The following is a 71914-nucleotide window of genomic DNA, read 5'->3' as shown; positions in this document are numbered from 1 at the left end:
GTATTTACACACGGTCAGCATGGCGGCAAGTACGGTCGCCATCTTGGACAAATTGGTCACAAGTGTGGCAGCCATCTTGGACAAAACGGCGGCATGTCTGGTGGCCATCTTGGAAAAATGGCGGCAAGCATGGTGACTAACTTGGACAAAATGGCCGCACGTACGACGGCATTCTTGAACAAAATGTGGGCAAGTAAGCAGCAGAGTGTCCCAAGTGATCCCACAGTGACACCAGAATGTCCCAGTGACACCCTCAGTACACCAGAATGCACCCAGTCACCTCAGAGTCATCGCTATTTTCACACAGGGATACCAGGGTGCACCCAATCACCCCATAGTGATCCCAGATTGCACGCAGGGAGCCCAGAGTGCAACCAGTCACTCCTGAGTGATCCCAGAACGCACGCAGGCAGCCCAACGTGCACCCAGTCACCCCAGATTGATCCCAGAGTGATCCCAGAGTTCTCCCAGGCATCTAAGAGTGCACCCAGTCACCCCAGATTTATTCCAGAGTGGACCCAGTGATCCCAGAATGCACCCTATCACCATGGATTCATCCCAAAGTTCGCCCAGGGGTTCCAGAGTGCATCCAGTCAACCCAGATTGATCCCATAATGCACCCAGTCACCGCAAAGTAATCCGAGAATGCTCCCAGGGCTCCCAGCTTACACCCAGTCAACTCAGACTCCTCCCAGTCACCCCAGAGTGATCCCAGAATGAACCCAGTAACCCCAGAGTCATTCGAAAGTGCACCCAGGGATCTCGAATTAAACCAAGTCACCCCAGAGTGATCCCATTTTGGATGAAATGGCGGCAGGTTCGGTGGACACCCTTGGACAAAATGGCGGCAAGTATGGCGGCCATCTTGAAGAAAATTGCTGCAGATTGTCCGCGGTGATACCACATTGACCCCAGAATGTCCCAGTGACTCTTGACTGAACCCAGAGTGCACCCAGTCATCCCAGAGTGCACCCAGGGATCGCAGAGTGCACCCAGATCCCCAGAGTGCTCCCAGGGTGGCAGTCTTTGTATTTAGACCACCATCACAACAACTAATACAACAACAACAATTTGTATTCAAGCACGGCGGCAATCTTGGATAAAATGGCGGCGATTACCGCAGCCATCTTGGACGAAATAGCGGCAAGCACCTCAAGGCTGTTGGATAGGAACAGGAGAAGTCCATTCAGCCCCTCGAGCTTGTTGCACAGTTACAGGAGGAGGTCATTCATCCCCTGAAGGCTGTTACACAGGAAGAGGAGGAGGCCATTCAGCCCCTCAAGCCCGTTCCACTGTTACTAGAGGCCGATCAGTCCCTCAAACCTGTTACATTGGAAAAGGAGGAGGCTATTCAGCCGTTCAAGACTGTTCTGCAGGAACTGAAGGCCAATCAACTCCTCAAACTTGTCAGATAGCAACAGGAGGAGGCAATTCATGCCCTTGAGCATGTTATATGGGAACTGAAGGCCATTCAGCACCTCGAGCGTATTACCCTGGAAAAGGACAAGGCCATTAAACCCCTCGAGCCTGTTGCACTGGCAGAGGAGGAGGCTATTCAGCCCTTCGAGCCTGTTATACAGGAACGGGACACCATTCATCCGCTCGAGCATGTTAAGTAGGAACAGGAGGATGCTATGCAGCCCCTGGAGCCCTTTGCACCGGAACTGGAGGCCAATCAGCCCCTTAAGCCTGTTGTATAGGAACAGGAGGAGGGCATTCAGCCCTTCGAGCATGTTATACGGGAACTGAAGGCAATTCAGCACCTCGAGCCTATTAACTGGAATAGGACTAGGCCATTAAGCCCTTCCAGCCTGTTTGACTGGAAAAGGAGGAGTCCATTCAGCCCCTCGAGCATGTTACATAGGAACAAGAGGAGGCAATTCAGCCCCACGAGCCTGTCACATAGGGACAGGAGTAGACAATTCAGCCCCACGATCCTGTTATATTGGAACAGGAGTAGACAATTCAGCTCCTTGAGCCTGTTCCGCCATTCAATTAGATCATGGCTTATCTGTATCTTAACTCCATTTACCCGCCTTGGTTCCTTAATCCTTAATACCCTTGCCCAACAAAAATCTATCAATCTCTGTTTTGAAATTTCGTATTGACCCCCCGCCTCAACAGACTTTTGGAGGAGAGAGTTCCAGATTTCCACCACCCTTTGTATGAAGAAGTGTTTCCTGACATCACCCTGAACGACCCCGCTCTGATTTTAATGTTCTGCTCCCTTGTTCTGGATTCTCAATTAGATCACCCCTTAATCTTCTATATTCAGGGGAATACAAGCCTTGTCTATTCAACCTGTCCTCATAATTTAACCCATTTAGCCCCGATATCATTCTGGTGAATATGCGCTGCACGCCCTCCAAGGCCAATATATCCTTCCTGAGGTGCAGTGCCCAGAACTGAATGCAGTCCTCCAGATGGGCTCTAACCAGAGCTCTGTACAGCTGGAACATAACTTCCACACCGATATATTCCAGCCCTCGAGAAATAAAGGCCGACATTCTATTAGTCTTTTTAATTATTTTTGTAACTGTCCACTTGCTTTTAATGATTTCTGCACTTGGACCAGTAAAACTCTCTGCTCCTCCACAGTTCCGAGCTCCTCACCATTTAGAAAACTCTCTGATCTATCTTAGATCCGAAGTGGATGACCTCACATTTCCCCACATTGAACTCCATTTGCCACAATTTTGCCCAATCACATAATCTCTGAATATCCTGGGGATTGTTGGTGGTTTTGTTTGGTTGGAGAATGCTTTATATCAGATCGTTATTTTTTTTTAAAAAATAGTATTGAATTGTAATTTGTATGTTTTGAACAAGATCATTATTCCCCAATCAGTAAAATGTCTGTGTTTTTCAGATAGTGGCGACAGTTCAGAGATCGTTGCCTTTTTGCCTCCGTTAATGAAATTACATTTTGCTGATTTATAATCAGTTGTGTTTCTAAGCTTGAAAAAGCAGCTCCTCTGTTAGGTGAGGCTTCACTCCCAATGTCTCATTGTTTCCACTTGTCCTGTTATCAATGTAACATTTGAAGGGCTTCAGGTAATGAACAGTGAAACCCCTTCAGATTATCTCAGCCCACTCGTTCTATCCAGTGCCTAATAGTGCCTGCTCTTCAGAGGGTGACAGATTCACACTACACTCGACCTTGTTTTAGACTTTAACTGCCAAACAAATTGATGAAACAGTAAGAGAATGAATAGAATAGTAGCAGTAAGACACAGTTTTACAATAAAGCTCAACCAGATCCTTATTGGAAAAGAAAATAATAAATAATTCACAAATACTATACGAAACTATGACCGAACTTTCGAACATCCTGGTTCTTTGTTGTCTTTTTCCCACAAACTATGGAAACTGTCGACTTGATTAACATTCTCAGAGATTCCAAACAGACTCACCAGTCTGAAAAAGACAGGCTGATGAATGCCTTCAAAACAGTAACTGGGAGCCAGTCATTTTAAGCAGTCCTCTGTTGAATTCAAAAGAAGCTGTCAATCAAAACTATACGAGAAGGATTGACCCCGGAGGTTTGTATCTGAATCAAATGTTTGACTTTGTGAGGTGAAGCCCGCCTTTAAGAGTTGCAGCCTGCCTTTAAGAGGTGTTAACTACTCACACAATATCGGGGCCCCCCTGCTGGTGAGACTGTTCCCAGGAATCAGGTAAATCACCAGGCAGCACCAATCTCACGGGCTTTCTGAATCTCAATGACCGGGTGCAGGTTAATCACGTGGGGGTTAATCGACCCCCGCGCCCGGATTCGGGGGTTATCGAATTTAACCCCGTACATATCTTTATATATGTTTTACATAGAATACAGCACGGCACAGAAACAGGCCATTCAGCCCATCTGGGTAAAGAAGTTCCCCTGAATTTCTTATTTGACAACAACTTCTGGAGTAGAAAATATGATACAATATATATTTAAATAATACATTTATATATTTGTAACATCGAATGTACAGTACAGCACAGTAGAGAGGCCATTCGGCCCGACTGCTATTACTATTTTACAACAACTACTTCTTGTAAGTATAATGCAACATAATATATCTTCACATAAATATTACATAGAATGCAACCCGTTACAGAAGCAGGCCATTCGGCCCATCCGGGTAAAGATTTTCCGCTGAATTCCTTATTTGACAACAATAATACATTCTTGAATATGTAGTATAATATAATATATAATAGAATTATATAGTTATGTATATTTTACATTGAATGTACAGTACAGCTCAGTATAGTACAGAGGCCATTCGGCCCAACTGCTATTACTATTTTACAACAAATTCTTCTTGTGTATATAATATATTTATCTATATATATACATATATATATATATATATATATATATATATATATATATATATATATATATATATATATATGTATATGTATATATACATATATATATATATATATATATATATATATGTATATATACATATACATATATATATATATATATATATGTATTCCATGCAATATATATATATATATATATATATATATTGCATGGAATACAGCATTGCTCAGAAAGAGGCCATTCGGCCCATCTTGGTAAAGAAGTCTCTCCGGGAATCCCTGTTTTAAAGAACAGCATTATACCTATTTTCATACTGCGTAGAATTACATCGAATGTACAACAGAGATACAGGGGCCTTTCGGCCCAACTGGGTAAATAAATATCCCACAGTGTTCCGATCGTGACCAAGTGATCCCACAATGCAACCAGTGAAAGTGCACCATTGATCCACAGTGTCCCAGTGATCCACAGTGCACCCAGTGATCCCACATTGATCGCAGAGTGACCGAGTGATCCCACAGTGAGCGCACAGTGTCCCAGTGATAGCACAGTATCCAGTGATCCCACAGTAATCCAGTGACCCCACAGTGCATCCAGTGATCCCACATTGTCCCAGGGCTCGGTATGAGGTCCATTGCCTTTTGTGGTATGCATTAAAGATTTGGACTTAGATGTAGGGGGCATGATTATGAAATTTGCGGATAGCATAAAGATCGGCCGTGTGGTTGATAGTGAGGAGGGAAGCTGTAGACTGCAATGGACTGGTCAGATGGGCAGAAAGGTAGCAAATAGAGTTCAATCTGGAGAAGTGTGAGGTTCTGTATTTGGGGAGAGCAAACAAGGGAAGGGTGTACACAATAAATGGGAGGATACAGAAAGTAGTAGAAGAAGTTAGGGACCTGGGAGTGGATGTCCACAGATCTCTGAAGGTAGCAGGACAGGTAGATAAGGTGGTTAAGAAGGCATGTGGGATGCTTTCCTTTATTAGCCGAGGCATAGAATATAATAGCAGGGATGTTATGCTGGAACTCTATAAAACACTATTTAGGCCACAGCTTGAGTACTGCGCACAGTTCTGGTCATCACATAACAGGAAGGATTTAATTGCACTTGAGAGGGTGCAGATGAGATTTACGAGGATGTTGCCATAACGTGAGAATTTTAGCTATGATGACAGATTGGATAGGCTGGCGTTGTTTTTCTTGGAACAGAGGAGGCTGAAGAGCGATTTGACTGAGGTGTACAAAATTATGAGGGCCTAGATAGAGTGAATAGGAAGGACCTATTTCCCTTAACGGAGGGGTCAATAACCAGGGAGCATAGATTTAAAGTGATTGGTAGAAGGATTAGAGCGGAAATTAGGATTTTTTTTTCTACCAGAGGGTGGTGGGGGTCTGAAACTCACTGCCTGAGAGGGTGGTGGAGGCAGATGCCCTCATCTCATTTAAAAAAAACACCTGGTTATGCACCTGAAGAGCTGTGATCTGCAGGGCAACGGACCAAATGCAGGAAAATGGGTTATGCTCGGTGGCTCGTTTCGCAGCCGGCGCGGACACGATGGGCCGAATGGCCTCCTTCTGTGCCGTACATTTTCAATGATTCTATGAATCTCTGTTGGCCTTTATTGCAAGGGTGTTGGAGTACAAGAGTAAGGAACTGTTTCAACAATTGTCCTGGGCTTTGGTGAGACCACACTTGCAGTGCTGTGTGCAGTATTCGTCTCCTTACCCAAGGACGGATATACTTGCCTTAGAGGTGGTGCAACACAGGTTCTCTAGATTGATTCCTGGGATGAGAGAGTTGTCCTGTGAGGAGAGATTGAGTAAAATGGACGTATATTCTCTGGAGTTTTGAAAATGAAAGGTGATCACATTGAAAAATATAAGGTTCTCAGAAGTCTTGAAAGAGTAGATGCTGAGAAAATGGTTCCCATGGCTGGAGAGTCTATAATTAGGGGGCATAGTCTCAGGATAAGGAGTCGGCCATTTAAGACTGAGAGGAGGAAGAATTTATTCACGCAGAGGATTGTGAATCTTTGGAATTCTCTACCCCAGAAAGCTGTGGATGCTGAGTTATTGAATATATTCAAAACTGAGATCGATTGTTTTTTCAACTCCAGGGGAATCAAGGGCTATGGGGATCGGGCAGGAAAGTGGAGTTGAGGTCAAAGATCAACCATATCTTATTGAAAGGCGGAGCAGGCCAACTCCTGCTCCTATTTCTTAAGTTCTTTTGTTCTTTTGTTTGATGGGAGTATTAGTGGGTAGTTCCGGTTTTCGTTGAACGCGTGATGCCCACATGTACCGGGCCACCCGATGACATCACTCTCATCTCATGTTAAAAACCTATGGCGACGTTAGTGCACCCGTTTCCAATGACGTCACTTTCACCCGTTCTCGTTGAACGGAATGCGCTCTCACTAAACCAACCTCACAGCTCAAATTATGTAAAATAGTCAATGCTGTAGATTTATCAAATTCAGCCTCAGACAAATGGTTACAGCTCCCCGCATGATCTTGTAGTGCCCGTTCATGAGGCCACATATTTCAAGGAGCCCACATGACAATTGCTGGGCTGGCCTGGCTTGGAGTGTTTTCAGAGTCAAAGCGAGGTGGGAGGCTGCTCAATGTGGAGGCCTCACTCCCCCAGCAGACGGAAGTTTGGTGGGAGATTTTACAGATCAAGCTGATAACATTCGACAAGGTTTCACATAAGGGACTGTTAAATGAGAGCACATAGAACGGGAGGCAACCTATTGGCTTGAATGGGGAATTGATTAGTAGGTATGAGACAGAGAATAGGAATAATGGATATATACTCAAATTGACAGGATGTGACTAGTGGTGTCCCCCAGTGATCTTTACTGGGACCACGGCTTTTGACGATATTTTTAAATGACTTGGATGAAGGAATAGCTGTATATCTAAGTTTGCAGATGAAACTAAGTTTGGTGGTACAGTAAATAGTATAGATGGGAGCAGAAAGTTGCAAAGGTCGTAGGTAGATTAAGTGAGTGGGCAAAACTGTGGCAGATAGAGTTCAATTTGGGAAAACTTGAGGTTATTTACTATGGTTGAAAAAAATAGAAAAACAGAATATGTTCTAAATGTTGAGAAGCTCGGAACTGTGGATGAGCAGGGAGATTTAGGGTCCAAGTACAGAAATCACTAAAAGCGAGTGGACAGGTCCAAAAATAATTTAAAAGGCTGAAAGAATGTTGGCCTTTATCTCGAGAGGGCTGGAATATCAAGGGATAGAAGTTATGTTACAGCTGTACAGAGCTCTGGTTAAACACCATCTGGAGTATTGTGTTCAGTTCTGGGCACCGCACCTCAGGAAGGATATATTGGTCTTGGAGGGGGTGCAGCACAGATTCACCAGAATGATACCGGGACTAAAAGGTTTAAATTATAAGAACAGGTTGCACAGACTAGTCTTGTATTCCCATGAGTATAGAAGATTAAGGGGTGATCGAATTGAGGTGTTTAAGATGATTAAAGGATTTGATTGGGGTAGATGGAGGGACAAAAACAAGGGGCCATGACCTTAAAATTAGAGCAAATGCGGTCAGGGGTGATGTCAAGAAACAGTTCTTCACAGAAAGGGTAGTGGGAATCTGGAACTCACTCCCCTCTAAAAAGCTGTTGAAGCTGGAGGTCAATTGACTATTTCGATACTGAGACAGATAGATTTTTGTTAGGCAAGGGTATTAAAGGTTCTAGAACCAAGGCAGGTAGATAGAGTTAAGATACAGATCAACCATGATCAACAACAACAACAACTTGCATTTATATCGCGCCTTTAACGTACTAAAACGCCCCAAGGTGCTTCATAGGAGCGATTATCAAACAATATTTGACACCGAGCCACATAAGGAGATATTAGCACAGGTGAGCAAAAGCTTGTTCAAAGAGGTAGAGTCTATGGAGCGTCTTAAAGGAGGAGAGAGAGGGAGAGAGGCGGAGAAGTTTAGGGAGAGAATTCCAGAGCTTGGGGCCTAGGCAGCTAAATGCACGTCAGCCAATGCTGGATTGATTAAAATCGGGGATGCAAAAGAGGCCAGAATTGGAGGAGCACAGAGATCTCGGGGGGTTGTCGGGCTGGAGGAGGTTACAGAGATAGGAAGGGGCGAGGCCATGGAGGGATTTGAAAACAAAGATGAGAATTTTAAAATCAAGGCGTTCTCCGACCGGGAGCCAATGTCGGTCAGCGAGCACAGGGGTGCTGGGTAAAAGCGATTAGTTGCGAGTTAGGATATGGGCAGCAGGGTATTGGATGAGGTCAAGTATATGGGAGGTGGAATATGGGAGACCGGCCAGGAGAGCATTGGAATAGTCAAATCTAGAGGTAACAAGGTCATGGATGGGGCTTTAAGCAGCTGATGAGCTGAGGCAGGAGCAGAGACGAGCGATGTTACGGAGATGGAAACAGGCGGCCTTGTTGATGGAGCAGAAATGTGGTCATTAACTCATCTCAGGGTACAATAGGATGCCAAGTTTGTGAACAGCCTGGTTCATCCTCAGACAGTGGCCAGGGAGAGGAATGGACTCGGTGGCTAGGGAATGGAGTTTGCAGCGGGGACCAAAGACAATGGCTTCGGTCTTCCCAATATTTAGTTGGAGAAAATTTTTGCTCATCCATTACTGGATGTCGGACAAGCAATGTGACAAATGAGAGACAGTGGAGGGGTCGAGCGGTTTTGTTGTGAGGTAGAGCTGAGTGTCGTCAGTGTACATGTGGAATTTGACGTTGAGTTTTCGGATGATGTCGCCGAGGGGCAGCATGTAGATGAGGAATAAAAGGGAGCCAAAGATAGATCCTTGGGGGACACCAGATGTAACGATGCGGTAGAAGGAAGAGAAGCCATTGCAGGTTATTCAATGGTTACCATTGCATAGATCAGAATAGACCCAGGCGAGTGCAGTCCCACCCTGCTGGACAACGGAGGTCAGGCCTTGGAGGAGGATGGTGTGGTCAACCGTGTCAAAGGCTGCAGATAGGTCGAGAAGGATGAGGAGGGATAGTTTTCCATGGTCACAGTCACATGGAATGTCATTTGTGACTTTTATAAGGGCCATTTCAATACTGTGGCAGGAGCGGAAACCTGATTGGAGGGATTCAAAAATGGAGTTGTGGGAAAGATGGGTACGGATTTGGGAGGCCACAACACTTTCAAGGAATTTGGAGAAGAAAGGGAGGTTGGAGATGGAAGCGATAGTTTGCAAGGACAGAGGGGTCAAGGGTGAGAAGGGTGCAATGATGGAAGATTTGATGGGGAGGGGGACAGTACCTGAGGAGAGGGAACCGTTAACAATATCATCAAACATAGGGCCCGGAAGGGACGTTGGGTGGTCAGCAGTTTAGCGGGACTAGGGTCGAGGGAACAGGAGGTGGGTCTCATGGTCAAGATGAACTCGGAGAGGGCCTGAAGGGAGACAGGAGAGAAACAAGAGAAATATGTGAGTACAGGGCTAGAGCAGGGGGGAGCCGTAGGGGAAGTTTGGCTTGGTGGGCTAGGGGAAGGGAGGCAGCTGAACGGATGGTCTCAATCTTAGTGACAAAGTATTCCATGAGCTCCTTGCACTTTCGGTTAGAGGTGGGGGTGGAGGGGGCAGGTGAGAGGGCTTTAGGAAGATGGTTTTAGTGGGGAAGAGAAGCCGGGGGTTATCTTTGCATTCCAGAATGGTCCTGGAATAGTGACCAGTTTTGGCAGAGGAGAGCAGGACCCGATAGTGCCCGAAAGAAGGCCCAAAAGAAGGTGGTATTAGGAAAGATGACAACAGCTTGAAGCAAGAGATGGGTTTCATGGAAGGTCTGAAAGAAGGAAAGAACTTGCCTTTTTATGGCGCCTTTCAAGGCCTCAGGACATCCCAAAACAGTCAATGAAGAACATTGTTTAGTGCAGTCACTATAGTAATGCAGGAAACGTGTCAGCCAATTTGCACACAGCAAGATCCCACACATTTCATTGAGATAAGTGACCAGATAATCGGTCTCAGTATTGTTGGTTGAGGGATAATTATTGGCCACGACACCGGGGAGAGCTCCCCTACACTTTTTTTAATATTGTCGGGGAATCTTTCACATCTACCTGAGAGAGCCGATGAGCTCTCGCTTTAATGTGTTCTACAAAAGTTGGCACATCCGACATTGTTGCGCTCCCTCATTACTGCCGCTCCGAAAGAGCAGCACTCCCTCAGTATTGCCACTCCTACACCACTGTGCTACCTCAATACTGACCCTCCGACAGTACTGCACTGCCACAGCACTGACCAAAGTACCAAGTTTGCTGATGATACAAAGCTAGGTGTGAAAGTAAGCTTTGAGGAGAACACAAAGAGTCTGCAAAGGGATATCGACAGATTAAGTGAGTGGGCATGAAGGTGGCAGATGGAGTATAATGTGGGGAAATGTGAGATTATTCACTTTGGTAGAAAGATTAGAAAAACGGAATATGTTTTAAATGGTGAGAAACTATTAAATATTAGTGCTCAAAAGCATTTGGGTTGTCCTTGTGGATGAAATACAGAAAGCTAACATGCAGGTACAGCAAGCAATTAGGAAGGCAAATGGTATGTTTGCCTTTATTGCAAGGCTGTAGGAGTTCAAGTGTAAGAAACTCTTGCTGTAATTATACAGGGCTTGTGAGACCACATTTGGAGTACTGTGTGCAGTATTGGTCTCCTTACGTATGGTAAGCTATACTTGCCTTAGAGGCGGTGCAACAAAGGTTCTCCAGATTGATTCCTGGGATGAGAGGGTTGTCTTATGAGGAGAGATTGAGTAGAATGGGCCTATACTCTCTGGACTTTTGAAAATGATAGGTGATCTCATTGAAACATATAAGATTCTGAGAAGGCTTAAAAGAATAGATGCTGAGAAGATGTTTCCCATGGGTGGATAGTCTGAATCTAGGGGCATCGTCTCCGGATAAAACGTCGGCAATTTCGGAGTTTGATGAGGAGGAATTTCTTCAACAGAGGGTTGTGAATCTTTGGAATTCTCTACCTCAGAGGGCTGTGAATGCTGATTCATTGAATATATTCAAGGCTGAGATCGATAGATTTTTGTCTCTAGGGGAATCAATGGATATGGGGATTGGGCAGGAAAGTGGAGTTGAGATCGAAGATCAGCCATGATCTGATAGAATGGCGGAGCAGGAGCGAGGGGCCGTATGGCCTAAACCTGCTCTTTAGTATGATGGGAGTGATTAGCGACAGTGTGGGTGCTTCTGGTTTTCTTTCGACGCGTGACGTCCACATGCACCGGGCCACCCGATGTTAAACAGCTCCGTTAGTGACACTGCTTCCCATGACGTCACTCTCACCCGTTCTCGTTGAACGAAATGCGCTCTCACTAAACCAACCTCACAGCTCACATTATGTAACATTGTCAATGCTGTAGATTTAACAAATTCAGCCTCAGAGAAATGGTTATTGTACCCCGCATGATCTTGCAGTGCCCGTTCATGGGGCCACATATTTGAAGGGGCCCACAAGTCAATTGCTGGGTGGATCTCGCTTGGCGTGTTTTCAGAGTCAAAGCGAGGTGGGAGGCTGCTCAATGTGAAGGCCTCACTCCCCCAGCAGACGGGAGTTTGGTGGGAGTTTTTACAGATCATGCTGATAACATTCGACAAGGTTCCACATAAGTGACTGTTAGATGAGAGCACATGGAATTGGAGGCAACCTTTTGGGTTGAATGGGGAATTAATTAGTAGGTAGGAGAGAGACTAGGAATAATGGATATATACTCAAATTGGCAGGATATGACTAGTGGTGTCCCCCAGTGATCTTTACTGGGGCCATGGCTTTTCACTATATTTATAAATGACTTGGGTGAAGGAATAGCTGAACATCAAAGTTTGCTGATGACACTAAGTTAGGTGACACAGTAAATAGTGTAGCTGGGAGCAGAAAGTTGCAAAACTGTGGAGACAGAGTTCAATGTGGGAAAGTGTGAGGTCATCGACTTTAGGCCGAAGAAAGTTCTAAGAATGTTCTGAATGATGAGAAGCTCGGAACTGTTCATGAGCAGGGAGATTTAGGGTCCAAGTACAGAAATCACTAAAAGCTAGTGGACAGGTACAAAATTTAATTTAAAAGGCAAATGGAATATCGGCCTTTATCTCGGGAACTGTAATGCAAAGGGGTAGAAGTTATGTTACAGCTGTACAGAGCTCTGGTTAAACACCATCTGGAAACATTGTGTTCAGTTCTGGGCACCGCACCTCAGGAAGGATATATTCGTCTTGGAGGGGGTGCAGCACAGATTCACCAGAATGATACCGGGACTAGAAGAGTTAAATTATAAGGACCGGTTGCATAGTCCAGTCTTGTGTTCCCTTGAGTATAGAAGATCTACTTAAGGTGTTTAAGATGATTAAAGGATTTGATTGGGGCAGATCGAGAGCCCAGAACAAGGGGTCATGACCTTAAAATTAGAGCTCAGGTGTTCAGGGATGATTTCAGGAAGCACTTCTTCACAGAAAGGGTAGTGGGAATCTGGGACTCACTCCGCCCTAAAAAGCTGTTGAGGCTGGGGGTCAATTGATAATTTCAACACTGAGACTGATAGATTTTTGTTAGGCAAGAGTATTAAAGGGTCTTGGAACCAAAGCAGGTAGATAGAATTAAGATACAGATCAACCATGATCAATAACAACAACAACTTGCATTTATATCGCGCCTTTAACATAGTAAAACGTCCCAAGGTGCTTCACAGGAGCGATTATCAAACAATATTTGACAGCGAGCCACATAAAGAGATATTAGGCCAGGTGACCAAAAGCTTGTTCAAAGAGGTAGATTCTAAGGAGTGTCTTAAAGGAGGAGAGAGAGGGAGAGAGGCGGAGAAGTTTAGAGAGGGAATTCCAGAGCTTGGGGCCTAGGCAGCTGAAGGCACGCCCTCCAATGGTGGAGTGATTAAAATTGGGGATGCAAAAGAGGCCAGAAATGGAGGAGCAAAGAGATCTCAGGGCGTTGTCGGGCTGGAGGAAGATACAGAGATGGTGGGGGCGGCGAGGCCATGAAGGGATTTGAAAACAAGGACGAGAATTTTAACATCGAGGCGTTACCGGACCAGGAGCCAATATAGGTCAGCGAGCACAGGGGGTGAGGGGAGAACAGGACGTGGTGCGATTTAGGATACGGGCAGCAGAGTTTGGATGAGGACAAGTTTATGTAGAGCGGAAGATAGGAGGCCAGCCAGGAGAGCATGTAATAGTCAAGTCTAGAGTTAACAAAGGCATGGATGAGTGTTTTAGCAGCAGATGATCTGAGGCAGGGGCGGCGACACGCGATGAAATGGAGGTGGAAACGGGCGGTGTTGGTGATGGAGCAGAATGTGGTCAGAAATTCATCTCAGGTCGCCAAGGATGTGAACAGTCTGGTTCATCCTCAGACAATGGCCAGGGAAAGGGATGGAGTCGGTGGTTCGGGAATGGGGTTTGCACCAAAGACAATGGCTTTGGTATTCCCAATATTTAGTTGGAGGAATTTTTTTGCTCATCCATTACTGGATGTCGGTCAAGCAATGTGTCAAATGAGCGACAGTGGAGGGGTCGAGGAGGTGGTTGTGAGGTGGGGCTGAGTGTCGTCAGTGTACATGTGGAATCTGAAATTGTATTTTCGGATGATGTCGCCAAGCGGCAGCATGTAGATGAGAAATTGGAGGGGTCAAGGATAGATCATTGGGGGACTTCAGAGGTAACGGTGCAGGAGCGGGAAGAGAAGCCATTGCAGGTGATTCTCTGGCGATGACTGGATAGATAAGAATGGAACCAGGTGAACGCAGTCCCACCCAGCTGGACGACGGAGGAGAGGTGTTGGAGGAGGATGGTGAGGTCAACCGTGTCAAAGGCTGCAGACAGGTCGAGAAGGATGAGGAGGGAGAGTTTACCATCGTCACAGGCACATAGGATGTTATTTGCGACTTTTATTAGGGCCGGTTCAGTACTGTGGAAGGGGCGGAAACCTGATTGGAGATTTTCAAACATGGAGTTGTGGGAAAGATATCCACGGATTTGGGAGGCTACAACACGTTCAAGGAATTTGGAGGGGAAAGAGAGGTTGGAGATGGGGCGGTAGCTTGTGAGGACAGAGGCTTCAAAGGCGGGTTTTTTGAGGAGGGTGTTGATGACCGCAGATTTGAAGGGGAGGAGGACAGTACCTGAGGAGAGCGAACCGTTAAAAATATCAGCTAGCACGGGGGCCAGGAAGGGAAGTTGGGTGGTCAGCAGTTTATTGGGAATAGATCGAGTGAGCAGGAAGTGGGTCTCATGGTCAAGATGAGCTCCGAGAGGGTATGAGGGGAGACAGGAGATAGACAAGAGAAAGATGTGAGGACAGGACAAGGGCAGGGGGGAGCCGTAGGGGAAGTTTGGCTTGGTGGGCTAGGGGAAGGGAGGCAGCTGAACGGATGGTCTCAATCTTTGTGACAAAGAATTCCATGAGCGACTCGCATTTTTCGTTGGAGGTGAGGGTGGAGGGGGCAGGGATGAGGGGTTTAAGAAGATGGTTTGTAGTGGAGAAGAGAAGCCGGGGGTTATCTTTGCATTCCAGGATGATCCTGGAAAAGTGAGCAGTTTTGGCAGAAGAGAGCAGGACGCGATAGTGCCCGAAAGAAGGCCCAAAAGAAGGAGATATTAGGAGGAATGATAAAAGCTTGGAGCAAGAGATGGGTTTCATGGTCCGGACGTCTGAAAGAAGGAAAGAACTTGCCATTATATAGCGCCTTTCAAGGCCTCAGGACGTCCCTAAATAGTCAATGAAGAACATTGTGAAGTGTAGTCACTGTGGGAATGTAGGAAACGCGGCAGTCAATTTGCACACAGCAAGATCTCACACACTTCACTGAGATAAATGACCAGAACATCGGTTTCAGTAATGTTGGTTGAGGGAAAGTTATTTGCTAGGACAACGGGGAGAACTCCCCTGCACTATTTTGAATATTTCCGGGGGAACTTTTACACCCACCTGAGAGGGCAGATGGGCCCTCGGTTTAATGTGTCTGAAAAAAGTTGGCACCTCCGACATTGATGCGCTCCCTCTGTATTGACCCTCCGACAGCACTGCGTTCCTTCAGTAGTGACCCCCCGACAGCACTGCGCTGCCTCAGTATTGAGCCTCCGACAGTACTGTGCGACCTCAGTATTGACCATTCGACAGCACGGCGCTCCTTCAGTAGTGACCCTCCGACAGCACTGTGCTCCCTCAGTACTGACCATCCGACAGCACAGTGCTCCCTCAGTACTGACCATCCGACAGCACAGTGCTCCCTCAGTACTGACCATCCGACAGCACAGTGCTCCCTCAGTACTGACCATCCGACAGCACTGTGCTCCCTCAGTACTGACCATCCGACAGCACTGTGCTCCCTCAGCACTGTGCATCCGACAGCACTGTGCTCCCTCAGTACTGACCATTCGGCAGCACAGTGCGCCCACGGTACTGACCATCCGACAGCACAGTGCTCCTTTATTACTGACCATCCGACAGCACTGTGCTCCCTCAGTACTGACCAGCCGACAGCACTGTGCTCCCTCAGTACTGACCATCCGACAGCACTGTGCTCCCTCATCACTGTGCATCCGACAGCACTGTGCTCCCTCCATACTGACAATCCGACAGCACTGTGCTCCCTCATCACTGTGCATCCGACAGCACTGTGCTCCCTCAGTACTGACCATCCGACAGCACTGTGCTCCCTCAGTACTGACCATCCGACAGTACTGTGCTCCCTCAGTACTGACCATCCGACAGAACTGTGCTACCCCAGTACTGACCATCCGACAGCACAGTGCTCCCTCAGTACTGACCATCCGACAGAACTGTGCTCCCCCAGTACTGACCATCCGACAGCACAGTGCTCCCTCAGTCCTGACCATCAGACCACATTGTGCTCCCTCAGCACTGCACTGCAGTGTCAGCCTGGATTATGTGTTCACGTGTCCGGAGTGGGATTTGAACTCACAAATTTCTGACTCAGATGTGACAGTGCTAACACTGAGCCACGGCTGAAACCTGAAGTGGGGAGATGGGAATGGAGGGGCTGACGGAGGGCATACTGGAGCGTGAATATGGCTGAAGACACGGCTGTCAAAAGTCGGACAAATGAACTGTGGATGCACAAGTTGCCAAAGGTGGAGGACCGGAGTGGTGAGCGACTCACCAATCAAAAAGCCAGGGGTGGGAAGGAATTCGTCACTCCGACTTCCCAATTTTTAACTGGAGGAAATTGTGTCTCATCCAAAACAGAATGTGGGTCTGACGAGCACAAAGACTTTGGAGTCATAGAATCTTAGAACGGTTACTGCATAGAAGGAGGCCATTCGGAGCATCAAATACGTGCTGGCTCTATGCAAGAGCAATCTAGCTAGTCCCACTCCCCAGCCCTATCCCCGTTGTTCTGCATTTTTTTTCCTTTCAAGTACTTATCCAGTTCTCTTTTGAAGGCCATGATTTAATCTGCCTCCACCACCCCCTCGGGCAGTGCATTCCAGATCCGAACCACTCGCTATGTAAAAAAGTTTTTCCTCATGTCACCTTTGGTTCTTTTGCCAATCTCCTTAAATTGATGTCCTCTGATTCTTGACCCTTCCGCCAATGGGAACAGTTTCTTTCTATCTACTCTAACTGGATCCTTCATGATTTTGACTACCTCGATCAAATCTCCTCTCAACCTTCCCTGTTCCAAGGAAAACAACCTCAGCTACTCCAGTCGATCCACGTCACTAAAGTGCCTCATCCTGGGAATCATTCTAGTAAATCTCTTTTGCACATTCTCTAAGGCCTTCACATTTTTCCTAAAGTGCGGGGCCCAGAACTGGACACAATACGACAATTGTGGTCGAACCAGTGTTTTATTAAGGTTCATCGCGACATCCTTGCTTTTGTGCTCTTTGCCTCTATTTATAAAGTCCAGGATCCTGTATGCTTTTTGACCTGCTTTCTCAATCTGCACTGCCATCTTCAACGATTTGTGCACATATAACCCCAGATCTCTCTGTTCCTGCACGAAGGGTCAACAGAGGCGGTGGTTTTGTCATCGTCCATGTGAAAGCAGGTCCAGGTCTGTGGACTGTGTCACCAAAGGGCAGCATGTAGATGAGGAAGAGGAGGGAGCCAAGGATTGAACCTTTAGAAACATCAGAGATAACGGTGATAGGGTGGGAAGAGAAGCTTCTCCTGGCTCTGATCAGATAGGTGAATGGAACCAAGTGAGGGTAGTCCCAGCAAAAGAGACCAGTGTCCGATGAATGAGGAGGTCATTGGTGGGTTTCCTGTAGGTGTACAGATGGGGAGGGGTGGGCCATGGAGGGATTTAAACCCAATGATGAGAATTTTAAATATAAGTGATATGGAACTGGGTGCCAGTGAGGGTCAGTGAGGCCGAGCAGGACCTGGTGCTGGTTGGACACAGACAAAAGAGTTTTGGACGAGTTCACATTTATTGAAGGTAGGGATTGGGTGTCCGGCCAGGAGTGCATTGGAGGAATGGAGTCTGGAGGGGACAGAGGCATTAATGAGGGTTTCAATGACAATGGGCTGAGAAAGGAAAGGAGGCGGGTGAGGGAATCACTGGGCCTTTATGATGGAGGTCAAATCGGGTCATGAGCTCAGCTCGGTGTGACACGGGACCAATTTACTGGAGCCGTTAACCAATGTAGAATAAACGGGTAAACATCTGCAGTAAAATAGCGGAGAGAGGAATGTCAATGGGACACGTTCAGTGTCCGTCCCCTAATATCACCCACATTCATTTCTCGGCTGCAATCCTCAACCTGCCCTTTAACTGTCCTCGTGTCAGAGACTCACAATTCATATTTTAACTGGGAAACTGCAGGAACAGAGTGAAACGGGTCTGCTTGTGCCCCTGGATTCAGTCCACACTGCGGAGACATCTGTCTAAATTATAAATGAAACACCAGGAGTGAACATGGTCAATATAATTATATAAAAGCTGTAAATGGACCCGCTCATTATTATTGGATCAGTCCTGCATGAGAACAGATTTAAACTTTATTCCTGAGAGAGGTCTGATTAAGTAATATCGTGGAATTTGAGATGTTTGTGTTTTATTCTCCACATTATTTACTTCGGAGTCAAAGCTGCTGATGTAATGTGTTTGTTGAACTGACTGTAATTAACAGCAATGGTCAGGAGTATAACCGTGTCAGTGGAGACTTACCCACTGTATAAATCAGGACTTGTTGGAATGGATCAGCTCAGAGTGCCTGCTGGAGCTGTGGTTTCCAGGCCAACAGAAGTCAGTGCTTCTCACAGAAATGGGATATCCAGTAATAATTCATGTACAACGCATGTATTATCCTGTTCTTGCAGCCGTTGGAGTTCCAGGTAAGCCATTATCCCAGCAATTATTTGCAGAAATCAGTGTTAAGTCCAATGCTGCACTTGGCAAATTACTTTTTCTCCCTACACATATTACACAGTGACCTGTTCTGTTCTATTGGTTGAATGATGGAATGTGTTAAGTCTCTGCTCTTTCGGTCTTGTAGGAGGTGCATTATATCCGTAATGAACTTCGTATATCCAACACTGGCATTGTAACTGGATTAATCCCTGTATTAATATATTGTTGATTCATGCTATCTCCTTAACTTATAAACGCTCGAAGTTGTAGGAGTTATATTATGTCTGTCGTGACCTTTGCACTTACAAACCTGGCATCATTACTGGATAATTCCCGTACTGAATGTATTGGAATCAGACGCTGTCAGGACTAAGAGCTGGTATCAGACCATCAGGAGCTGTTAATATTTCCATCGTGTGGAACTAACCTGTTCTGGAATATGTTTTCATCAATGTGTTTTCAGTGATTGATAATGAGACAGCTCACGGTCTCAGTGTTACATGGAGGCAGTGCAGTGTCCTCCCTCCCCAATAACATGCTTCAGTTTAACTGGGATTTCAATGTATGTATTGGTGATCACTGTTATGAAATATTATTTCATTATGTGTGTATCTGACGCCGCTTCAGATGTCTGGCTACTGAACTGAGTTTGCTGCTGACTCTTTCACATCTCCTTCTCTGCTTCACTGTGGATGAATTCATTGACTGTTACTGGACTACATTGTAAAATGAAATGTTTCGATGTTATCTTGTATCAGTTAACACTCTATCTGTTGGAAACAGGAGCCCTTCTATGTATCTGTAGATTATAAGTGTGATTTTGTCGTTTTGTTAATTGAACAATCCCGCCATCTATCACTTTACTTTATAATTACTGCAGCAGGAATCTTAATTATTGTGAGATCTATTTGGGAGAGGAAATTGATTCTGTTTATTCCATGATTTGTAGATGAAGTGAACAGTGTAGGTGAACAAGTGGAGAATCGGATGATCTGTAGAAACATTAAACTATTCCACAGAGGCTTCACTATTTAACAAACTGACACTGAGAATAGGATCGGTTGAACACGGGGCTGGTGAACAGAATGCAGGCACAAGCTGATAGGATTTAATCGGATATAAAAATGGACTTGAGAAAGAGAGTAGATTGAGTGATAGAGAGGGCCACTGAGAGGGAAAGCGAGAGGCTGTGGTGTGAATATATCATCAGAATGAACTGCTGAAACTTCCAGTACAATTAAATATAGAACATGTGACTTATGATATGGTCAGATTGGGTGAGTTTATATTGTGGGACTCGCTCCTTGTGTTTATATCCCTGTCAGGCACTCAGTCTGTTTTTGTGAATGTTCCTTGTTTTCCAACGTGTCACTAAACATGATTAAAAGTTACTTCAAGAAGAGAATCAATAATTTATTGATCGTAATGAATTATCCGGATACTGTACGTTAAAGTTGGGGTGAATTCAATGAACAACGAGGTTGATTTAATTAATACATATCAATTTAATTTTAATTGAATGCACAAAGTGAATTTATTGAACATAGTTTATACCCAACACAGGTTCGCTGACAGCTATAACCACAGAAATGAACTGTTGAATGTATTAGTTGGATTGTGTTAGTGGGACCTATAGATTAGATTTCCTCTAACACTCTGCTGCAGTCTCTCCCTGTGAATCCCAGCCTCTCCTCCCACTGCATTTTATCCATTGTCTCCTCATCCGTTCCTTCAGTTTGTCCACTGTCCCAAATCTTCTGCTCCTGATTCCCCTCCAGCTCCGACATGTTCTTTTCCTTGTCTCCCTCCCAATCTCACTCAATGGCTCGGACTCCAGCTGCCTTTCCCGTTCAGTCCCAGCCCCTGTCGGCTCTCTTAACCCAGAGCAACAAAGAGGCTGCACGTCCCCCTATCCCCTCACCTTCCCGACACTTCCCTCTCTTTCCCATCAGTCTGGGACCCAAATCCAGCTTTAATCCGCTGGATTCCCATTGTGTAAAACGTCTTCTCCTTTCCGCACCGGCACTGCGCCCTCACTCACCCCTCCCAGTGGATCCGGTGCTCACTGTATTCGCTTTATGTATCCATCTCCAAATTCATTATTGATCGTTGTGTTTAAAAACATCTCTCTGCCCGAAAGTGCTGTCCACGTCAATCAATCACTTCCCACCCATCGATGCTGCAACAAAGCTGGAAATTTCACCCCAGATCCTCTCAAACTGCTGCTTTGGCTCCAGGTCTGATCAGTAATTTCTCTGCTTCCTTTTCTCTCTCTTACAGTTAACTTGGTGGCGATTGTGATCCTGTCCCGTGGAAAGTGCGGTCTCTCCAAATGTATCAGTCGCTACCTGGTGGGAATGGCAATGGCCGATCTCATGGTCGTTATAGCGGATCCGATATTGAGAGAGATTCCTTGGATGTATCGCCCATTTTCATTCCTGGGCATTACTCCCGTGTGTAGTTTTATTCTATTCTTGGGTTCTGCAGCCACGGGGGTTTCTGTCTGGTTCACAGTCACTTTCACCTTTGATCGATTTGTGGCCATTTGTTGTGAGAAGCTGAAAACTAAATATTGCACCGAGAGAACGGCGGCTGTGGTTCTGGGAACAGTGAGTGTGCTGGGCTGTTTGGTGAATGTCCCCTGGTACTTTACAAATGAACCTGGCTTTATAATTGACAATGTTCCCTGGTTTTGTGAGACTAAATTGATCTTCCGTACTTCCCCCGCATGGGCCGCATTTGAGATGTTTCACCTCATTTTAACCCCATGTGTCCCGTTCTGTCTGATTTTGCTGTTCAATGTTCTGACGGTCAGGCGTATTTTAGTGTCCAGTCGAGTCCGCAGGGGACTCCGGGGCCGCAGCAATGGAGAGAATCAGAGTGATCCAGAGATGGAGAACCGAAAGAAATCCATCATTTTACTCTTCAGTATATCGGGCAGTTTTATACTGTTGTGGCTGACACAGGTTGAATTTTACATTCATGTGCGAATTGCAGACATTCAGTCTTATTACTCCTATACTGACCCTGTTTATCTCACAGAACACGCAGCAAAGATGCTGCAGCTTCTCAGTTCCTGCACAAACACGTGTATTTATGTCCTGACCCAGACTAAATTCAGAGTGGAGCTTAAGAACGCAGCGAAATATCCATTCAATCTAATTGTTAAATTAGTGAAATCATAGAAAGAGCTGAAGGGTTTCAAGCACTAGAATTAAATCGCATTTCATTCTCCATCCCGTACACTTCCCAGGGCATGGAAAGTACATTTTATATTAGCAGCACAGAGTCCTGAAATGATCTGAAATCTGATTCTGATATATTTTATTGACAATCTTTCCTATTGAGGCAGGATTTACTCTGCAGACGACACATGAATTGTTGCTCGAAATGGCGGCTCTAAAGAGCTCAGCTGGACTTCAACCAATTGGCCACCGGGCAAAATTTGAAAAGCTGGTAATAAAAGTAGCTGCTGTGGGCCTGATCAGAATGGATGCAGTCCACATAAATGGAAAAGGAGAGAGCGAGGGAGAGAGAGGGAGAGAGAGAGAAAAAAAATGACAGAGAGTTAGAGAAAGAGGGAGAAAGAGACAGAGGTGTGGGAGAGAAAGAGAGGGAGTGGGATAGCGAGACAGGGGAGGGAGAGAGAGACACAAACAGCGGGAGAGAGAAACAGAGAGAAGGGGAAAAAAGAGAGAGATTTAGACAGATGGGGAGAGAATACAGGGACAAAAGAAATATAATGATTAAAAAAGCGCAGAAAAATTTCAGACAGATTCACATAAAAGCGAGGGTGTGTGTGTGTGAGAGAGATAGTGAGACACAGAGAGAGAGAGAAACAAAGAGGGAGAAAGACAGAGCTACTCGGCAAAGGAGAGATATAAAGACAGTTTGTAAGAAAGGAGAGAAAAATAAAGAGAGAAAGAAAGAGTGAAAGAAATCATCGATATAATGAGAGAGAGCAAGCAGGCATGGATGGAACGACAGAGAGAGACTGACAAAAAGTTACAAAGTGATGGAAGTAGAAGTGGAAAAAATAAGATAGAAAAACAGGCAGAAAAAAAAAAGAGACAAACGATATAAACAGAGAACAGACACAATGAAAGACGGACAAACATATATAGTGACAGGAGGGTAGAGACAGGAGTGAGAATAGAACACAGAAAGCATTCAATAACCAAACAAACTGTGTAATCAGCCTGGAGTGTGTGAGAGTGCTGACCAGCAGAACAGCAGCAGATGAAGCAGGTCAGACAGTTCATGTTTGTTCTGGGGTAACACTCTTGTGGATTAAATTTTGACATTTCTAAAGGTGATGCCTGTAGGCTGCACAATAAAGTCCCTCAGTCTCGTGTACCTGACACTGACCATTACTTACTGCAGGAGTTTCCCAGCTGCTCTGTGTAGTGAAAGATCATCGGATGAACGAAAGCCTGAGAATAAGTCAGCTTCAGCATGTCTGAAGGAAAAGGATTGTTAAAAGGTGGAAGGGTTGTTAAAATGATTGATAATAACACATTATGAAAGATCACACAGCAGAGGATAGATCACTATAGCAACAAGAACGATTCCAGGAGGGCTAGAGGTGGTTTGAAAATCTACGGAATTAACTTGGTTCCGTTGTGGACACTGAGAGAAAACAAGTGAAGTGTCAATCAATCATGGGTTTTATTTGTAGGAACCTTTTGTTGATAAGCCATCGTCCCAGAGATGTGATTCTCTGTTAAAAAGGTCTTTAAAAGCTGGGCAGAAGTTGAGTGGGGAGAGACACAGATCCACCACTCGGGCTCCAACCTCACCTTTCGCTTCCTGTCAGCACCACCTCACCTCGAATTTTCCGGACTGCTCGCTACCTCCCAGCTTGATGCCTCGATGCTGGTTTACCGATTGCCTGTGAAGCAAGTGACCTGGATACAAGAGAAAGCCACGCTACACGACAACATTATCCATCAAAATACCTGGAGACTTGCTCCAAGTTTGAGCCAACCACAAGGAAATAAATTTCGTTACGGACTTAGCCTAAGATCGGCATTGGATTTCCAAACGGTTACGTATTTTTGGAATTCAGAATGTGTTGTTTTATTGGTGTTAAAGCAATTTTAATTCGGGCATAAACCCAAGGTGTTGTTTAAATTCTAATCTCAATTTTTCTGGTTTATTAACATTAATAAATTATTGTTTTCTTCATAAAACCATAGTTTGTGCCTGAAGTTTTTTCAGGATAAAGAGCCCGTTATTTAAATATGAAACTAAACCTTGTGGAGATAAACAGTCATTGCCGCAAATTAAAGTGTGAAATCACTTTGCACCTTTTTGCTCCTCCATCTGTACCATGTGTAACTTTCCCAGTGAGCTGCTGGATTCTGTAATAAATCACAATGTACTCTTACCCCTTCTGCTGTGTCACTAAAGTGCTCTGTATCTGTTACAAATACTGTTATTGTTTCAGATTAAAGAAAAATATGAATAATGGAGAAATTAACCAAATCCCAGATCAGAACGACATTCAGATTGAGTCCAATTTTACTCTGATTTATTTAGTAGAAGCTACAATTGCAAACTCTATTCAAAATGGCTCATTGGACCTTTCCTCTGAATGTCTGGTCTCTCCTTCTCTGTAAGAATTAATTCCAAATAACCAAATGTTAATCCTTTTTTGCAGAAGTTCACATTTTGGTCTTTATTTCCCTCACTGCACCGCTGTCTTTGTGTTAAACACCAGCTAGTGCCAGTCTCACACAGTTTGTATCTTTAACTATAGTGCAACAATGATTTAACAGGAACACCAAATGAACCCTCTCCTTGTCTCTCACCGTAACAAGCTGCTCCTCAGTGAGATGGATGCCTTATTAACGGCCATTATGTTTCAGGATCAGGACGGCCATTTTGTTTAAGCTTCATTGCGGTCAATTTGTTCCTGATCACCATATTGCCCCCATTAAGTTCGCCACCTTGCGCCTCAGTTAAATGGCAGCCTTGCCCCTCAGTAAGATGTCCAGCTTGCCCCTCAGTACGATGGCTGCCTCACTGGTGTCCATTTTGTTTCAGTTTCATGGCATTGAATTTGTTGTTCACAGATTCATGGTTTCATGGTGACTATGGCAGAAGAGGAGGCCATTCGGCCCACTGTGCGTGTGCCGACTCTTCAAAAGGGCTGTCGAATTTGTCCAATTTCCCCCTCTGCTCTTTCCCCACATGCTTTATGGAGGCTTTATAATAGTAGTTGTATAATCGAAATACATGTGTATGTATAGATGCAAATTGATGTTGTAATAGTTGCTATAATATATAAATAAAAGTTGTTGTTGTCGATAAAGATTGTCTCTCAATCTTTTACTCTTTGGATTCTTCTCCTTTATAAACTGGGCTTTGTTTCTGTGTCAATGAATGTTGCTGAGAGATTGTCCCTGTAACTGAGTGAGGGATCATGCTGTTTATTAGGTTTCTAAAAAAACTATTTTGCTTTCGCTGTTTTAAACGTCATGAATTTGTTGGAACTATTTGGCTAATTGGAAAAATCAACAAACTGTAAGTTGCCCACAAACTGCAGGCTTTATGTCCACTGCTAATTAAAGTAAGAGAAAAGAGCAAAGGCAAAGTTCGTTCACCTTTGCAAACTACAACAAAACGGGTGAAGCAGCAAAAAATGCCCAGGCTTTTTTCGGCTGCTCCAGGAACAGAAGATCAAATGAGCACAGGGGTAATTTGGACCCTGCAGCAAACACTAACCAGGACAGACAGACAGACCAGCACCTTTCAGGGGATGGTTGGGGGATGGTGCTTGAGGGAGTGAGGGAATGAGTGCCAAAGCAGGAGAGAACACGCAGCAAACTTGTATTAGAGAGAGAGAAGCAACTTGTGCTCTTCAGTCTGCCCTGAGTGTCTTTCTCTCTCTGTCTCTCTCTCTCTCTCCCAGCATTTCTCTCTTTTCTTCAGATTCTCTGCTTTTTAACTGGGGAGTTTGTTTGTCAGTGGTGTTTGCTGAGAGATTGCCTGCCTGTGTAATGGAATGAGTGAATGACTGTGTGTGAATATGTGTGAGTGAGTGAGTGTGGGGGAGCTCTGGGCTCTTGCTGTGCCTTTTTAATCACTTGCTTTGTTTACAATCAATTCCTTTTCACAATCTCTCTCTCCAGAGGAATTTGTTTGTGGAAATGCTGTAACATAAAGATGTGGAATGAGAATGTTTTGGAGGAGGAGTATTCCTTGTACAAGAAGCTTTCTCTCCACAGGGGACTGACCGAGGCCTTCACCAGAGGCTGCAGGCAATGGGGCTCACGTGAATTTTGTCTGGATCACTATGGGATCAATGGGTCACGGTGGGATCACTAGGAACACTGTGGGATCACGGGCTGCTGGTGGATCACTGGGACACTGTAGGCTCACTGGGACATTGTGGGATCACTGGGACACTGTGGGATTATTGGGACAATGTGTGATCATTGGGTTGCAGTGGGATCACTGGGACACTGCAGGTTCACTGGGACATTGTGGGATCACTGGGGACACTGTGGGATTATTGGGACAATGTGTGATCATTGCGTTACTGTGAGATCACTGGGACACTGCAGGTTCACTGGGACATTGTGGGATCATTGTGTTACTGTGGGATCACTGGGACACTGTAGGTTCACTGGGACATTGTGGGATCATTGTGTTACTGTGGGATCACTGGGACACTGCAGGTTCACTGGGACATTGTGGGATCACTGGGGACACTGTGGGACCAGTGGGACAATTTGTGATCATTGGGTGACTGTGAGATCACTGGGACACTGGCGGCCATTTTGCTTAAGATGGCCGCCTTGCTGGCCGCCATTTAGTTTCAGCTTCGTGGTATTAAAGGAGAGATGTCTTTACTCATTCTATGTAATATATAAATAATATAACACACGTTATTTTATATACACAAGTTGTTGAATACAAAGAAAGTCTCTCAAACTTTTACACAAATGCAGTTTGGATACTGGGACCTCTGGGTGTACCGTGAAATCACTGGGTGCGCTTTGGGAACACTGGGTGCACTGTGGGATCATTGGGATCATTTTGAGAGCACTGGGACACTCTGGGATTACTGGGGCACTTTGGATCACTGGGTCACTTTGGATCACTGGGAGCACTGCAGGATCAGTGTGTCCCTCTGCGATCACTGTGGGATCACTGGGTGCACTGTGGATCACTGGGACACTGTGCATGACTGGGGAACTATCACTGGGTGCAATGTGGGATCACTCGGTGCACTGTGGATCACTGGGACACTGTGGATCAATGGGGCACTATCACTGGGTGCACTGTGGGATTTTTATTTCATAGTTGGGCCGAAAGGCACTGTTTACCTGCTGTACATTCGATGTAATTCTATGTAGCACACGAGTCGTTGTTGTTGTTGTTGTTGTTGTTGTTGCTGCACAAGAGACTGTTGACAAAAATGAAAGCGCATGCAACTTGAGGCAACATATCGACATGGGTAGAGAATTGGTTGCGAGATAGGAGACAGAGAGTAGGGATAATGGGTCCATACTCCAATTGGCAGCATGTGACTAGTGGTGTCCCCCAGGGATCTGTAACTGGGGTCTCAGCTTGTCGCCATATTTATCAATGACTTCGATGAAGGAACAGGGAGTAGTATATCCAAGTTTGCTGATGACACTAAGTTAAGTGGTAGAGTCAGTAGTGTGGAATGCGCATGGAAAATTGGAAAGGGACATTAATAGATTCAGTTAGTGGGCAGAACGATAGCAGATGGAGTGCAATGTGGGGTAATCCACTTTGGACCGATGGTCAGGGTATTTTCCAAATGGGAAGAAGCTCGGAACTGTGGAGAAGCAGAGAGAATTAACGGTTCATTTACTTAAATCAGTAAAAGCCAACGGACGGGTCCAAAAATAATTTAAAAGGCTAACGGAGTGTTAGCCTTTATCTCAGGGGGCTGGAATATAAAGAAGTGGAAGTTATGTTCCAGTTATATAAAGCTCTGGATAGACTGCGTCTGGAGTAACTGCGTTCAGTTTTGGACACTGCACCTCAGGAAGGATAGATTGGCCTTGGAGGGGGTGCAGAGCAGATTCACCAGAATGTTACCGGGGCTAAAAAGGTTAAATTATGAGGACAGGCTGCATGGACTCGGCTCGGATTCCCTCGAGAAGAGAACATTGAGGGGCGGTCTGAGCGAGGTGTTTAACATGTTTAAATGATTCCATAGAATAGAGAGAGAGAACGAATTTCCTCTGGGGAATCAAGAACGAGGGGGACATAACCTTAAAATTAGAACCATGCCATTCAGGTTCGAAATCAGGAAGCACTTTTTTACACAAAGCGCAGTAGAAGTCTGGAACTCTGTCCCCAAAAACATGTGGATTCTGAGGGTCAATTGAAGCTTTCAAGACTGAGATCTATAGATTATTGTTGGTTTAGGGTATCGAGGGATGGGGAGCAAAGGCGGGTTAATCGATTTGAGGTACAGATCATCTCTGATCTAATTGAAGGGCGGAACAGGTTCAATGGGCTGAATGGCCTCCTCGTGTTCCCAATGGAAATGTTGAGAATATGCTTTGTTGAGGCTGTCACGTCTGGGTCAACCCCTGTCCAAACAAGGCAGGCCACATTTGGGAGTTTAATAACATTGAAATGAACATTTTTCTTTTGTGACTTGTGCAATTTCGATCAATTGAATAGTTATGAAAGAGAATCAATGCAGTCATTCTAACTTCTGGCTGATGATCAGAACAGAGGTTTCTGCAGTGTTGTGGTTATCATGTTCGCCTCACACGCGAAAGTTTCCCGGGTGGAAACATTATGTTGGGGCAATTTTTTTTTTCACTGTGAAATACCCGGTCCTGTTAAATTGAACACAAATTCGTGGTCTCACGAGCACTGAACATTTTAAACCGAGCCCTTAAAAATACAGTGTGTAAAATGAGAAGGGATAAAAAGTTCATCGCACAAAATAAATTATTAAAGTTTTCCAACTTCCCTCAGCAGCCTTTCGTTCTGCAAAATAACGATATCGGTTAATTCATGGTGATTAAAACAAAGATTGTTTTAATGAGGAAGTTCGTTCGATGAATGTGTTCAAAAGTTGCTTTCCTGACCGGGAATCGAACCCGGGCTGCGGCGATAAAGGCGCCAAATTCTAACCACTAGACCACCAGGGAGCACTATTTCCAGTATTATCAGATGTAACATGGATTTTCCTTTCTCTGTGATTGAGCTTTTAATTCTGTTTCGCTCCTTATTGCGAATATTCCCGTGATTAAATAAGAATAATGCACAATAGGCTCATGAAAACCCAGGGAGGTAGCATCCCGCTCACCGAGCCTTTATGGCAGCATTTATCTTACCAAGCACTGGAGTGAGTGAAACTGTCTCCGGGGCGGTCTCAGTGTGGAAAGGAATGCGAGTGAACGAGTTATTTGTCGGTCAGGATGGCCGAGCGGAGTAAGGCGTTGCGTGCAGGTTGCGGTCTCCGCTGGAGGTGTGGGTTCAAATCCCACTTATGACAGTGGTTATTTTGACTCCTATTTCATTTGTTGCTTGAGCTGCAGTTGAATTATCGGCCCAGTTGATTTGCTCTTCCCGCAACAACCAATCCGGTCTCCATCCACGGCACGTTTTGACGCCCACCGTCTCATCCCCAAACCGAGCTTCAAACGAAATTATGCTAGAAACACAAGGCGATAATTCAACAACTATGGAGAGAACAGACACTTGGGGAAATGTACCATCGGTAGAGGAGTAGGCCATTAAGCCCCTCCAGCCCGCTCCGCCATTTGATAAGATCATGGCTAATCTGTGGTCTAACTCCATATATCTGCCTTTCGTCCACATCCCTTCATACCTTCGGTTGGCAAAAAGCTATCTATCTCAGATTTAAAATTCGCAATTAAGCTAGCATCCATCCCCGTTTGGGGAAGAGAGTTCCAAACTTCTATCACCTTTGGTGTGCAGAAGTGTTTTCTAATCTCACTCCTGAAAGATCTGGCTCTAATTTTTAGACTGTGCCCCCTGGACCGAGAATCCACAACCAGCGGAAATAGTTTCTCTCTATCCGGAAAATGTCAATGACACAGTCAATGGAAGGTGCAGTTCAAGAAGGCGGCTCACCAGCACCTTCTCAAGAACAGTTAGGGATGTGCAATAAATGCTGACCTTGCCATTGACACCCACATCCCATGAATGAAGACAAAAAAAAGTCGCCTGCATGGCAGAGTAATTTCGTGCTGCTGAGCGACGGGAAGAATGAAACCATCGGCTTCAGTCCTTTGAACGAACTGTATACACTTGCCGTCGAGCTCAATCCCCACTTGGTCCTCTGCCCCGAATATCCACTACATCAGAAAATCCTCCATAACATAGAATCTCAGCATGGAAACATCACAGAAGGAGGCCATTCGGCCCATCGTGCCTGTGCGAACTTTTTGAAAGAGCTATCCAATTAGACCCACTCCCCTTCCCTTTCCCCAAAGCCCTGCAAAATTTTCCCCTACAAGGATTTACCCAGTTCCCCTTTGAATGTTATTCTTGAATCTGTTTCCACCACCCTTTCAGGCAGTGCATTCCAGATCATGACAACTCGCTGCGTAAAAACATTCTCCTCATCTCACCTCTGTTGCCAATTACCTTTAACCTGTGTCCTCCGGTTACCATCATTTCTGGCACTGGAAATATTTTCTCCTTATTTATTCCATCAAAACCGTTCATGATTTTGAACACCTCTGTTAAATCTCCCCTTAACCGTCTCTGTTCAAAGTGGAACAACCCCAGCTTCTCCAGTCTCTCCACCTCACTGAAGTCACTCATCACTGGCACCATTCTAGTAAATCAACTCTGCTCCCTCTCCAAGGCCTTGACATCCTTCCTAAAGTGTGGTGGGCAGAATTGTGTCGTGGCCAGCTGGGGCCTAACCAGTGATTTATAAATGTTTAGCATAAGTTCCTTGCTTTAGTACTCTTGGCCTCTATTAATAAAGTCAACGATTCCGGATATTTTTTTTTACAATCTATTCAACTTGTCCTGCCACCTTCAAAGATTTGTGTGCGTATGCCCCCAGGTCGCTCTGTTCCTGCAACCCCTTTAAAATTGCACCATTTAGTTTGAAGAGCTGGCACAGGCACGATGGGCCGAATGGCCTCCTGTGTTTCAATTATTCTATGTTTTTGATTACACCTCCATGCAGCGCTTTGGGATATCCCCCAGAAGTGGGAGTCAGCAGTTCACTTTCTCCCTTCACACTTCCATCTGACCTGGGCTGGACTGAATAGATGTTTTCGTTGTGTAATGATTATCATGTTGGCGTCACACACGAAAAACTCCCGGTTTAATCCCGGGTCAGAAACAATTTGCTGGAACTTGCTCCTCACAAACTTCCAGGGGCGAGCTTTCTCTCGTGCAAATTGGGCTGCAATCCTTTCACATTCAACAACGGCTGCTCCAGATTCCTGGTCTCATAAACACTGAACACTTTTAAGCAGTGCGTAAAATGAGAAGGGATGAAAGTTACAAAAGTTAGCGTAGTTTCGACAGTTACTCGGCAAACTTGTTAGCATTTCATTCAGTGCGAAACAGAAAGTTGTGGGTTTATTAATGGTGATTAAAAGATTCACCTTTTTTAAAATTCGTTCACGGGATGTGGGCGTCGCTGGCGAGGCCAGCATTTATTGCCCATCCCTAATTGCCCTTGAGAAGGTGGTGGTGAGCCGCCTTCTTGAAGCGCTGCAGTCCGTGTGGTGACTTTTCTCCCACAGTGCTGTTAGGAAGGGAGTTCCAGGATTTTGACCCAGCGACAATGAAGGAACGGCGATATATTTCCAAGTCGGGATGGTGTGTGACTTGGAGGGGAACATGCAGGTGGTGTTGTTCCCATGTACCTGCTGCTCTTGTCCTTCTAGGTGGTAGAGGTCGCGGATTTCGGATGTGCTGTCGAAGAAGCCTTGGCGAGTTGCTGCAGTGCATCCTATGGATGGTGCACACTGCAGCCACAGTGCGCCGGTGGTGAAGGGAGTGAATGTTTAGGGTGGTGGATGGGGTGCCAATCAAGCGGGCTGCTTTATCTTGGATGGTGGCGAGCTTCTTGAGTGTTGTTGGAGCTGCACTCATCCAGGCTAGTGGAGAGTATTCCATCACACTCCTGACTTGTGCCTTGTAGATGGTGGAAAGGCTTTTGGGAGTCAGGAGGTGAGTCACTCGCCGCAGAATACCCAGCCTCTGACCTGCTCTCGTAGCCACAGTATTTATATGGCTGGTCCAGTTAAGTTTCTGGTCAATGGTGACCCCCAGGATGTTGATGGTGGGGGATTCTGCGATGGCAATGCCGTTGAATGTCATGGGGAGGTGGTTGGACTCTCTCTTGTTGACTTGAATTATTTTGTGCAATTAAGTGAACTGTTTGGTAAAAATAGACTCCCTGACTGGGAAGCGAACCCAAACCATAGTGATGATAGTCCCGAATCTTAACCACTGGAGCACCAGCGAGTTTTGTTTACAGCATTATCAGATTTAACGTGGATTTCCCTTTCTCTGTGATTCAGCTTTTAACCCTTTTTAGCTGCTGATTGCGGATATTCCCGTGATTAAATAGGAAAAACTACAATAGGCTCAGGAAAACCCGGGGAGGTTGCATCCCGCTCACCGAGCCTTTCCAGCAGCATTTATCTCACCAAGCACTGGAGTGAGTGAAACTTTCTCCGGGGTGGGCGGGGGGGGGGGGGTTCTCAATGTGGAAAAGGTGGCGAATGAAGGAATCGTTCATCCGTCAGGATGGCCGAGATGACTAAGGCGCTGCGTTTACGTCGCAGTCTGCTTTGGAAGCGTGGGTTCGAATCCCATTTCTGGCATGGGTTATTTTGACTCCTGTTTTATTTGTTGCTTGAGCTGCAGTTGATTTTTCGGCCCAGTTGATTTGCTCTTCCCGCAATCAGGAACCCGGTCTCCGTCCACGGCAGGTTTTGACGCCCACCGGCTCATCCCGAAGCCATTCGAAGTAAATGCCTTCCATGACTGCTGCTTACAAATGTATTTACATGTATCTGTATTATTTATTCACTTATTGGGGTGTATATAATGTCAATGTATTTTCTGGATATTTATTTCTCTATGTCTTATTTCTTATTACACACAAATACATAACACAGATACACAGCGATATAATGATAACCACCACACAGTTACACCCAAATGTATTTATAAGTGTCACAGATGCAATCATATATATTTATAACAAGATATATCATATTGTAAAAATAATTAAAATAAATTTATAAATGGCACACATAACATAAACACTCACTTTGTAAAGAAGCATGACATCCATTTGTACACATCCATTGTTTAAATTTTCACACCGTCCTGTTCGCAGTCCTGAACAAAGTCCACACACAGAAACTCTCAGCGTTTTTTCAGATGCTGCCCGCCCTATTGTGCATTTTGAGCAGTTCCTTTCCTGTGATGTGATGATTCTGGGTGCCGGGTGTGTGTAATTGGATTTGCTGCAGTCGTGCTGCCGCAGACAGGTGAAAGCTGCTGCTGAGGCTGCCTGATACCCGGTGGGAGTGGGCGGGGATTTGGTAATCTGAAATAAATGAAACGGTGTATGAGAAACTTTCAAAAAGGTAAACATCCAAATCTTTGCTATCAGACCTTGTAGCGCAACGGTAGCGAGTCTGACTCCAGATTAGAAGGTTGTGTGTTTAAATCACGTCGGGCTCACAGTTGTCCTTAGTGTTGTTAGGAGGCTGGATAATACCCGCTTCCTTATTACAATCCCGTTTTCACAATAAACAGAATCCTGCTCTGAATTTCGCCTCACGAGTTCCCCACTGTCAGGGAGAGAAGCGTCTGATTCCCTCATTTATTTATTGCAAGAAACATAAACAAACACAATTATTAATTCAAAATCAGCCTGCAGCTCCACACGCACAGAGATAAACACAGCCAGAGAGACAGACAAACACCGGGAAATAGACAAACCGGTTTCTCAGAGAATTGCCTGTACCTCCACGGTCGAATGTAAGGTATTTTGTTGTTCGCTTTCGTTCCACACCTTGGAATTCAGGAGAATCTGGTACATGGTTTGTCGGACAAGGCACGAGCGCGATGGCCCGAATGACCTGCTTCTGAGCTGTATCCTTCTCCGATTCAGAACTCAGCCCCTCACGGGGAGCCAGCAGCTGCCTCGCTGCAATAATCGACCAAATTGAGCCATTTCAGCAGGCCCGGCTTGTTCAGTCGGTAGACCATGAGACTTTTAATCTCAGGGTCGTGGGTTCGAGCCTCATGTTGGGCGAATTCTGTTTTAAACTTTCACGCTGCTTTCCCGAGTGAACCCTCCGCTTGCTTCACTGTCAGTGCAAGAGACGATTCTGTCAGTGCCGCCTCGTGTGCAATGGTCAAAACTTTAAAAGGAGCAGAAGGTTATTTGGGGTTCAGATACACAAACCTCTCTGATGACCCTGAAATTATGTCAGAGGTTGCTGCCTCACCAACATCTCTTGCTCTCTGACGAGGCACTTGCTCCAGTTTCAATTTACAAACTGGGTAAGTTGGTGATCGGGTGCAGGAGAGCTAGTTTGTGATCTGAGTTGGAGAGTCAGCGGCCCCGGGTGAGACAGAGAAAAAAAGTCAGTCCAGGCCCGGCCCCAATCTGCGGATGTGGAACAAAATACGGGAGGAGAGTGCAGTGTGAGGTCCCTGTCAAACCAACTGCCCGAACAAAGCTGGCCACAGTCACAGAATCAGAATGGCTACTTCCTGAGGGGGGAGGCCGGTTCATGTGGAAAAGGATCCGGACGAGAATGATCTGATTCATAAGGTTAGGGGAGGGAAATTAGGGAGCTCCTTCGGAACGTTAATGACTTGAAAATGAAGACTTTTTCCTGTGTTGCTTGTGTGGTTTTGATGAATGAAATGTTTGTAAAAAGGCATCCGTGGAGAAGGATTGAGAGCTTTTAGGACTAGAGGGGAAATGAGGAGATTTTTTTTTCACACAGAGGGTTGTTACGATCTGGTAGCCACTCCCTGAAAGGGCGGTGGAAGCAGCTTTCATAGGAACTTTCAAAAGGCAATTGGACAGGCACTTGAAGAGAACTGATTTGCAAGTTTACGGGGAAAAGGCTGGGTTTTTTGGACTAAATTGGACAGATCTTTCAAAGAGTCGGCAGGGCAACACAGCCGAATGGCCTCCTTCTGTGCTGTAATATTCTATGATTCTATTCCATTATTTTAGTGTGGGACAGGAGAGATGTTGTTTAAAGAGAAGTAAAACTGTCCCAATCAGAGCAGAGAGAGATGACTGGTCAGTTCCCCTCTGTCCGGTATCAGTCACCAGCGGTTTTTTTGTGGTGTAGTGGTTAACAGTTCGCTTTACACGTGAACGGCCCTGCTTTCGATCCTGGGCGGACAATTTATATTGCAGTTACTGTTCACATTCTATATTAATGACTTAGATGAGGGGACCGAGTTTAATGGATCCAAGTTTGCTGATGATAAAAAGGTAGATGGGAAAGTAAGCCGTGAGGAGGACGCAAAGGGAGGTGGACAGGTTAAGTGATTGGGTAAGAAAGTGGCAGTTGGAGTATAAGGTGGGAAAATGTGAAATTGTCCACTTTGGTAGGAAGAATAGAAAAGCAGAATATTTTTCAAAAGGTGAGAGTCCAATAAATGTTGGTATTCAGAGGGAGTTGGGTTTACTTGTAAATAAATCACAGAAATTTAACATGCAGGTACAGCAAGCAATTAGGAAGAAAAATGGTATGTTGGCCTTTTTGAAAGGAGGTTGGAGTATAAGAGTAAGGAAGTCTTGCTGCAATTAAATAGGGCTTTGGTGAGAACACACCTGGAGTACTTTGATGTAGTCCGCATAGATTTTAGCAAGGCTTTTGACAAGGTCCCAATTGACAGACTGGTCAAAAAAGATGGAATTGCACGAGAGAGGGGACAGAGGAGATTTACGAGGAGGTTGCCATGGCTGGAGAATGTTGGCTGTGAGGAAAGATTGGATAGGCTGGGGTTGATTTCTTTGCAACGGAGGAGGCTGAGGGGTGATTTAATTGAGGTGTACAAAATTATGAAGGGCCGAGATAGAGGCGATTGGAAGGACCTATTTACCTTTGCAGGGAGGTCAATAACCAGGGAGCATAGATTTAAAGTGATTGGTGGAAGGATTAGAGGGGAGCTGAGGGGAATTTTTTTCACCCAGAGGGTGGTGGGTGTATGGAACGCACTGCCTGAAAGGGTGGGAGAGGCAGAATCCCTCGTTACATTTAAATAATACTTGGATATGCACCTGAAGTGGCGTAACGTAAAATGCTACGGACCGAGTGCTGGAAAGTGAGATTAGACTGGGTGGCTTATTTTCGGCCGGCGCGGACGCGATGGGCAGAATGGCCTCCTTCTGTGCGGTAAATTTGCCATGATTCGAAAAAATTTGCGTTTGTTTTTTGTAAAAGCAAAATTCCCGAACCGAGAATCGAACCCAGGCCACAGCTGTGAAAGTCCCGAATTCTAACTACAAGACCACCAGGGAAGCCATGGCAGATTTTCAAATACATCTGGGAGTGTTTACATTAGGTACAAATAACATTTCTGGTTTCGTGACTCTGTTATTTACAAATGTATTATTGTATTATTTGTATCATTTATTTATTTATTTATTGGGGTGTATATATTGTGAAGCTACTTTTGGCGCTGATATGAGTCTGTATAATTCCGCAATTAATGCTTCATTTGCGTTTTCACAATAACAAGTCTGTCTCACTTGTTCCCCAGTGTCAGGGAGGGAAGTGTCTGATGCCCTCTTTTATTTAATGTTAAAAACAGAAGACAAACACTCGGATTCCTTCAATATCAACCTGCAGGTCGACAGAGACACAGAGATAATCACAGCCAATGATATGGACAGCCAGGGTCGAGTTCACTGAGACGACAGACAAGAGTGGTTGCAACTTCCAGGCCCGGCCAACTCATTCGGCAGCACATGAGCCTCTTAAACTCAGGGTCGTGGGTTCGAGCCCCACGTTAGGCGAATGCTCTTTTCAACTGTTTCTGTTGCTTTCAGGGGAGAACCCAAGCTCTGATTCCCCCTGACCTCCCGTGCAGTGTCGCCGCGCCCGGGCTGATTTCTCTCTCTCTCACCCGGGACCGCTGAGTCTGCTATACCGTGATCACCAACTCATCCAGTTTGTAAATTTAAACCGGAACAGGTGCCTCACAAAGGGCAAGAGAAGTAGGGAAGGCTGCAACCTCTGACAAAATCGCATTCCCATTGGAGGTTTGTGTATCTGAACCCCGAACACTTTCTGCAACTTTAAAAAGTTTTGACATTCACTGTACAGGACGCGGCACCTTGAGACTCGTCTCTGACACTCACAGTGATGCGTCTGGCCGTTTTCACTCGTTAAACAGAGATTGTGACATTGTGATATTGTCTTAGACACCCTCACCAGCGGAAAGGTTTTGTCTATCTACCTTTCAAAATCCTAAAAAGCCTTCAAAATTCCAGGGAATACAAGTGTGTAACCGCTGCTCATAATTTAACCCTTCGAGCCCTGCTAACGTTCTGGTAAATCTGGGCTGCGCTCCTTCCAAGACCAATATACCCTTTTGGAATAAAAGGGAATAAAACTTGAAATGAGCATCACTGAGGATCAGTTTTCTCTCACTCAAAGTTTCGTGAAGTAAAAGATACAGCTTTTCAATAATAAGGGAGCAGCCATTGTCGCCTTTTTTGGCAGGAGAAAAAAACTCCTACCTGGATTTTTATGGAGAGCAAGTTTCAACATAACATTTATGCTCTGGAACCTTTCGTCTGTTAGAGCAAACGCGATAACCGCTACACTACGGAAACTGCGACTATTTCATTAACAACAATGGTGAACTGACTTACTCTCCTGTCTCTGTTCTGATTTGGAATGTGTTGCTTCTCCGTCCAGCAACACTTAACATGTTACAAAACAGAAGGAGATCATTCGGCCCATCGTGCCTGTGCTAGCTCTTTGAAAGTGCTATCCAATGGTCTCACCACCCATAAGCTCTTTCCTCAGAAGCCCTGCAATTTATTTTCCTTTTCAAGTATTTATCCAATCCACTTTTGAAAGTTACGATTGAATCTGCTTCCACCGGCCTTTCAGGCAGCGCATTCCAGATCATAACAACTCGCTGTGTAAATTATGTTCCCTCATGTCGCCTCTGGCTCTTTTGCCAATTACCTGAAATCTGCGTCCTCTGGTTACCGACCCTTCTGCCACTGAAAACAGTTTCTCCTTATTTGCTCTATCAAAACCTTTCATTATTTTGAACACTTCTGTCAAATCTCCCCTTAACCTTCTCTGCTCCAAGGGGATAATCCCAGCTTCTCCATTCTCGCCATATAACTGAAGTCCCTCATCCCTGTTACCATTCTAGTAAATCTCCTCTGCACCCTCTCCAAGGCCTTGACATCTTTCCTAAAGTGCGGTGCCCAGAATTGAACACAATACTCCAGCTGCAGCTTAATCAGTGTTTTGTAAACGTTTGTCATAACTTTGTTGCTTTTTTACTCTATGCCCCGATTAATAAAGTCCATTTCACAAGGCTGTATATGTCCTCCTGAAGTCTGATAGTATCTATCACATTGTTTGATCGATTCCCGAGTTTCGTGCCATCTGCAAACTTTGAAATTATACCCTGTACACCCAAGTGCAGGTCATTAATGTATGTAAGAAAAATGAAAACTTTTTGCAGTGTGACTTGTGTGACTTTAAGCCGAGTTTATAGAACATCTTCTCATAATTTAAGGCATCGCACCCTGGTAACAATCTGGTGAATCTGTGCTGCACTCCTTCCAAGGCCAATATATCCTTTCAGATTAAAAGGGTATAAACTTGAAATAAGCGTCACTGTGGATCAGTTTTCGCTCACTCAAAGTTATCTGTTGAGTGAAATAAAAGAAAGCGCTTTTAAAGAATAAGCAAGCAGCCACTATCGCACCTTTTGACAAGCCTATTTTGTGGCACTTTATCAAACGCCTTTTGAAAGGCCATATACAAAACATCAACCACATTGCCCTCATCAGCCGTCTCTGTTAACTAATCAGAAAACTCAATCAAGATTTGCCAAGAAAGCCACAGTGGCTTTCTTGTCCAAATGACAATTCATTTTGTCCCGGATTATCATTTCTAAAAGCTTCCCACTACCGTGGTTAAACTGACTGGCCTTTAATTGCTGCGTTTATCCTTTCACTCTTTTTTGAGCAAGGGTGTAAAATCTGCAATTCTCCAGTTCTCTGGCACCAAACCCTGTATCTAAGGAGGATTGAAAGGTTATGGCCAGGACCTCTGTCATTTACACCCTTACTTCCCTCAGCAACCTAGGATGCATTCTATTCGGACCAGGTGACTTATCTACTTTAAGTACAGCCAGCCTTTCTAGTATCTCCTCTTTATCAATTTTCACCCCATCCAGTATCCCAACTACCTCCCCTTTTACTGTCATTTAGGCAGCATTTTCTTCCCCGGTAAAGACAGATGCAGAATACTCATTCAGTACCTAAGCAATGCCCTATGCCTTCATGTGTAGATCTCCTTTTTGGTCCCTAATCGGTCTTACCCCTCCTCTTACTACCCGTTTACTATGTATATGCTGATCGAAGACTTTTAATGACTTGATGAAGGGATCGAGTTTAACGTATCCAAGTTTGCTGATGATACAAAGCTAGGTGGGAAAGTAAGCTGTGAGGAGGACACAAAGAGTCTGCAAAGGGATATAGACAGTTTTAGTGTGTGGGCAAGAAGGTGACAGATGGAGCATAATGTGGGGAAATGTGAGGTTATTCACGTTGGTAGGAAGAACAGATAAACAGTATATTTTTGTAATGGTGAGAAACTATTAAATGTTGATGTCCACAGAAACTTGGGTGTCCTGGACACCTGATCTCCAGGTTGTACTAACCTAGTATAAGCATATAAAACCTGATGACGGAGAAAGGCTAAATAAACACGAAGACATGAAACAATCCTTGGTGGTTTCTGAGAGTCAGCAAAGTCGGATGGTTTACGATCATGAGTTAAGATCAGTGGTGTTTACGTACAGAACAATGTAACCGAATCGTATAAAGATAGGGCATGCTCCCTTCTCAAATGTTAGAGCTCTCAATAGGGGTCAGTCAGAAGTCCATTGCCACAGGCAGTCAGCACAGGTCAGTTCTGATATATCTGGATTCGCAGACAGGTCAGGTTGTGTTGATTGCTTGACATTAATGTAATCTGTAGACAGTTGTATTATAATAATAATCCTGTTGAATGTAATGTTGAAGACAGCTGTGGTACAACTCTGTTGTAAGTCAATCTACCAAACTTGCTATTTTGTAACCACTCGGGCTAAAATCTAGCGGAAGTTATTGTTGATGGATTAACAACTCATAGTTGCGACAGTAACGGGAGAAATCCGCTAACATTCACTTTATATATAAACATCACACCCATAGTTTATATTTTCACACGTTCTCTTTTGCAGTTCTAACCAAAGTCCAAACATCGAAAGTCCACGTGTTTTTCAGAAGTTTCCCGTCCTGTTATGTATTTTGAGCAGTTTCCGACAGACATGAACATCACACCCACAGTTTATATTTTCACACGTTCTTTTTTGCAGTTCTAATCGAAGTCGAATCACCGAAAGTCTAAGTGTTTTTTAGAAGTTTCCCCTCCTGTTCTGTAACTTGAGCAGTTTCCCACATCCTTTTCCTGTGATGTGATAATTCTGGGTGCAGGATGAATGTAATTGGATTTGCTGCAGTCCGATGACAGCAGGCGATGGAAGCGAGCGCCATGCTGCCCCTGACAGGTGAAGGATGCTTCTGATGCTGCCTGACATCCGGTGGGAGTGGGCGGGGATTTGAAAGCCAACCCATTCGACCAATCTCGGAGCTCAAAAGCGGTGCTTGACAAACATTGATAGAAACAATCACCCATTAAAACACCCAGGCATCGTAGAGCAACGGTAGCGCGTCTGACTCCAGATCAGAAGGTTGTGTGTTCAAATCACGTCGGGGTCACAGTTTTTTCCCTGAGAGCCGGTTTGAACAATTCTGCAATTCAAGTTTTCTTTGCGTCTTCACAATTAACAGAACCCTGCTCGAAAGTCTGCCTCTGGTCGGGAGGGAAGCACCTGATGACCTCATTTATTTAATGCAAATAACAGAAGACAAACACACATCTTCGTTCAAAAACCACCCTGCAGGTGGACACATAGTGAGATAAACACAGGGCAGAGATGCAGACAGTATCCGGAAACATAGGGAAATAGACAAGAGAAATAGATTGAGCGCTTTGTTATCAGAAAATTGTCTGAACCTCCACGGTCAATGAAAGGGCTTTTGTTGGCCGGTTTCCCATTGAACCGGAGAATTCGGGAGAACTTGGTGGATGGTTGGTTCGTATTCCCTTGTCCCCCACCATTGGAAAAGGTTTGTCCATCCCACCGGACTAACTCCTTTCAAAAGCCACTCTGTCCGAAGTCAATATATCCTTCCAGATGAGAAGGGAATAAAACTTGAAAAGAGCGTCACTGTGGATCAGTTTTCTCTCACTCAAAATTATCTGTTTAATGAAGTAAAATATGCAGGTGACAAAGAATACGGCAACAGCCACTGTCTCCCTTTTTGGCAGGAGAAGAAAATCGATCTGTCTGTTTGTGGAGACCAAGTTCCAACATAATGTTTCTGCCCAGGATCGAACCGGGGACCTTTCGCGTGTAAAGCGAACGTGATAACCACTACACTACGGAAACCGATGGCATAGTGTATAACACAATGGGCAGCTGAATGGTGTGCTCTCTCTGCTCGTACTTGGAATGTGTTGTTTCCATTCCAGCAAGAGACACAGACAGTGGCTGCTCCCCCTCATCTTTAAAAACTCTCAGGGTCGTGGGTTTGAGCCCCACGTTGGGCGAGTACCGTTTTAAACTTTTATGCTGCTTCCACCCGCCCTCCTCCGTCTCACCGCACACGATGGGGCCGCGCCCGGGCTGAATCTCTCCATTTCGGTTTCCGCCCCTGTCGCAGCATGAAATGGTCCTTATCAAAGTCACAAATGATACCCTATGTGACTCCAACCATGATAAACTATCCCTCCTCATCCTTCTCAAATACAATATCTCACCGTGCTGTTATGCTGTTAGACTAGTTTCCTCTCTCTGCTCTTATTTGGAATGTGTTGCTTTTCCATCTGACAACACTTAGTATCATCGTATTATGTTAGTCCACAAGAGGAGATCATTCGGCCCATCGTGCCTGTGCCGGGTCAAACACACGTATTCGTTCAAAATAAGTTCAGAGACAGATTGAGTGTTTTTTTTATCAGAAAATTGCCTGAACCCCCACAGTCCACAGCTTTCCTCCTCGCTATCAACCACACGGCCTACTTTTATGTCAACCGCAAATTTCTCAATCATGCCCCCTCCGCTTAACTCCAAATCGTTAATGTACACCACAAAAAGCAAAGGACCAAGTACCGAGCCCTGCGACACCCCACTGGAAACAGCCTTCCAGCCGCAAAAACACCCGTTGACCATTACCCTTTGCTTTCTACCACTCAGCTAATTTTGGATCCAATAAGCCACATTCCCTTGGATCCCATGGGCCTTTACTTTTTCGACCAATCTGCCATGTGGGAATTTTTCAAAAGCCTTGCTACAATCCATGTAGACTACATCAATTGCGCTACCCTCATCGATCCTCCTTGTCATCTCCTCGAAAAATTCAATCAGGTGAGTTGGACACGACCTCCCCTCAACAAATCCATGCTGACTGCCCTTGATTGGTCCGTGCCTTTCGAAGTGACAGTTGATCCTGTCCCTCAGAATTGATTCCAATAATTTCTCCTGCTTGCTGCAATAACAGATAAGGCGGTTATTAGTACTCAGGCCTGGCTAGCTCAGTTGGTAGAACATGAGACTATTAATCTCAGGATCGTGGGTTCAAGCCCCACATTAGGCGAGGACCATTTTTAACTTTCATGCTGCTATCACTGGCCAACAGTGCAGAAATAATGCAGAATAAAGCATGGTATCGGTAGTCAGAATGGCCGAGCGGTCTAAGGCGCTGCGTTCAGGTTGCAGTCTTTTCTGGAGGCGTGGGTTCGAATTCCACTTCTGACATTGCTGATTTTTACCAAGACCTGGAAATATTTTATTTGTGGATTGGGCTGCAGCTGATTTTTCTGCCAAGTTGATTTGCTCCACCCACAAAAGCAACTGGCTTTGTCATGCATATGTGATTTGAGAAGTTTTGAATGGTGAAATGTTTGACATATTAATGACCGGGACAAAGAAATAGAACAGCAGTGGGAAACATTTAAAACGATGATCGATAGAGTCCAGGAGAAATATATCCCACGACAAAGCAAGAAAAAACTAGCCAGAAATGATACAACAGGGATGAATAAAGAAATAAGGACAAAATTGAAACTAAAGAAAAAGGCACACATGAGACAATAAAGGAGAGATGGGAATGTGAAAAGACTGGGAAAGAAGTCTAAAGAACTATTGCAAAGGCAAAAAGGAATATCAAAAAAGCGAAGTATTCTGGACACATCAACAGCCAAAGAAAATTTAGGATTGGAATAGGGCCACTAAGGGATACACACGACAAACTCACAGGCAATGACAGCGAAATGGCAGAAATATTAAATAATCACTTTGCTTCAGTATTTAACAGGGAGACTAATATTGTGGGCATGACAGCAGAAGAAGAGATAAAAAAATATATAAAGACATTTAAGATCGAAAGGGGGGAGATAATTCATAAACTAATCAAAGCCAGAGAGGAAATTTCCTGTTAGGAGCCGAACCAGAGTTTCAAACCGCTCAGCCACGCGAATTTCCGTATTACTGTTCAGGAGCACAGTTCACAGGGACACGATTACTGCGCTCCATTTAGGGAGGCTTAGTGACAGGTGGAAATTGACCTATTAATAGAATCATAGAATAGGACAGCGCCATTCGGATGCCATTCGGCCCATCGTGCCTGTGCCAGCTCTCTGAAAGAGCTTTCCAGTTAGTCCCACTCGCCTGCTGTTTCCCCATAGCCCAGAAAATGTTTCCATCCAAGCGTTTATCCAATTCCCTTTTGAAAACTGTGAGTTAAGAAAAACAATATTGAAAGGGGTGCTGGGGCCTCTGCAGCGTCGATGGAGAGTGTGTGATGATTGAAGTTATCAAGATGGTTGCTTTACACATGGTATGTTGTGCAATCATCCTGAAATATCTTCAATATCCAATACAAATTGAATTGCAAATCTGACGGACAAACACTGGAAAACAAGTCACGAGTGAACGCAAATCATCTGGGACCCGTTTTCAGCCTCACGGCACTTTAAATAAAGTGAAATAACTTTGCATTGAAAAGATTTGGAACTTGCATCTGTGCCTTTATCTGTTCCATTTCTTAAAGTTGCTGGCGTCTGATGATGAACACGCCTCTGCTCCCTCCATTGAACAAGAAAGGAGGTGTTTGACGTTGACGGGACCTGTTGGTTCTGAGCTCATTCTTTACATTGAGTGGGTTCGCGTCCTTCAACTTTAGCCCAGCGGTGAACTTCGCAGCAAACAAGTTCGACACCGTCTCACCGCGGACGCTGACTGCCATGTTTATTGTAAACAATTTTACAACACCAAGTTATAGCCCAGCAATTTTATTTTAAATTCACAAGCTTTCGGAGGCTTCCTCCTTCCTCAGGTGAACGTTTGTTGGAAATGAAAACGTTTCCAACAAACGTTCACCTGAGGAAGGAGGAAGCCTCCGAAAGCTTGTGAATTTAAAATGAAATTGCTGGACTATAACTTGGTGTTGTAAAATTGTTTACAATTGTCAACCCCAGTCCATCACCGGCATCTCCACATCATGCCATGTTTATTGTTATTTCTTTCAGACCTCAATAAATAGTGACCGTGATTTTAAATTTGCACTCAATGATTTTTAGGTAGTCTCCTTTCAGTGTTTCAAAGGCGACCCCTAATTTATGATAGTCCGGCCATTTCACCAGCCGTGTTGAAAACAAAACATGTCTCTGCTTTTCGCGGCTTTTTTCGAAAGGCAAAAAATATATTTCCCGTGACCTCTGAAGGATGGGCAAGTACATTTCAGAAAGCTGAAGCAAGTTCACCGAGCTTAAATCGTCTGACCACGTTAAAGGCGATATATACAGATATATATATACATATATATATACAAGTAGTTGCTGTCTGTTTCTGTGGTTGTCTTTTTTCTGTGTGTGTCCATCTGCAGGTAGATTTTGAATCAATACCAGTATTCGTGTCAGTTTGTTGCATGAAATAAATGAGGTTATCAGGCGCTCCCCTCCCTGCCACTGGGTAGGTACTGAGTCAGGGTTTCGACCAAACTTCTGTTTTGTTTTGTGTGAAAAAGCAATTGAAACCTTCATTCGGGAATTATCCAGTCTCATGTGAGCGGTGAAAGAAACAGTGACCCCGATGTGATGTGAACACGCAGCCTTTTGATCTGGAGTCAGACCTTTGCGCCACGCACTCTGAAGACAGGATCCTGGATGTTATTATATTTTTTGAATGTTTCTCAAACACCGTTTCATATATTGGTTAAATAGATAGGGCTTATCAAATCTCCGCCAGATCCCACCGGGTGTGAGACAGTCTTGGAAGCAGCCTTCACCCCCAATATCACGTTGGCTTTCATCGCCTGCTCCCAGCGGACTGCATGAACAGGGCTGGGAGATATGGATTTTGTTCACATCATTCAGCAATGTGAATCGTTAAATATTTAATCATTTTTAATGGGGACAAGGTTTACAAAACGCGCCCGCCCAGTTCCGAACCGGGGACCTTTCGCCTGCTCGGCAAACGTGATAACCACTATACTACGGAAAACTGATGCTTCAAGCTCTGTGATATGGATATAACCCCTCAGCCAAACTAATTTCCGTATCATTGTCCAGGAGCTCATTTCACAGGGATACATTTCCTGCGCTGTATTTCGGAAGGCTGCAGAGAAGGATCGGTGGCGATGGTCAGGCAGGGAATCCCAGAGCATCGCGCCCACACAAACATTTCACTGTTTTTTTCATGTACCTGTTATCCGACCGCAGTTTAAACTATTGCGAATGGCATGCGCAGATGATATTGTTCATTGAGTGTTTTCTTGCTCGAAACATCAGCCTTTACGGTTAACAGCCGAACGCGCTAACCGATTGCGCCACAGAGACCAACCGGTGTGGTTTCTTGCAAGATACACGAAAGCAGCGTGTCACCTGGTCAAAGTTTCATGTTGCAGCCACAGAAATGTCGTTGTCCATTATCAGTGTTACTTTTCCAGAAATAAAGGAAGGAACATTGTTTGTGGAAACATGGAAACGGTCTGATCTCGCTCACAGCATCGATATCACCGCCAACCAGCTCTCCTGCAACCGGCGCGCTAATCGCTGCTTTGTCTGTTACTTGTTAGCACTGCGGGAGAGCCTTCGTCACACGGATTGCAGCGGTTCAACAAGGCGGCTCACCACCACCTTCTCAAGGGTAATTAGGGATGGGCAATAAATACCGGCCTCGCCAGCGACACCCACATCCCATTAACGAATAAAAAAAATATTAATTTCAGATTCTGCATCAGTTTGAGGTGCTGTATTGGATTAAGCTGTTGTATTTGTTTGAGGTACTTTATTGCTTTGAGATACTGTATTAGATTGAGATGCTGTATGAGTTTGAGGTATTAATTTATGTTTCAGGTTCTGCATCGGTTTGAGGTACTGTATTAGTTTAAGGTGTTGTATTTGATTGAGGTACTGTATTAGTTTGAGGTTCTTTATTAGTTTGAGATGATGTATTGGCTTGAGGTATTATATTAGTTTCAGATTCTCTATCCGTTTCAGGTATTGTATTAGCTTGAGGTACCGTATTAGTTTGAGGTACTCTTTTAATTTGAGAAGCTCTATCAGTTTGAAGTGTTATATTAGTTTGGGGTATCTGTATTGTAAGGAAAGAGTTAGTCTTTATATTGAATTAATATTAACCTTTACCATTTGCCTCTTAAGTAAGGAAGTATAAATCTCTGTTGGGAGAATGAAACTACAATCATAAGTCAGATTTGCTTCATTTTATATGCATGCATATGTTTAATATAGAGACGAGTAGATTCTGAAGTCCAGAAACTCTTGGATCGGAGCTGATATCATAATACTCATAAGTTTTATTATCCTTTTGATATAAACAATTCTCTGACAATCATAACAAGGCCTTTAAATCATTCAGAGCTGGTGTGTATGTGTGTCAGACAGCATTGTGTGCTATTCGTCTTACCAGCTTCACAGGGAAGCAGGAGAGGTGTGAGATATGTATGATTGCAACGTATCATTCCAAGCTGACGAAGCGGGAAAGGGCTGTACTTGTGAGAGACAAACACCATTCTGCTCTCTGGTCAATGGGCAAGGCCATATGTTTTAACTAACAAGTTCAAAAGTTATAGTTATAATTAATGCCTAAAGCAGAACACCTGGCTGTGCCGAAGGAGCCTGCTTGCACCACAAGGCGACATCTAGTGGAGGAGTGCAGTTAGGTGATGAGGGAAGTGATACTCTGATGACATAGAAAATTCTGGAAACCCTCAGCAGGTCAGGCAGAATCTGTGGAGAGAGTAACAGAGTTAATGTTTCAGGTCAATGACCTTTCATCAGAACCACGTTGGGCAGTTGTGTTTGGTAATAGTATGAAACATTGGAATTGTTTCACTCATGTGGGTTGATTTGGGTACTTTTCTGTCTTTGGAAGTTGAAGAGTAAAATAAGGGCTCGTCCGGGATTTGAACCCGGGACCTCTCACATATTTGGACAGATAACCCCGAAGCGAGAATCATACCCCTAGACCAACGAGCCCGTTGACAAAACCCAACGCATTAAAGAGCCAGCCGTCGTAAAACCCTTTTTGTTGGCTATCCTTGATAAGCAATTATGAGGACAGGTTGCAAAGACCAGACTTGCATTCCCTTGAGTGCAGAATATTAAGGGGTGATCTAATTGAGGTGTTTGGATTATTAAAGGATTTGACAGGGCAGATAGAGACTATTTCCTCTGGTGGGGAGAGTCCAGAACAAGGGGGCATAACCTTAAAATTAGAGCTGGGCCGTTCAGGGTTGATGTCAGGAAGCACTTCTTCACACAAAGGGGAGTGGAATTCTGGAACTCTCTCCCTCAAAAAGCAGTTGAGGCTGGGGGTCAATTGAAAATTTCAAAACTGAGATTGATAGATTTTGGGGCTAATTCGGGAGTTTAATGACTTTGACATTTTTTCCCTGTGACTTGGACAGTTTCGATCGATTAAATATTCGTGAAAAGAGTCAGTGCAAAGAGAGTCAACAGTTCATGTTTTCCCGAGACACTTCCTTCAGAGCTAAGAACGAAAAGTTTCTCATTTCCATAGTGCAGCGGTTATCATGTTCACCAGTTACATGCAGAAAGTCCCCGATTTAACCTCGGAGGGAAGCATGTTGTTGGGACTTGCTCCCCATAAACCTCCAGGGTCGAGTTTGTTCATGCATGAAAGGGGCTACAAACCTTTTTAAATTTAACAACGGCTACACCAGATTCCTGGTATAATAAGCACAAAACACTTTTAAGCAGACTCCTAAAATACAGTATGTAAAACGGGAAGGGATAAAAGTTCATGACATACAAAACACAAAGATTTATTGACGTTTTAATTGTCACTTGGCAAACAAGTTAGCATTTCCTTCAGTGTGCAACAGAACGTATTAATGGCGATTAAAAAAACATTAAATGTCTCACAGACTTGAATTATTTTTGTGCAATGAACTATTCCCAACCACAAGGGAACACTGCATCAAACATATATATTTAAGTATATAATAAGTATATATATAATATATATATATATATATATATATATATATATAATCTATGCCATCAGTAGACCTCGTGGTGAAACGGTAGCGCGTCTGACTCTGGATTCTGAAGGCTGCGTATTTAAATCATGTCGAAATCACTACTTCTTATACCATTCATATCAGCCTGGATAATTTCGGAATCACTGCTTTTTAATAATAAACGAAACTTTGCTCACTAGTTCATTGTTCATTGCTCTCTGTCATTGATAATTGAAATGAAATATTAATCTAGCTAAGCCGGAGAACAAAATATTAAACAAGCGAAACAAATACTGAGCAAAATTATTTGCAATGTTTGGGGGGAAGTGCAGCTGAAAAGCAGAAGATCTGAATGGAATGATCAATGATTGAGCGGAATACATTGCTCGACTTGTTACTCGATTGCCTTCTTGCACAGCACCTCACAAACCCGTGACCTCAACCATCTAGAAGGACAAAGGCAGCAAGTACATGGGAATAACACCACCTGCACGTTCCCCTCCAAGTCACACACCATCCCGACTTGGAAATATATCGGCCGTTCCTTCATCGCCGTTGGATCCTGGAACTCCCTACCGAACAACACTGAGGGAGAACCTTCACCACACGGACTGCAGCGGTTCAAGAAGACGGCTCAACACCACCTTCTCAAGGGCAATTAGGTTTGGGCAATAAATTCTGGCCTTGCCAGCGACACCCACATCCCATGAACGAATGTAAAAAATCTCTGTGCTCCTCCAATTCTGGCCTCTTGCGCATCCCCGATTTAAATCGCTACACCATTGGCGGCTGTGCCTTCAGCTACCTAAGCTCTGGAAATGCCTCCTTAAACCTCTCCGCCTCTCTCTCCTTTAACACATACCTTAAAACCTACCTCTTCGACTAAGCTTTTGGTCACCTGTCCCAATATCTCCTTATGTGGCTTAGTGTCAAATTTTGTTTAATAACGCTCCCGTGAAGCACCTTGTGACGTTTTACTACGTTAAAGGCGCTCGACAAATGCAGGCTGTGTCCTCTGGTTATCGACCCTCCTGCCAATGGAAACAGCTTCTCCCCATCCATTCTATCAAAATCCCCTCATAATTTTGAACGCCTCTATTAAATCTCCCCTTCACCTTTTTTTGCTCTAAGAAGAACAATCCCAGCTTCTCCAGTCTCTCCACATAACCCATCCCCGGACACGATGCAAGGCGGAGGGTTGCAACCAGGTTTGCAAATTATTGCCAGTCGGGAGCTGGACAAATCGAAAGGAACCGAAATGACAAACAGCTTTGTGAATCTGTAGAAACGCTTTGGGAAACGGAATTGGAGACGAATAAAGGACTGACCAGACAGGCGGTCAAGACGCAGCTGAGTCGGCCTGTCCCCCTGGAACAGTTACTCTGATGTTGTGGGTGAAATTAAGAGGTCGGAGCCATTTAAACCGCTCCCAGTTACTGCAGATCAGGCTTCAAAAACTGAAATCAGCGTCAGGACGCTCAGAATACTTTTTTATTCATTCATGGGATGTGGGCGTCGCTGGCGAGGCCGGCATTTATTGCCCATCCCCAATTGCCCTTGAGAAGGTGGTGGTGAACCGTCTTTTTAAACCGCTGCAGTCAGTGTGACGAAGGTTCTCCCACAGTGCAACGAACTAACAGACAAAGCACCGGTTGGCGCGCCGGTTGCAGGAGAGCTGGTTGGCGGTGATATCGATGCTGTGAGCGAGACCAGACCGTTTCCATGTTTCCACAAACAATGTCCCATCCTATATTTCTGGAAAAGTAACACTGATCGTGGTCAATTGCATTTCTGTGGCTGCAACATGTAACTTTGGCTAGGTGACACGCTGCTTTAGTGCATCTTGCAAACAGCCACACCAGATGGTCTCTGTGGCGTAATCGGTTAGCGCGTTCGGCTGTTAACCGAGAGGTTGGTGGTTCGAGCCCACCCAGGGGCGATAGTGCTTCCTTTTACTTCCCACTTTCGGATTCATTGCCTCATTCTGATCGCCCTGAAGCCGGTGCCAGGTTTTAATTCCTGATCTGCAGGAACTGGGAGCACTTTAAATGGCTCCGATCTCTTCATCTCATTTCAAGTTTTCTAATGTCTGATTTGGCTGCAAGAAAGCACTCTGTGAACAATGTCATCTGAGCTTGCCTGATTCGCCATAATTTACACTGCGGTCGGATATCATGCACGTGAAAAAAAACAGTGAAATGTTTGTTTCGGCGCGATGCTCTGGGATTCCCTGCCTGACCTTCGCCACCGATCCTTCTCTGCAGCCTTCCGAAATACAGCGCAGTAAATGTATCCCTGTGAAATCAGCTCCTGGACAGTAATACGGAAATGTGTTTGGCTGAGGGGTTATATCTCTAACACGGAGTATCAGGTGTTAGGTTTCCGGAGTGTAGTGGTTATTATGTTCACATAACACGCGAGAAGTCCCCGGTCCAAAACCGGCTAGGAACATTTTGAAACGTTGCTCCCATTTACAATGAGTAAATATTAAATGATACACACAGCTGATTAAATGTGAACAAACTCCATATCTCCCAGCCCTGTTAATACAGTCCGCTGAGAGCAGGCGATGAAAGCCAGCGTGATATTGGGGGTGAAGGCTGCTTCCAATACTGTCTCATTACCGGTGGGATCTGGCGGAGATTTGATAAGCCCTGTCTATTCAACCAATAAATGAAACGGTGTTTGAGAAACATTCATATATATAATAACATCCAGGATCCTGTCTTCAGAGTGCGTGGCGCAAAGGTCTGAGTCCAGATCAAAAGGCTGCGTGTTCACATCACATCGGGGCCACTGTTTCGTTCACCGCTCACATGAGACTGGATAATTCCAGAATGAAGATTTTAATTGCTTTTTCACAAATACAACAGATGTGTGGTCTAAAACCTGACTCAGTCCCTACCCAGTGGCAGGGAGGGGGGCGCCTGATATCCTCATTTATTACATGCAACAAACTGACACGAATACTGGTATTGATTCAAAATCGACCTGCAGATGGACACACACAGAAAAAAGACAACCACAGAAACAGACAGCAAGTACTTGTATATATATATTTAGCGCGTTTAACGTGGTCAGACGATTTAAGCTCGGTGAACTTGCTTCAGCTTTCTGAAATGTACTTGTACATCCTCCAGAGGTCACGGGAAATATATTTTTTGCCTTTCGAAAAAAGACGCAAAAAGCAGAGACATGTTTTGTTTTCAACAGGGCTGGTGAAATGGCCGGACGATCATCAATTAGGAGTCGCCTTTGAAACATTTAAAGGCGACTACCTAAAAATCACTTAGTGCAAATTTAAAATCACGGTTGCTATTCATTTAGGTCTGAAAGAAATAACAATAAACATGTCAGTCAGTGCCCGCGGTGAGACGGTGTCGAACTTGTTTGCTGTGAAGTTCACCGCTGGACTAAAGTTGACGCCGCTTAAAGGACGGGAACCCACTAAATGTAAAGGATGAGCTCATAACCAACAGGTCCTGTCAACGTCAAACACCTCCTTTCTTGTTCAATAGAGCGAGCAGAGGCGTGTACATCATCAGACGCCAGCAACTTTAAGAAATGGAACAGATAAAGGTACAGATGCAAGTTCCAAATCTTTTCAATGCAAAGTTATTTCACTTTATTTAAAGTGCCGTGAGGCTAAAAAGAGGTCCCAGATGATTGGCGTTCACTCTTGACGTGTTTTCCAGTGTTTGTCCATCAGGTTTGCAATTGAATTTGTATTGGATATTGAAGATATTTCAGTATCATTACACAACATACCATGTGTAATGCAATCATCTTGATAACTTCAATCATCACACACTCTACATCGACGCTGCAGAGGCCCCAGCACCCCTTTCAATATTGTTTTTCTTAACTCACAGTTTTCAAAAGGGAATTGGATAAACGTGTGGATGGAAACATTTTCAGGGCTATGGAGAAACAGCAGGCGAGTGGGACGAACTGGACAGCTCTTTCAGAGAGTTGGCACAGGTACGATGGGCCGAATGCCATCCGAATGGCGCTGTATTATTCTATGATTCTATTAATAGATCAATTTCCGCCTTTCACTGAGCCTCCCAAAATGGAGCACAGTAATCGTGTCCCTGTGAAATGAGCTCCTGAACAATAATACGGAAATTAGCGTGGCTGAGCGGTTTGAAACTCTGGTTAGGCCCCTAACAGGAAATTTCCTGTCTAAGATTGATTAGTTTATTAATTATCTCCCCCATTCGATCTTAACTGTCTTTGCATATTTTTTTGATCTCTTCTTCTACTGTCACGCCCACAATACCAGTCTCCCTGATAAATACTGAAGCAAAGCGATTATTTAATATTTCTGCCAATTCGCTGTCATTGCCTGTGAGTTTGTCGTGTGTATCCCCCAGTAACCCTATTCCTATCCGAAATTTTCTTTGGCTGTTTGATGTGTCTCGAATACTTTGGGTTTTTTTGATATTCCATTTTGCCTTTCTAATAGTTCTTTAGACTTCTTTCCCAGTCTTTTCACATTCCCCTCTCTCCTTTATTGTCCAGTGTGTGCCTTTTTTAAAATTTCAATTTTGCCCTTATTTCTTTATTCATTCCTGGTGTGTCATTTCTGGCTAGTTTGTTCTTGCTTTTTAGTGGGATATATTTCTCCTGGACTCTATTGATCGCCGTTTTAAATGTTTCCCACTGCTGTTCTATTTCTTTGTCCAGGTCATTAATATGTCAACCATTTCACCGTTCGAAACTTCTCAAGTCACATATCCATGACAAAGCCAGTTGCTTTTGTGGGAGGAGCAAATTGACTTGGCAGCAAAATCAGCTGCAGCCCAATCCACAAATAAAATATTTCCACGTAATAGCAAAGATAACAAATGTGAGAAGTGGGATTCGAACCCACGCCTCCAGAAGAGGCTGCAACCTGAACGCAGCGCCTTTGACCGCTCGGCCATCCTGACGACCGATTCCATGTTTCATTCTGCATCATTTCTGCACTGTTGGCCAGTGAAAGCATCATGAAAGTTTAAAATGTTACTCACCCAACGTGGGGCTCGAACCCACGATTAAGAGCCTCGTGCTCTATCCAACTGAGCTCGCCGGGCCTGAGGATTGCTCACCGCCTTATCTGTCATAACAGCAAGCAGGAGAAAGACTCCATTTCGAATTATTGCAATCAATTCTGAGGGACAGGATAAACTGTCACTTCGAAAGGCACGGACGATTCAAGAACAGTCAGCATGGATTTGTCAAGGGGAGGTCGTGTCTGACGAACCTGATTGAATTTTTCGAGGAGTTGACAAGCAGGATCAATGAGGGGAGCGCAATTGATGTCGTCTACGTGGACTTTAGCAAGGCTTTTGAAAAGTTCCCTCATGGCAGATTGGTCAAAAAAGTGAAGGCCCATGGGATTCAAGGGAATTCGGCTTGTTGGATCCAAAATTGGCTCAGTGGCAGGAAGTTAATGGTCGACGGATGTTTTTGCGGCTGGAAGGCTGTTTCCAGTGGGGTGCCGCAGGGTTGGGTACTTGGTCCTTTGATTTTTGTGATATACATTAACAATTTGGACTTAAACGTCGGAGGCATGATAAAGACATTTGCAGGTGACACAAAAATAGGCCGTGTGGTTGATAGCGAGGTGGAAAGCTGTAGACTGTGGGGGTTCGGGCAATTTTCTGATAACAAAGCACTCAATCTATCTCTGAACGAATTTTGAACGAATACGTGTGTTTGACCCGGCACAGGCACGATGGGCCGAATGATCTCCTCTTGTGGACTAACATAATACGATGATACCAAGTGTTGTCAGATGGAATAGCAACACATTCCAAATAAGAGCAGAGAGAGGAAACTAGACTCACAGCATAACAGCACGTTGAGATATTGTATTTGGGAAGGATAAGGAGGGATAGTTTTTCATGGTGGTAGTCACATAGGGTATCATTTGTGACTTTGATAAGGACCATTTCATGCTGCGACAGTCTCTGGTACTGTGTGTGAGTGTGGGATTCATTCTGTATCTGTCAGTCTCTGGTACTGTGTGTGAGTGTGGGATTGATTCTGTATCTGTCAGTCTCTGGTACTGTGCGTGAGTGTGGGATTCATTCTGTATCTATCAGTCTCTGGTACTGTGTGTGAGTGTGGGATTCATTCTGTATCTGTCAGTCTCTGGTACTGTGTGTGAGTGTGGGATTGATTCTGTATCTGTCAGTCTCTGGTACTGTGTGTGAGTGTGGGATTCATTCTGTATCTGTCAGTCTCTGGTACTGTGTGTGAGTGTGGGATTCATTCTGTATCTGTCAGTCTCTGGTACTGTGTGTGAGTGTAGGATTCATTCTGTATCTGTCAGTCTCTGGTACTGTGTATGAGTGTGGGATTCATTCTGTATCTGTCAGTCTCTGGTACTGTGTGTGAGTGTGGGATTCATTCTGTATCTGTCAGTTTCTGGTACTGTGTGTGAGTGTGGGATTCATTCTGTATCTGTCAGTCTCTGGTACTGTGTGTGAGTGGGGGATTCATTCTGTATCTGTCACTCTCTGATACTGTGTGTGAGTTTGGAATTGATTCTGTATCTTGTCAGCAGTGTGTGTGAGAGTTTGTGATTCATTCTTTATATTCAGTCTCTCATACTGTGTGTTAGTGTGGGATTCTTTCGGTATCTGTCAGTCTCTGGTACTCCATGAGAGTGTGGGATTTACTCTGTGTCTGTCAGTCTCTAGTACTGTATATGAGTTTGGGATTCCTTCTGCATCTGTGAGAGTTGGATTCATTCTGTGTCTGTGTGTCTCTGCTACTGTCTCTGAATGTGAGATTCATTCTGTATCTGTACGTAATTATTCTCTCAGATTATATTATGGCGTTCAATATTGTAGCTTTAATATCTCAATGTTTAAATAAATTTACTCCTTGTTTAATTGGTAAATATGGACACACTTTAGGATTTGATGCTGGAGGTTTTAATCAGATAATTTGTGTGCTTTTTGGAGTACTATTAAATCTGTATCTCTGTGAGTACTGTTGTGGATGATAATGTATCTTTCAAACTGATAATTTGACATTTTTGAATTAGTATGTAATGTGTAGATCAGTCTGTAGAAATTGAATTGATACCATATCTTTCAGTCTAATATTTTATGAGATTTTTGGACTGGTATGTAATGTGTATCTCAGTCTGCACTACTAGAATTGATACTCTATTTAAATCTCATTCTACGAGTGCATCTGAACAGGTTTCCAATTTGTTTCTCAGGTTTACTATCTTTCAGTATTTCTCAATCTGATACTCTACCTGAGTTTAGGACTTGTATGCAATTTGTATCATATAATACACTTTTCGAATGGATATTGCATGTATTAAAGTCATGTGTGTGAGAGTTCTGGGCTAATATTCAATTTGAATCTCGGGGTACATTATTGGGATTCATTCTGTAACTTTGAATCGGGTACCATGTGTGATTCCTATCTGGTATTTAATTCGTAGCTAATGTTGCTCTATTGTCAGATTTACACAGTGCCTTTCACTCTGAGAGTGTGATTTTAGTCCAGGATTTTTGTATCTCCCTGTCAGCGGGACTGAGTTAGGGGAAAATGGAACAGTGTCTGCCTCACCTACTCTACTTGACTGTTGGGTTGAAAATGTGTCTCCGGAAATTGTGATCAGTGTGGGACGGACCACTTCTGCTGTCTGTGACTGTGGAACTGATGACCTGTCTGTGTCTCTGTGCTCTGTGAGTGATAATATACTTACTGTGTGTGAGAAGGAGCTGGCTGCACTGTTCCTTCTGCCACGGGTGGAGGAAGCATCACATTTATTCTGGATCGTTCAAGGGTTTTACGGTAGAAAGAAAATTATCTCTTGTTACTCAGGAACATGTGAGGTAGAAAATACAGAAGTGATCAGTTTAATATCTCTGTTAATGATCATTTTGAATATCCACAAATGAAATCCAGTGATACAAACAGTGTCAGTGTCTGACTCCACTGCAGTACTGCAGCACTCAGCTTCTGCACACCAGGTGTTTTGGGCTGTTTTACAACACTTTAATGACATCCAGACACGGCCCAACCCCTGCACTGATCCATGAATGGGACTACCCGATGGGAAACAGGTCAGGTTTCTCATCCCCTCTCCCATGGGACTAACCGTTCAACCGAAACCAAACAGCCGCTGTTTAAAATGTGTCCTTCACACTTCTCACCTGATGCCTGCAATAGATGCTCTTTGTATAACTCCCCACATCCTTACTGTCCGGCTCTGTTTCCACTCTTCACTGTCCAATAACAATAAACAGGGTGAGGCTGGAACTAAACCAGGACCATTCACTCCTGGTTTGGGGAGAGAAAACAGCAATGGTTTTAATAGCAGGTTCTTCCCATTCTCTCTCCCTTCCCCTGGACACACCCTGTACACACACAGCCCGAGAATGACCTCTCCCTTCCCCCCTCTCAGTCCATGTTCCGGGACCAGTTCCTGATCCACTCCGCCTCTTACAAACAGCCTCCCGGACTCCCCCTGAACTTCCCCCCGGACTCAATGCCGATCTCTGAGCCCATCTGCGGACACGGTCCCGAAGCGATGATCTGCTGTAACGAGGCTGCTCTTTGCTCCCTTCCCCCGGGGGCCGTGATCTCTCCATTCCCGGCTGTTTTAAACCATCTTCTTCCGCTCACTGAGGGAATGGCGCCCAAAATTCCCAATCCAAAAATCGATGGAAACCTTCCCCAATTGGAATTTTTCCGAGTCTGAGCAAAGGAAGTGGGTCTGGGGGAAAGGTCAGAGGGAATGGGGTCCACAGGAAGTGCAGGAACAGGCACCAGAATGGGAAACAGATGGGATTCCACCAGTGCCTAACGCTGGAATACAGACTGATTTTACAATCTCCAAGTATTAAACTAGATGTTTCCATCCCTGCTGTTTCTCTCGGGGTCTTTTGATGGTAAAGAGCCTTTCAGAGATAAAGTGAGCGGCTGTGAAATCAGCCAATGGATTCTCTTCATTAATGGCCCCTATAATGTGTGACTGAGAGAGGATTTCTCAAACCAATCCTGGAGAAACATGGGAGGAAAGTGGGAGTCGCTGTATTTGCTGGGACCGTGTAGGGTTAATATCAGGCAGCAACAGTCGCAGATTAATGTAACCGGAGTGAAACTGTAGATCACTGAGAGTAATATCGAACAGCCCTGAGCTCCCAAACTGCAGATAGTACAACAGGCATTAGAGGGTTAAATGTGACCCAATATTTCTGTCCCTCTCTGTACTATCCCTGAGTGTGGGATTAATAGTGTTTCTGACCCTTGTACAATATCAGTGAGAGATGAGATTGCATCTTTTGTCTCTCCAACGCGATCTTTCTGGATAAAACGGCACTTTCCCGGTCAGTCTGGAACTAATACTGTTAACGTCTGTCTGTCACTGTGTCTCACCTCTCTCTCTGTCTCTCTCACCGGGTCTACCTCCCTCTCTCTCTCTGGTGCTGTATATGAAGGTGGATACTGCTATTGAGCGTGATTTGGACACAGATAGGGAGTGTAAGACTGATACTGTCTCTCTCTATATATTGCTGGACATGAAAGTGGGACACTGTCTGATACAAAATAGAGAGAATGAGATGTCCGGGCCGGGCCTCACTGTAACTGGGGATGTGTTCGGCTCCAGTCCCAGTTCATGGTCATAATCTTTTCACAGATTCAGGGCGAGAGTCTCTGTGAGACGGTAAAACTGGCGGAGAAACTCCGCGTCATAACTCAAACCCCAACACATGAGATTCTCCAAATAAGCTGGAATAAGGTGTTTGTAAAACGCTGAACCCGTCTGGGAGGGGATGTGTGGGGAGATAGAACAGGGAAACAGACTGAAATGGAGGAGCCGAGTTGACTTGTTATTGAATGGACTGTATTTAGGCAGGAATATGAACGATTTCTCATTGTAACGGGGCTTATTTGAAAGCTTCGGGTTTTGGGAATCCTTGAATATGAAGCCCGGGTCTGTCAGGGTTTGTGCGGAGCGCTGAGGTTCGGTTGTATTATCGATAAACGGTTTGAAACTGTCGGATGGAGAGAACTGGAGGTGGAGCTGGAAGATCAGAGGCCGCTCTCCGCTCTGTCACTCTGACTGTCTCCTCCCCTCCCGATTTATCTGTTTAATCCCCCATATGGAACCAAAGCGGGTCGGTGGACTCGAAACACGGTTTACTCGTTAACAGGACGAGAGGTGAGTAATGTTCCTGATCTCCTGGGCACCAGGCAATTCACTGTTATTTGTTTCTGTACAGAGTTACATCTCAGTGATTCCCCAGTGAGTTTGATGCGTTATGTAAATAATCCAACAAAATAGAACAGAAACGGAGCGAACCGCTGAATTCCACAGATGTAGAAAGGTTATTCGAGCAGTTCTGGTGATTCTTTATGAGCCCAGCATGGCAAGGAGTTTAAATAAATACAAGAAATCTGGTGATGTGTGGGCTGGGGTCCATAAGTCACCGTTTAAAGTACCGGACTGTGGTCACTGCCCCGACTCCAGTCCCATTAATACCTCATCTCGTCCACAACGATGCAAAAGCAGCTCAAAGCCACACTGATAGCATGATATCAGCGTCTCCCTTCAGACAGTAACCAGCCCTTTCACAGATACAGAGGGTGGCTCTGAAAAGAGCCTTTACATCGAGTTACATTGAAACTACAGCACAGAAACAGGCCATTCGGCCCAACTGGTCTATGCTGGCGTTTATGCTGCTCATGAGCCTCCTCCTTCCTTACTTCATCGAACCCTATCGGCATATCCTTCTATTCCTTTCTCCCTCATGTGCTGATCTATCTTCCCCTTAAATGCCCCCTATGTTATTTGCCTCAGCTACTCCTCGTAGTTGCAAGTTCCACATTCTAACCACTCTCTGGGTAAAGCAATTTCTCCTGAATTCCCTATTTGATTTATTAGCGACTATTTTATATTTATTACCTGAAGTTTTGGACTCCCCACAAGTGGAAACATTTTCTCGACATCTATCCTAACAAACCCTGTCATTATCTTAAAAACCTCGATCAGATCAACCCTCAGCCTTCTCTTTTCCAGTGAAACGAGACCCAGTCTGTTCAGTCTTTCCTGATAAGAATACCCTCTCATTTCTGGTATCATCCTTGTGAATCTTGTCTGCACCTTCTCCAATGCACCTATGTCTATCATATGGAGACGAGACCTGTTCGCAGTATTCCAAGTCTGGTCTAAACAAGGTTCTATACAAGTTTAACATAACTTCTTTGCTTTTCAACTCTATCCCTCTAGAAATGAATCCTAGTGTTTGATTTGTCTTTTTATGACCTGATTAACCTGGGTCGCTACTTTTAGTAATTTGTGTACCTATGCCACTGGATCCCTTTGCTCCTCTGTCCCGTTTAGACTCTTATTATCCAAGCAGTGTGTGACCTCCTGATTCTTCATTCTGCAAGTTTATTAATGCCGTCTGGCGTTTTGATGCATTCTTCGTTTGTATTAACTAAATCCACCAAGTTGGTGTCGTCCACAAATTTTGGAATTGTACTTCCGATTCCCGAATCCAAATCGTTAATGTAAATTGTGAAGAACAGTGGTCCCAGCAACTGGAACTCCACTTCCCACCTTTTGCCAGTCTGAGTAGCGACCCTTAACCTCTATTCTCGGCTTTCAGTTTTGAAGCCAACTTACTATCCATTCTGCCACCTGACCCTGACTCCACGTGCTCTGAACTTAGCCATGAGTCTGCAATGTGGTACATTATAGAAGGCCTTCGGAAAATCCAAATATATCACATCTACTGCATTAAACTTGTCTACACTTTCTGTTCCTTCTTCAAAGATTTCAATAAGGTTGGTCCTGTCCTTTGGGTTATCAGATTAAGCCTTGGCCGGTTTACTTGCTCTTGGAGCTCACAATGCTGGTTTTCTTCGGCAGCAGCACGGCCTGGATATCAGACAACACCCTGAGCGATGGTCACCCGTCCCAGCAGCTTGTTGAGCTCCTCGTCGTTGCAGATGGCCAGCTGCAGGTGTCTGGGGATGAGGCGGGTCTTCTTGTTTGTCCCGGGCCGCGTGGCCGGCCAGCTCGAGGATTTCAGCCGTCAGATACTCGATGCATAGCAGCCAGATAGACCGGGGCTCCGGCACCCACACATTCAGCATAGTTCCCCTTCCGCAGGAGCCTTTCAACACGGGTAACAGGGAACTGCAGTCCGGCCCGGGATGAGCGAGACTTGGCCTTGGACCGAGCTTTCCCGCCGGTTTTTCCTCTTCCAGACATTTCCACAATCTCACAAACACTTTCACAAAGAATGAAGAAATCCTCCCGCACTCGCCCTTCTGATACCTTCTGGAGGAGTACAGTGGGGACACTTGTGATGGGTCTCTCTCAGAGTGTTTACACAGCCCGCTCACCCTCACTGATATTCTATCTTTGAACTGCTGTAATATTGTCCTTTAGTAATATTGCTGCTCCTCCTCCTTTCCCTATTTCCCTGTCCTTTCTAAACATCTTATAGACTTGAATATTAAGCTGCCATTCCTGCCCAGTTGGTATTCAGGTCTCTGTAATGATTTAATGTAATTATTTAACTTTACTCAAAGGCTGATGTGAGCTGTGGTAAAATGTATTTCCAGCTGGTCAAGTATTGCAGGTATCGACTGTCTCTTCAGTCCGATATCAGGTGAAGAATTACTGGCTGGTGTGGAATTTCCATTGATTGGGGGTTGGCGAAATCGACTGGGCGGAAACAGGAACTGCAACAGAGCGAGAAAGGATCCGTCAGAAACCAGTGAAAATGAAGAACAAAATCCAACAGCCTGCAGTGTCTGTTCAGGGTCTGATGTTTGGGAACTATTTTATTGTTGGTTATTTTCAGCGATGGTGGTATAGTGGTCAGCATAGCTGCCTTCCAAGCAGTTGACCCGGGTTCGATTCCCGGCTATCGCATTTAAGTGTTCTTATTAGTTTATTTCCATCAGAAACTGTTAAGTTTGCAATCGAATTTGATGCAGTTCAGTTGGATCTTGTTTCCAAAACATAATCGGGTGTAATTATGGTAAAATGTTTTCAACCTTCATTTCTTTTCCCTACAGAAGGAAAAGAGGAAAAACATGCTGGAAATACTGAGTTACCAAGGGTCTAATGAGAGTGAGGAAGGGAAATGATGTGTTAGCCTTTATTGTAAGGGTGTTGGAATATAAGAGTAAGGAGGTCTTGCTGCAATTGTAGTATGAGGAAATATTGCGTAAAATTGGCCAATATTCGGTGGAGTTTAGAAGAATGAGAGGTGATCGCATTGAAATGTATAAAATTCTTAGACGACTTGACAGGGTAGATGCTGAGAGTCTGATTCCCCTGGCTGGAGAGTCAAGAACTGGAGCTCATCGTCTCAAGATAAGGAATCGGCCATTTAGGACCGACATGAGGAAACATTTCTTCACTCAAGGGATTGTGAATCTTTGGAATTCTCTACACCCCAGAGGGCTGTGGATGATCAGTCGTTGAGTTATATTGAAAGGTAAGATCGATATATTTTTGGACTCTTGGGGAATCAAGGGATATGCGGATGGGGCAGGAAAGTGGACTTGAGATCGAAGATCAGCCATCATCTTATTGAATGGCGGAGCAGGCTCGATGGGCCATATGGCCTATTCTGCTGCTATTTCTTATGTTCTTATGTAAAGAGCTTTATTTCCAAGTGTGCTGACGACAATAATTTAGGTAGCACAGTAAACGTTGTAGATGGAAGCAGAAATTTGCAAAGGGACATTGATAGATTAAGTGAATGGGTGAAACTGTGGCAGATGGAGTTCAACGTGGGGAAGTGTGAGGTTATCCCTTTGGACCATAAAACGATAGATCAGTGTATTTCCTAAATGGCAAGAAGCAAGGAACTGTGGGGGAGGATAGAGATTTAGGGGGTCCAATACAGAAATCACTAAAAGTGATCACTAATTCACTAAAACAATGTTAAAATGGAGATTAAATTTTGATCTTTATCTCAAGGGAATTGGAAAAAAAGCAGTGCTCTGGTTAGGCATCATTTAGAGTTCCGTGCTCAGTTCTGGGCACCGCACTCTCTCTAATGGCTTGGAATGAGAAGGGGTTTTTCATTAAAGGAAGCTCACTGAAATACAGGGTTTTTGAAGAGTTATGATCAGAAATGGGAGCGGAGCTCATTTCCTGCTTCACACTGTTACAACACATTGAGGAGAACAGCATCAATGAAGATAAAGGGAATGAAATGAAATGTGTCACACAGTTACATCTCGCTGCTCTGTCTGACCATTTTAGTCGCTACTTCCCTGTAGAGGGATTTGAAAATTTGAAGGAAAAGCGTTGGGTGAAAATCCTTTTGCTTTGGGAAATCCTGAATCAATAATGAGGCTAAACTTGATGCCTGAGCAAGAAAACGAGCCGGTGCGACTCACCTGTGAACACATTGAAAACACGCCACAAGTCATTCAGATTGTCATCTTTTTGGATCAGTGCTTTCAAAGAATATCCTCTGTTATGATTCGTGTTCTGTTGTTGCTGCCGTTCACAACAACCTACCTGTGCGAAATGGGATTTTCGACTTTGACAAGGTTAAAAACAAGAGAAAGAAACTCAACAGCGCACCTGAGATGCGTGAAGCACTTTCATCCTGTGATCCAGATTGGAACGAGATCATGACCAACTGACAGACCCACCCCTCACATTGAGGAAGTGAAACTCAACCTGATCTTCTTTTACTGTATTTATACTGTATTTAAAATGTTTTTCAAGCAACGTCGATGTCTAATTTTAATTATTACTTGAAGTGAATTGAAGAGCGAGCATGGACTCACCTTTATTGGGATTTGATGAAAACTCCAGTCTGAAGTTATTATTGTTTGGGGTCCCTGGGGGAAGTGTTTTTCTTCCACTGTGTCACGAGAAAAATAGTTTGATAAACTCTGTTCTACATTGTACGGTCAGTGTCTGTTCAGCAAACCCGCTCTGAATTCCTCAGTCTGTATTTCCAGAAACGGTCTGTGGGCGACGCGGGCAACAAAACACTGACCCACAACCTGCGACTAATGGCGGCCGGAGAGCCCACAATCCAACGCGCCCCAGAAACCCCTCTATCTCTCCAAGGCGCTGATTTATCCGGCCGGCTGCCCTTGCCGCGCCTGCGCGCTGCGCCCCTTCGAATGGAGATAGACCGTATTCTACCGCGCGCGACATTCTGGGTAAGGTCATCCGCCATTGTAAACCCATCTCGCTGATGATTCTGTGATGGGGTTTAGAAGGACGAGGTTCATCCAATCAAAAGCAAAATAATGCGGATGCTGGAAATGTGAAATATAAAGAGAAAATGCTGGAAATCCTCAGCAAGTGGAGAAAATCATCCTCAGGTTTCTGGTTGGAACTAGCAAACGTGCTTTTGGACGAAGCAGAAATTAGCTCAAGGCCGTTCTCCTAACTTTACAGACAGCCTACAGCTTAACATGTTGGTGCTGAGGCACAGGAGACCTCCTTTCCTTTCTCAAACCTAAAAGCTTTCTGTGTCTGCCCGAACACGGCTGTTTTGCTCGAGCACTTGCCTCTGCTCACCAGCAGGGAGTGCCTTTGAATAACAACACGTCAAACCGCACTCACTTTCAGGCAAATAAGCCTTCCATCAGTCAGTCAGACCGGCAGACAGACAGAGCTCTCGCTGTTTCCTCAAGCTCGGGCTGATGTTCTTTTCCGATGACCTCGTCTGCGTTCCGCAGGCTCGGGCTCTTCTCGGCATCATTCACGATTACTGTGCCTTCCCGTTCTGCTGTTGCTCAATTGCGAACACTCGATACCGCGGATTGGAGCAAAGTATTGAATGCATTCAGGGAGGGGGCAATTCGTGGCGCTGCTTGGAGGCGAGTGTGAAGCGACTATTGTGAAGGGCAATTTGATTTGACAAGCAGGGGAATTAGCTCAAATGGTAGAATGCTCGCTTTGCATGCGAGAAGTAGCGGGATTGATACCCCCATTCTCTACTCACTTTTTTACCTTGGGGAGTTGTCCCGAAACAAAAATGGTGTCAGTTTTCAGCCAATCCAAAACCCACGTGAATCCTCAGCTTCGACAAAGAGAGGTCAATGGGTAATCAATCTTTTGGTGTGCTGCAGTAAGCAAAAGTTTTTGATTTTGGTGTTGAGCAAAGATGGAAAGATGAAGTGAGACATGGAAAAAAGCTTCACAGGTCCTGATATCTCTTCTGTGGATTGAACGCAGGATTCACAAAGTTAATAAAACTAATGCACGCCCTGCTGTGTGAAAAGCGCATGAACGGTGGAGACTGCCAGGCAGCACTGCCAATTAGGTTAGTTTGCAAGCTATCTAAAGTCATAAAGTAATGGACAGTTGGCAAAAACAATCCAGTCAGGTCGGAGCTGTCCAGACAATCTTCTGATTTGTCATTGGACACGATATCCACTGCTCCACTGGTCGAGGGTTTGCAGAGAAAGTAGCAGCTCACACTGCCACAGCGCTGCGGTATGAGCAGGAAATGAGTCAGTCTCGGTCATGTACATGTGACTCCACGAGTCCGGGAGTGTCAAAAGGCGCACAGTGAATATTTACCAAAGAGAGCAATCTTGGCTGCTTCCCTTCGATCGTTCAGCTGGTACAGCGGAGGACTGCAATACAATTAACAGATAAAAGTCATCCTTAGGTTTCTGGTTGGAACTAGCGAACGTGCTTTTGGAGTAAGCAGAAATTAGCTCAAGGCCGTTTTCTTTACTTCACAGACAGCCAAAAGCTTAACATGTTGGCGCTGAGGCACAGGAGACCTCCTTTCCTTTCTGAAACCTGAAAGCTTTTTGTGTCTCCCCGAAAACGGCTGTTTTGCTCGAGCACTTGCTTCTGCTCACCAGCAGGGAGTGCCTTTGAGTAACAACGCGTCAAACCGCACTCACTTTCAGGCAAATAAGCCTTCGATCGGTCAGTCAGACAGAGCTCTCACTGTTTCCTCAAACTCGGGCGGCTGTTCTTTTCCGATGACCTCGTATGCCTTCTGCAGGCTCGGGCTCTTCTCAGCATCATTCACGATTACTGTGCCTTCCCGTTCTGCTGTTGCTCAATTGCGAACACTCGATACCGCGGATTGGAGCAAAGTATTGAATGCATTCAGGGAGGGGGCAATTCGCGGAGCTGCCTGGAGACGAATGTTAAGCGATTATTGTGAAGGGCAAATTGACGGCTGCAACTGGGGAATTAGCTCAAATGGTAGAGTGCTCGCTTGGCATGCGAGAAATAGCGGGATCGATGCCCGCATTCTCCACTCACTTTTTTACCTTGGGGAATTGTCCCGAAACAAAAATGGTGTCAGTTTTCAGCAAATCCATAACCCACGTGAATCCTAAGCTTCGATAAAGAGAGGTCAAGGGGTAATAAATCTTTTGGTGTGCTGCAGTAAGCAAAAGTTTTTGATTTTAGTGTTTAGCAAAGATGGAAAGATGAAGTGAGACATGGAAAAAAGCTTCATGGGTCCTGGTATCTTTTTTGTGGATTGAACTCAGGATTCACGAAGTGAATAAACCTAATGCATTTCCTGCTGTGTTAAAAGCGCACGAACGGTGGAGACTGCCAGGCAGCACTTCCAATTAGGTCAGTTTGCAAGCTATCAAAAGTCATAAGGTAATGGACAGTTCTCAAAAACAATGCAGTCAGGTTGGAGTTGACCAGACAATCTTCTGATTTGTCATTAGACACGGTATCCACTGCTGCATTCGCCTCGGGTGTGCAGAGAAAGTAGCAGCTCACACTGCCACAACGATGCGCTATGAGCAGGAACCGAGTCAGTCTCGGTCATGCACATGTGACTCCACGAGTCCTGGAGTGTCAAAAGGCGCACAGTGAACAGTTACCAAAGAGAGCAATCTTTGCTGCTTCCCTTCGATCGTTCAGCTGGTACAGCGGAGGACTGTAATAGTATTAACAGATAAAAGTCATCCTTAGCTTTCTGGTTGGAACGAGCGAACGTGCTTTTGGAGTAAGCAGAAAATAGCCGTTTTCTTTATTTTACAGACAGCCTACAGCTTAACATGTTGGCGCTGAGGCACAAGAGACCTCCTTTCCTTTCTGAAACCAAAAGCTTTTTGTGTTTGCCCGAAAACGGCTGTTTTGCTCGAGCACTTGCCTCTGCTCACCAGCAGGGCGTAGCTTTGAATAACAACACGTCAAACCGCACTCACTTGCAGGCAAATCAGCCTTCCATCAGTCAGTCAGACCGACAGACAGACAGAGCTCTCGCTGTTTCCTCAAGCTCGGGCTGCTGTTCTTTTCCGATGACCTCGTCTGCGTTCCGCAGGCTCGGGCTCTTCTCGGCATCATTCACGATTACTGTGCCTTCCCGTTCTGCTGTTGCTCACTTGCGAATACTCGATACCGCGGATTGGAGCAAAGCATTGAAAAAATTAATGGAGGTTGCAATTCGAGGCGCTGCTTGGAGGCGAGTGTGAAGCGACTATTGTGAAGGGCAAATAGATCCGCCAAACAGGGGAATTAGCTCAAACGGTAGAGTGCTCGCTTAGCATGCGAGAAGTATCGGGATCGATGCCCGTATTTTCCACGCACTTTTTTACCTTGGGGAATTGTCCCAAAACGAAAATGGTGTCAGTTCTCAGCAAATCCAGAACCCACGTCAATCCTCAGCTTCGATAAAGAGAGGTCAAGGAGCAGCAAATCTTTTGGTGTGCTGCAGCGAGCAAAAGTTTTTGATTTTGGTGTTTAGCAAAGATGGAAAGATGAAGTGAGGCATGGAAAAAAGCTTCACAGGCCCTGATATATTTTCTGTGGATTGAACTCAGGATTTACAAAGTTAATAAAACTATTCGATTCCCTGCTGTGTGAAGAGCACACGAACGGTGGAGACTGCCAGGCAGCACTGCTGATTAGGTTAGTTTGCAAGCTAACTAAAGTCATAAAGTAATGGACAGTTGGCAAAAACAATCCAGTCAGGTAGGAGTTGTCCAGACAGTCTTCTGATTTTCATTGGACACGATTTCCACTGCTCCACTGGCCGAGGGTGTGCAGAGAAAGTAGCAGCTCACATTGCCACAGCGCTGCGGTATGAGCAGGAAATGAGTCAGTCTCGGTCATGCACACGTGACTCCACGAGTCCGGGAGTGTCAAAAGGCGCACAGTGAATATTGACCAAAGAGAGCAATCTTGGCTGCTTCCCTTCGATCGTTCAGCTGGTACAGCGGAGGACTGCAATACAATTAACAGATAAAAGTCATCCTTAGGTTTCTGGTTGGAACTAGCGAACGTGCTTTTGGAGTGAGCAGAAATTAGCTCAAGGCCGTTTTCTTTACTTTACAGACAGCCAAAAGCTTAACATGTTGGCACTGAGGCACAGGAGACCTCCTTTCCTTTCTGAAACCAAAAGCTTTTTGTGTCTGTCCGAAAACGGCTGTTTTGCTCCAGCACTTTCCTCTGCTCACCAGCAGGACGTACCTTTGAGTAACAACACGTCAAACCGCACTGACTTTCAGGCAATTCAGCCATCCATCAGTCAGTCAGACAGACAGACAGACAGAGCTCTCGCTGTTTCCTCAAGCTCGGGCTGCTGTTCTTTTCCGATGACCTCGTCTGCCTTCCGCAGGCTCGGGCTCTTCTCGGCATCATTCACGATTACTGTGCCATCCCGTTCTGCTGTTGCTCAATTGCGAACACTCGAGACCGCGGATTGGAGCATTGAATGCATTCAGGGAGGGGGCAATTCGTGGCACTGCCTGGAGACGAGTGTTAAGCGATTATTGTGAAGGGCAAAGTCACCACCGCAACTGGGGAATTAGCTCAAATGGTAGAGTGCTCGCTTCGCATGCGAGAAGTTCTGGGATCGATGTCCGCATTTTCCACTCACTTTTTTACCTTGGGAAATTGTCCCGAAACAAAAATGGTTTCAGTTTTCAGCAAATCCATAACCCACGTGAATCCTGAGCTTCGATAAATCGAGATCAAGGGGCAGTAAATCTTCTGGAGTGCTGCAGTCAGCAAAAGTTTTTGATTTTGGTGAGACATGGAAAAAAGCTTCACGGGTCCTGGTATCTTTTCTTTGGATTGAACTCAGGATTTACAAAGTGAATAAAACTAATGCATTTCCTGCTCTGTTCAGAGTGCAAGAACGGTGGAGACTTCCAGGCAGCACTTCCAATTAGGGCAATTTGCAAGCTATTAAAAGTCATAAAGTAATGGACAGTTTGCAAAAACAATCCAGTCAGGTTGGAGTTGGCCAGACAATCTTCTGATTTGTCATAAGACACGGTATCCACTGCTGCATTCGCCTCTCGGGTGTGCAGAGAAAGTAACAGCTCACACTCCCACAACGATGCGCTATGAGCAGGAACCGAGTCAGTCTCGGTCATGCACATGTGACTCCACGAGTCCGGGAGTGTCAAAAGGCGCACAGTGAACATTTACCAAAGAGAGCAATCTTTGCTGCTTCCCTTCGATCGTTCAGCTGGTATAGCGGAGGACTGCAATACAATTAACAGATAAAAGTCATCCTTAGGATTCTGGTTGGAACCAGCGAACGTGCTTTTGGAGCAAGCAGAAATTAGCTCAAAGCCGTTTTCTTTGCTTTACAAACAGCCTACAGCTTAACATGTTGGCGCTGAGGCACAGGAGACCTCCGTTCCTTTCTTCAACCTGAAAGCTTTGTGCATCTGCCCGAAAACGTCTGTTTTGCTCGAGCACTTGCCTCTGCTCACCAGCAGGGCAAGTGCACCTTTGAGTAACAACACGTCAAACCGCACTGACTTTATCACGAACAGAAGACAAACACACGTCTTCGTTCAAAAACCACCCTGCAGGTGGACACGGAGTGAGATAAACACAGGGCAGAGATGCAGACAGTATCCGGAAACATCGGGAAGTAGACAAGAGAAATAGATTGAGCGCTTTGTTATCAGAAAAATGTCTGAACCTCCACGGTCAATGAAAGGGCTTTTGTTGGTCGCTTTCCCATTGAACCGGATAATTCGGGAGAACTTGGTGGATGTTTGGTTTGGTTCCCTTGACCCCACCAGCGGAAAAGGTTTGTCGATCCCACCCGACAACTCATTTCAAAAGCCACTCTGTCCAAAGCAAATGTATCCTTCCAGATTAAAAGGGAATAAAACTTGAAAAGAGCGTCACTGTGGATCAGTTTTCTCTCACTCAAAGTAAACTGTTTAATGAAGTAAAAGATGCAGCTTCCAAAGAATCAGGGAACAGCCACTGTCTCCCTTTTTGGCAGGAGAAGAAAATCGATGTGGATGTTTATGGAGACCAAGTTCCAACATAATGTTCCTGCCCGGAATCGAACTGGGGACTTTTTGCGTACAAAGCAGACGTGATAACCGCTACACTACGGAAATGGATAATATTTCACTAAACAATGGGCAACTGAATGGTGTTCTCTCTCTGCTCGCAGTTGGAATGTGTTGTTTCAAGTGCAGCAAGAGATACAGACAGTGGCTGTTCCCCCTTTGCTTTAAAAACTCTCAGGGTGGTGGGTTTGAGCCCACGTTGGGCGAGTACCGTTTTAAACTTTTGTGCTGCTTCCACCGGTGAGCCCCAGCTCTGACACTTCCCCCACCCCCCTCTGTCTCACCGCTCACGATGGGGCCGCGCCCGGGCTGAATCTCTCCAATTAGGTTTCCGCCCCTGTCGCAGCATGAAATGGTCCTTATCAAAGTCACAAATGATACCGTATGTGACTACAACCATGATAAACTATCCCTCCTCATCCTTCTCAAATACAATATCTCACCGTGCTGTTATGCTGTTAGTCTAGTTTCCTCTCTCTGCTCTTATTTGGAATGTGTTGCTTTTCCGTCTGACAACACTTAGTATCATCGTATTATGTTTGTCCACAAGAGGAGATCATTCGGCCCGTCGTGCCTGTGCCGGGTCAAACGCACATTTTCGTTCAAAATTCGTTCAGGAATAGATTGAGTGCTTTGTTATCAGAAAATTGCCTGAACCCCGACAGTCTACAGCTTTCCACCTCAATATCAACCACACGGCCTATTTTTGTGTCACCCGCAAATTTCTTCATCATGCCCCCTACGTTTAAGTCCAAATCGTTAATGTAGACCACAAAAAGCAAAGGACCAAGTACCGAGCCCTCAGGCACCCCACTGGAAACAGCCTTCCAGCCGCAAAAACACCCATCGACCATTACCCTTTGCTTTCTGCCACTGAGCTAATTTTGGATCCAACAAGCCACATTCCCTTAGATCCCATGGGCCTTTAATTTTTCGACCAATCTGCCATTTGGGAATTTTTCAAAAGCCTTGCTAAAATCCATGCAGACGACATCAATTGCTCTACCCTCATCGATCCTCCTTGTCACCTCCTCGAAAAATTCAATCAGGTTAGTCAGACACGACCTCCCCTGAACAAATCCATGCTGACTGTCCTTGATGAGTCCGTGCCTTTCGAAGTGACAGTTTATCCGAGCCCTCAGAAATTATTCCAATAATTTGAAATGGAGTCTTTCTCCTGGTTGCTGCAATAACAGACAAGGCGATTAAAGTAACCATTGCCCGGCTAGCTCAGTCGGTAGAGCATGAGCTTCTTCATCTCAGGGTCGTGGGTTCGAGCCCCACGTTGGGCGAGTGCGATTTTCAACTTTGATGCTCAATTCACTGACCAACAGTGCAGAAATAATGCAGAATGGAGCATGCATCCGGTAGTCAGGATGGCCGAGCGGTCTAAGGCGCTGCGTTCAGGTCGCAGTCTCTTCTGGAGGCGTGGGTTCGAATCCCACTTCTGACATTGCTTACTTTTACTAAGACGTGAAAATATTATATTGGTGGATTGGGCTGCAGCTGATTTTTCGACCAAGTTGAGTTGCTCCTCCCACAAAAGCAACTGGCTTTGTGATGGAAATGTGACTTGAGAAGTTTCAAACGGTGAAATGTTTGACATATTAATGACCTGGACAAAGAAATAGAACAGCAGTGGGAAACATTTAAAACGGTGATCAATAGAGTCCAGGAGAAATATATCCCACTGAAAAGCAAGAACAAACTAGCCAGAAATGACACACCAGGGATGAATAAAGAAATCAGGGTAAAATTGAAACTAAAGAAAAAGGCACACACTGGACAATAAAGGAGAGAGTTGAATGTGAAAAGACGGGGAAAGAAGTCTAAAGAACTATTGGAAAGGCAAAAAGGAATATAAAAAAAAGCAAAGTATTCGAGACACAACAGCCAAAGAAAATTTAGGATAGGAATTGGGTCACTTAGCGATACACACGACAAACTCACAGGCAATGACAGCGAAATGGCAGAAATATTAAATAATCACTTTGCTTCAGTATTTACCAGGGAGACTGGTATTGTAGGCATGGCAGTAGAAGAAGAGATCAAAAAATATGTAA

General features: G+C 44.8%; 10 non-coding genes across 10 annotated transcripts; 7 read left to right on the top strand and 3 right to left on the bottom strand.

Annotated features, from left to right (window-relative positions):
- The first annotated feature begins 33904 nt into the window (after nt 1-33904).
- On the top strand, nt 33905-33977 carry trnak-uuu (transfer RNA lysine (anticodon UUU)). The gene has a single exon. It is a non-coding gene; the product is annotated as a tRNA-Lys (tRNA).
- Nucleotides 33978-41379: 7402 nt separating this feature from the next.
- trnav-uac (transfer RNA valine (anticodon UAC)) lies at nt 41380-41452 on the bottom strand. The gene has a single exon. It is a non-coding gene; the product is annotated as a tRNA-Val (tRNA).
- Nucleotides 41453-42586: 1134 nt separating this feature from the next.
- Nucleotides 42587-42659, top strand: trnan-auu (transfer RNA asparagine (anticodon AUU)). Its single transcript has one exon. It is a non-coding gene; the product is annotated as a tRNA-Asn (tRNA).
- A 78-nt stretch (nt 42660-42737) lies between these two features.
- trnal-cag (transfer RNA leucine (anticodon CAG)) lies at nt 42738-42820 on the top strand. The gene has a single exon. It is a non-coding gene; the product is annotated as a tRNA-Leu (tRNA).
- Nucleotides 42821-47474: 4654 nt separating this feature from the next.
- trnap-cgg (transfer RNA proline (anticodon CGG)) lies at nt 47475-47562 on the bottom strand. The gene is given in 2 exon segments: nt 47475-47510; nt 47527-47562. It is a non-coding gene; the product is annotated as a tRNA-Pro (tRNA).
- Nucleotides 47563-50434: 2872 nt separating this feature from the next.
- Nucleotides 50435-50508, top strand: trnan-guu (transfer RNA asparagine (anticodon GUU)). The gene has a single exon. It is a non-coding gene; the product is annotated as a tRNA-Asn (tRNA).
- A 2912-nt stretch (nt 50509-53420) lies between these two features.
- On the bottom strand, nt 53421-53503 carry trnal-cag (transfer RNA leucine (anticodon CAG)). Its single transcript has one exon. It is a non-coding gene; the product is annotated as a tRNA-Leu (tRNA).
- Nucleotides 53504-61407: 7904 nt separating this feature from the next.
- Nucleotides 61408-61479, top strand: trnag-ucc (transfer RNA glycine (anticodon UCC)). Its single transcript has one exon. It is a non-coding gene; the product is annotated as a tRNA-Gly (tRNA).
- A 9591-nt stretch (nt 61480-71070) lies between these two features.
- Nucleotides 71071-71143, top strand: trnak-cuu (transfer RNA lysine (anticodon CUU)). Its single transcript has one exon. It is a non-coding gene; the product is annotated as a tRNA-Lys (tRNA).
- Nucleotides 71144-71221: 78 nt separating this feature from the next.
- On the top strand, nt 71222-71304 carry trnal-cag (transfer RNA leucine (anticodon CAG)). Its single transcript has one exon. It is a non-coding gene; the product is annotated as a tRNA-Leu (tRNA).
- The last annotated feature ends 610 nt before the right edge of the window (nt 71305-71914 follow it).

Source organism: Heptranchias perlo, unplaced genomic scaffold (assembly GCF_035084215.1).
Source record: "Heptranchias perlo isolate sHepPer1 unplaced genomic scaffold, sHepPer1.hap1 HAP1_SCAFFOLD_47, whole genome shotgun sequence".
Taxonomy (NCBI): Eukaryota; Metazoa; Chordata; class Chondrichthyes; order Hexanchiformes; family Hexanchidae; genus Heptranchias; species Heptranchias perlo.
The sequence above is the reverse complement of the archived record's forward strand: the minus strand, read 5'-3'. Positions and strand labels throughout refer to the sequence as shown.